This window comes from Micrasema longulum, unplaced genomic scaffold, assembly GCF_059751315.1.
Source record: "Micrasema longulum isolate JH-2025_06_02 unplaced genomic scaffold, ASM5975131v1 h1tg000019l, whole genome shotgun sequence".
In the NCBI taxonomy this organism is placed as follows: Eukaryota; Metazoa; Arthropoda; class Insecta; order Trichoptera; family Brachycentridae; genus Micrasema; species Micrasema longulum.
In genome coordinates this window covers 461,698-522,645 of record NW_028277227.1, presented here as the reverse complement: position 1 = coordinate 522,645, position 60,948 = coordinate 461,698, and the positions used below count along the sequence as shown (strand labels likewise).

The following is a 60,948-nucleotide window of genomic DNA, read 5'->3' as shown; positions in this document are numbered from 1 at the left end:
TTAAAATAATTCATTTTCAAATATAGAATTCTTTTTGCAAATGTAAAACTCTGCTCTTTTCACTGTAAGGGGTGCACATTATTGAGGAATGTGATTTTTAAAAATGTTTTGTATGTCAACTAATATTATTTTAGTTTAACCAAAATTCCAGGAAAAAGAAATAAATAAGTAGAAATTGTAAGGAATGTAAGGAAATAACCTGATAGGGATCCATAAAAAATTCATGTTGTTTTAAAAAAATATATATATATGTTATTGAACAATATAACATCTTTCCAATTTTTTTAAATATTCACTTTTGGCGAATGCAGCCCTGGTGTACGATGAAAAAACGTTTACGTTTCTAACTTTTTTCTACTCAATAAATTAAAGATTTGTCGAGCTATAAATATGCTCATTAAAAACATTTACGTTTCGCTGAAAACCGCACGTAAATCGGTCCAGTAGCACATACGAACATTGCCTTTTATCTATATAGGTAATAAACATAGTTGATTGATAACCTTGGCAAGTAATATAATATGAAAACTGCACTGGTTCGCTAAAATGAAATACGTTTTGTATGCTCTAAAATTATGTATGTTAAAATAATATAATAAAATAAATTTATGATGCATCCTTAAAAAAATATTGTTTAGTGTTTTATTTTTGTTAGTGATGCAGCTTGATTTAGCACCCAAAGGAACTTCTAGTAAAAAATCTAGAAATTACTAGTACATTCTTGATCATTTGGAAGACACCTACGTTCTCCTGCTGTCGCCATCAATAAACCTCTTGACACTTGTTGGTCTTGACTAAACGTACAGCTTCCTGTCTTTATACCAGGGTCGCATTAAAGAAATATTTTTGCCCCGGCAGTAACTCTTTTTACTCTTCATAAAAAAAACAATAATAACGTATCCCAAACTCTATAAGGTCAAGGGCCCTGTGTTGAGTTGGGATACAACATAATAGAAAGTGGAGGCATTTACATAATTAAATAATAGCAAAAAAATAATTAAATATTATGACATAAACATACATGTATTTCAAGGGGCATCTGGATAACACGCTTAATAGTATGTAAATCTATGCAATATCTCGCAGCAGTCTCCTGCAATTGCCTCTACCCTTAGACAAAATACAGACTTGTACACTCCTCCTAAAAATGGCTTTCGTTTTAGAGAATTAAATATGTTCATCTAGGACATTGAACACTCCTGGAGCCACAAAAGATAAATTCCTCTAAGCAAACGAAGTAAAAATCTTTTTTCATTTTTAAAAATCGGGTTGTTGTCTCTTGGCTCTAGTGTTGCGGACTCGCGGATCAGAGGCCAGTGGTTCGAACTACACTCAATCCCAAATTGATTCCAATTTTGCTATAGTGTGTTATTTACAACTCTTTGAAAATGGACCCAAATTAAAATATTTGGGGAAATAATAAAAACGCATTGATTTTTTTATAACCCAACAAAAAAAAACCTGAACACCTTCCAACGTTTAATATTTTTGAAAATAATATCGAGTCCAATCATTGTTTTATATAAAGTAAGCACTTTGCTTTCTGTTCTTTCGTTTCTTACCCGTTCCATAAACTAAGTAGGTACCTCAAAGTAGTCATTAGCCCTTTTGCTGTGCTACATTCCAATTTTTAGTTTGATTTTCGGTTCAACATCATCATAATCATCATTCCATGTCCGCTCCCTAGTTGGAACATATGGTGTCCAAGAAGTTCCTCCAGGCATCTCTGTCGGCTGCCAGTTCCTGCGCATCCTCCCAAGTCAGGTTTGCGCCCTGAAATTCTGACATGAGCTGCCGACGAAGTCAGCAGTGGACGTCTAGGACGTCGAGAACTTGATGCCTTGTAAAGTGGGCAAGCGTGGTTAAGGCTCTCAGGAGGCATCCGCAGTACATGGCAACCGTATCGCATCCGCTTGATGACAGTTGTGACCGGTATTTGCTGCGTCCGATATATTTTTACTTCATTCCTCGCAATGTCAGACCACCTGTTCTCAAAATTCAGTATTTTGCTGTTTTGGGCTCTAGTGAGATGCCGCGATTCGCATCCGTAGAGGAAAATAAGTGTTATGCCGGCATTATGTAGGCGGCATTTGCTTTTCACTGAGCAAATATCCGATCTCCAGAAAGCCTTCATACTATTGAATGTGGCGCCTGCTATTCCTAACCACACTCTCAGTTCTTTTAGTTTTTTTCCCATCCCATTTCCTGTAACATAGGTAAAACAACTTAAACAAATACACACTAATACCACTTTCGGACAAAGGGATTATTACCACTATTTATTAAAACAATTAGTAACGAGAAAATGTTCAAAAAGGCCATAAAAAAATGAATAATGGAGCTAGGTAGATGTAAAATGGATTGTCTCATTCGCCCAAACCAATATTGAATCAACTGCTACACAAGTGAATAGCTTATGTTATGTTTTTGTTCTTTCATTGTGCGTTTTGTAATATAAATAATATAGATGTACATGAATTAATTATAAACATAAATACGTACTGTTTAAAACTGTCTGAACATTGTGTTAATTATCTCTGTTTATTAAGTTAGTCTTCTATGTTTATTCTCAAATGTAAAAATATATTTTTTTTAAAGTATATTGTTAAGTGTCCTCGGCACAAGTCCCCAGTGAGGTAACATTATTTTAATTACTAATTATAGTTTATGAGTTTAATAAGTATAGAGTAACCATTACAATGAAACATCGTATAATGGGCTGTTTTGAAAGGTTGTTTGATTACTGTTTTTTTTTTTAGTTGCAAATTATTTGTACCTTGCTTTTGTAATATGCAAAGTTTCTCGAATATATTTATTTTTAGGTTATATATAGTTGACTTTATCATTTTTCACCGAAGATAAAAATAAAGCAGAATCAGAGTAAAGAAAATAACTCTAGAAATATTACATTAACAAATAATAAAAAATAAAAATCGTAAAAGTTGGACACAAAAAAACAAAAGGAGCTAGATACCACCATTGAATAACTAAGCCTGCTTGATCGTCCCTGTAATGAATCGAACAGTCTCTCTTCGTGTATCATTACAGTTCAGGAGCTCAGCTAGGTTATTTGTCGCAGCAATCCGAGTGTTTAGTTTGCATTCAAGCTCCCATCTCGGCCTGTCGAACATTGGACAGTATATTTATTAAAAGATGTTTTACAGTCTGCTCAGTGATGCCATCACATGGGCAGCAACTAGCGTCTCGCAGCCCAAAGCGATGCAGATATTCCCTCATCCATCCATGCCCCGAGAGAGCCTGAGTTAGTTCATATGTAGGCGTTTCATGCTTCCAAAATGTTTTGGCCTCATCTGTGCTTTTCAAAACTTGCTTGATCCACTTATTGACAGTTTCTTCTTCATATGTTTTCCTCCACTTATTGGATTAATCGTTTGGAAGGGACCACCTAACATGGCTTATTGGGATTTCATCAAAGTTCGGCCTCACTTTTTTGACTGTAGCAGCCTTGGCTAGCTCATCTGCTCTCATTTCCGATTTCCCCAACATGAGCTCTAACCCAGAAGAATCGAACATATGTATATGCCTCGTGTACTGAGATCAACATAAGTTTGTATAAAATTAGAAAGAGTACAACGTAAATTCCTTAGATTCATCAATAACAAACTTAATATATCCACTGAAAATATTGATTACGATTATTTAGTGTGTACACTAAATATGGCGGCTTCCGTGGTGTAGTGGTCAAGACGCTTGACTCACGCACGGAAGGTTCCGGGTTCGATTCCCGGTGAGAACACAAACATTAAAATGTAATTTTTTCTCAAGCCTGGTTGTTCTGTAATGTAATTCACCACTGTAATTGGGCCTCCTGGCCTGTTGTGGTGCAAAAAAAATGAAATTAAATGAAAAATGAAATGAAATATGTAAATTCTTTACAAAAGAAGAATTGTAAATGATTTATAACATTTATATAAACTAGCAAATAGCGTATTGGACGTCCCGGAATCAACTAATATTATCAGCATAAAGGTACCTGTTCGAAATACTCGGTAGCTAACGTTATTTTTTTAATCTCCTGGCAGTCATAATTATTATAACAAATCACAGACTACACTGGCTAGGATGAGTAAAGTGAAGTTAATATATTTCGTTTATATTTATATAATTATAGGCTAAGTATTCTGAAGGCCATAAATGAATCTGGATAAAATTTCTTAATATTGTTCTTTATTAATTAAATTTTACTAAATGTTTATTTTTTAATTTTATGTATCTCTACAATAATACATATATTTATGTATTTGTGTATGTATACATATATATTTATATATGTGTACTCACCCATATTCATATACGTGTGTGTGCGTGTAAATATATGATTTGTCTATTCCTCTATTCCTATGTGGGTACATTTCCGAATTTTGACTTATTATTGTTTCTTTTAGTTTGACTTATGTTATTTTTACTTTTAACCTAATGTATGTACTTTTGTTTCAATGCTGCACTTGAATGTATTACTAATAAATGCAAAAGCCCGTAAGGCGTAAAAATGAATAAAATTGTATTTCAGTTTAAGTTTATTTTCTAAATAAAAAACTATTCATAAAAAACATATAAAAATGCTGGTTCCCTGTTTTTTTCACTGCCAATATATTACTGCCGGTACTGCTCCTTACTCCTTTCTTTTAGTAAGCACGGACACATTCCTATCATCAGAAACTATTTGGATTAAATCATTCAAGCCGTGACGGAAACGAGTCTAATCTAGGATACGAATTGAGAGATAGCCGGAGGAAATGTCATTCATGCAGCTTTTCACGGTAAACATTCCATTTTTTTATAAAACATAAATATGACTGGCGATACGCCTGAAACTTTATTTGAATACGTTTCATTCCAGTTCTTCCGGTGAGCTCCACGGTAAAAGTGATTTCGACTGTCTAAGCTTCCAGATTCTTCAGTGGTTATAAATGTCACCATGAATCTTTGGACGTTTAATGAACCCGGGCGGATTTCAATAACTCATTTGAACTTTAATTTCGTCCACTCTTTCTCTTAAATTTTTTGAATAATTCATCTAGAACAAGGAAAGAATTACCTTTGCAAAAATGCAGTGAGATGAAAAGAAAACTATTGCAGGTCGATGATGCGTTTAAAGCGATGCAATGACTTTATTTGCGGTAAAAATATTTCAAATTGTTTCATGGACGACATTCCAGAAAACACTTTTTTTTTTCGGGTCAATATTTCACACTTTTAAGAATGCTAATGTTTGCGATCCTCACTATATCCTGAATTACCGTTTTTGTGTAACGTGTAGATACTTATATGACGAAGAGGTTATTAAAAAAAACTTTAGTATTAAAGTATAAAAAAATGATAAAAATAATACAACATATAAAAAAATTAATAAAGATATAGATGAAACTAAAACATACAAGTAAAGTTAAAAATTGTTGCAATTAACAGCAAAAAGTCTTAACCAAAAAAACATGTGTTTCACCGAAGCCTGCTTTACAAAAAACATCCTACCGAAAAGTTTGTAAACTAGGGTGATACATAAAGTTGAATAAGAAATGTTTAAAGTAAAATAAGAAAGAATTGTTTGGCAAAAGCATAAAATTTAATATTTGCAAGGCAATTTTATATAATTTTAAAAATTGTTTCGTTTTTGTTAAAATGGACCAAATTTGTTTGTAAGAAAAATGCAATATTGATAAAAATAATAATAATCATGGTTTATTTACAAAAATAACAATAACTTTTTCTACTTCATAATAATTAGGTAATAGATTTCTCCGGGTCATGTCTCGTCTGCCTAACTAGGTGCAACCTGTTTTAAGGCAGACATTTTTATGCCAAATAAACAATAACATTACTGCCTACTAGTCAATTTACTATACAGTTACACAATATTAATTTTTACCACAAATTATTTAAAAATGTATTATAACGATGGCAACCCCGTCAGGATGGCAACACTCGGACACTTCCGCCACCCCTAGGGTCAGCAGCCTGAAGCTCTGCCCTCTCTCTCTCCTCCTGCAGAACTCACCGCGTACGCATCGTTATTGTGTTGCTCCTTGCTTATTTTCTCTTTGTGTAATAAACTATGTTTTAAGAACTGCGAGTTTTATTAATTGGGATAGGTCCTCTTATTGTTTACAGTATTTTGAATTAATTTTCCCGATTTTTCTCGACCTAAACCCAGTAACCAATTTTTTACAAATTTATTAAAATGAATCCGGGTCATGGCTTTGCAATGTTTGGGTAACATATTAAATATTTTGGGGTCAAAAAACCTGAAATTTCTTTGCCCGAATTCAGAGTTTGTGGTAGACCCCATGACCCATCCTCTAGTTTGACTTCTGGTAGTGTTCCTTTTGGGATTTGGGAGAATAATTTGCTTTCACGAATATTATTGATCTAAAAATATATAATTGCCTTATATCTAAGATCTCAAATTCCTCAAATAACTTGACGCTGGGGCACCTGAAGGGCTTTTTAAAAATTATTTTAATTATTCATTTTTGAGCAGATTCGAGAGGTTTTAATATTGATTTATTAATGCCTTCCCATCCTATTACGTCATAAGTTATAATTTAGTTACATAAAATAAAATATAGTTGTGTGAGTTTATTTAGGGATAAAATGTTACGTACAAACCATTTCGTTAATTTCGACAAAAACGCAAAAATTAGTTATGTTTAGACTTTTTTAATTTTACTCTTTGTGGTCCAACTGGCTCTTACTGTGTAACTAAAATTACAACGTGTAACTTTAAATATATTCGATATAAATGCTGTTCTGCAGAACTATGGATGTAAAATTATTACCAAAATTCGCGGTAAAGTGTGGTATTTTACGGTAATTTTCGTTAAAAAACGAATATAACGTACTGGGTTTTATGTTTCAAAGAAATAACAATACTAGTAGCTTTGTTTTAAGACACATTACATGACAGTGAAAACCAGGTTCAGATCCATCGGGTGGTTGTCGAGATTTATTGTAAGTATGGATCGTTCAAGGTCATTCGTACTTTTTCCACATTTTTTGATAAAAAAGGTTATTATATTTTGAATCTTGAACAGGATCGGAGGACATAAGTAAAACCTGAACGACCACCGCTCATGCCGCGATTTTGAAAAATTTTGCTTCAAATCAGTTTTTTGTGTATAATTACATCCCTGTAGATTTCATAGAAAAATATACGAAAGTCTGTGAAAATAAAATTAATTTAAAAATCGTCGTAACTTTTTTTTCTTTGGACTAATATTTTTAAGTAAAAATTAGTACGTTATGTTCGTTTTTTACCGAAAATTCCGAAAAATACTGTATTTTACCATAATCTAAAAAAAGTCCCGTAAAATACCGCGGTAATTTTACCGCCTTGCATATCTATGCAGAACTGAAAGCAAAAAACCGTTTCTTTGTATGTAGTCCAAATTATTATAGAGTGCGTAGTTAGCATTTTCAAAATTGAGAGCAAATAATTTACCGTTTCTTGTACTGCAATTTGGTATGCAATTGTTATTAATTTCTACTTCATAACAACTGACAGTCAAGCAGAAATGTAATTAAATCATTGAAAAATAATAATACTAAGACTTCCACTGCACGGTTGAAATATTATACATGACTATTCTTGAGTAGATATCTATCTTCGATTTGGCCAAAACCGCTAATTAATAAAGATTTACAGGCTTTCTTACTTCCAGCATCCTCAGAACGAAAATGCAGATAGTAGATATATAATCTAACTGCAGGGATGGTATTCTGAATCTTCTCTACTCCTTAAAGAGTGGTTAATTTAAGGATTTTCATTTTTTTAATGTGATGACACTTTGCTTCATATTATATAGCCACACTGATGATTAAACATCAAATGATGTGTAAAACTATTTAAAAAACAGAAATAAACGTTTAAGGTTTGGTCAATTCAACCTAATTAAGTGTTTTTGGGTAATGCCGCAATAATATTATAAATGAAAATTATCATGTGTGATTTCACGTGCTCATATTTATTTGACGTTTAATTGTCAGTGTGGCCAGAAATGAAGGAAAGTGTAAACGCGTACAAAAAATTACATTTTCAAAATTAATAACTTTTTAGGGGCCCTGGGTAAAGATGAAGATTTAAAATAATATCCCAGGCAATGCATTGACAGATCTTGAATGGCGAGTTCTTTCAGAATTAAACATTCATATTATGTCCAGTCCAGAAAATTATCAATTTGCTTCTCAAAAGCGATCGTTAGTAAATTACGTAAAAAATACATTTTGTTCAAATGTCATGCGTCCAGGTAACGTAATGAGAGATATTTAAAAATATAATTACGATATAATTATTTGTCATTCATTTTAACCAACTTGACCATCATGTTCGTTTTCATTTTAATATACACCTAACACAGCCTAAATCTAAGACATCTACCTCAGAAAATGTAACAAGCCATGGATATTACGATAAAATGCAAAACTCTTGCGAATAATTACGAATTGCTACCTGTGAATGCAAATTACACATTGAATACAAACCTGTAATTATTGGGGATAGTTCGTTTCTTTAGATCTAAGTGCAAGCAGCATTATAGTATGCTTGACATTATCCCAGAATTCCTGGGAAATTACATAATGATATTATTATATGGTACCTTTCGTATTATTAACAATCGACATCCGTGATTAACGACAAGTGGTGTCTTATATTAAGTAGTAGCTGATGGCCAATGGCGCTAGGCGTAGACAGGTAGGACGGTTGATAGAAGTATGTAAATTATACTAATATAAATGTAGTTCATTGAAGAAAAAAAAATGTATATCTATGTTTAACTACTGGGTACTTTCACAAATATTATACTGCTCTACAGAAAATGGGATTTAGTTTCTAATTCTCCAAATGAAATAAATAGCCATTATTTTCATTTATTGAGGTCTTTTACCAAAATATGATAAAATCGAAAAAAAAACAAGTGAAAAACATATTTATTTACAAATTTTAATGAAATAACATAACGCGTGTATCCAAAAACAACGAACCACAAAATATAAACAATGAATAACCATATACAAATAACAAATTAAAGCATTCAGATAAGAATTACATAAAAGAATAACCAAGCTGGTATAGAATACTTACAAAACTACAAGTACTACCGTAAAAAACCCACCAAAAACCTGGTGGAAACTATTTTATTTAATTTGTTTTTACATATTCATTTTGTTTGTAAAGCCAACAGTTCTGCATATTATATTTGTTTTTTTCGGTAAGTACGAGGGGACCTTTAAAAGTAATCTACCTAGCTATGAAAGATACGTAATGCGGGGTGAGCAGGTTGTCGCCAACTGAGACATGTCTTGTCGTATCAGGTCACTTCAGTTTAGTTTAGTCGCGCGTAAGCTCTTGGAATAATTGGTCGCTGAGTGCATCAAGGTGCGGTAAAAATGGATAAAATGAGTTTAGAGCACCGTGCCGTCATCGAATGTTTAGTAAAGGAAGGGAATGGACGCAGCGTATGACCGCAGCATACGGTGACTCTTCATTTTCCCCACAAGAAGACGATCATAGGGGCTTAAAACGCTGGTGTTTTGAAAAAGCTGAAGGCGGCAATACTGGAGAAGCGACGGTGGAAGTCAAGTCACGGAGTGCTCCTTCTTCATGACAATGCCCCCGTACACAAGTCCCGCATTGCTCGGGCTGCTGTGACTGAATTGGTGTTTATAGAATTAAATAGGTTTATGGCCCCCTGTGATTTTTATATCTTTTGACACTTAAAAGACCTAAGAAAATGGGGATTTTCAGGGGATGATGAAGTCAAGTGCGCAGCTTCGACGTTTTTTCAAGACCAGGAGTTGATTTTTTTCCCGATGGTATTAAAGCGCTTCCTTCGAAGTGGAGTAAATGTATTGCTCTAGAAGGAGATTACATCGAAAAACAATAAAAAAAGCTCTCTAAGTATGTTGTTTCACACCTAGGTAGATTACTTTTAAATCTCCCCTCGCACATAGTAAATTTTACGCCATACATGAACATGATCGTATGTCTGTAGTACTTAGGTGTAGGTATCAAATTCAAGCCAATTAAAAAAAATATGTGCACCAACAATACTAAGTGAAAAAATTTTCAGTACCTAATACAATAATAATATCTAGTACCTAGTTGATTTATTTATACCGAAACAGTACCCTATACAGCATTAGGTGTAAATACGATAATGTTTTTGAAAGGAATAACCCGTTAAGCTTTTTTAGAGGCTTATTAGCGCTTGGGCAAGAGAAAATATGGAAGGAAGTTATGATAAATATCCCACAACACTCAAATCATTTGAAAAAAAAACTTTTTTGGATTTTTTCCTCCAACGCCAGTTAGCCGTATAACCAATTGAGCCACGTCGGCGTCGTGGCGGCTTTCAATTATCACGATGATGAATTTTTGTTTTTTTTAATGCTATGTATGTAAATATAAATATACAGATTTATATAAAATGTGAATATTTTTTTTTTCTTTTTTTTTCTTGTTTAACACAAGACCTTTGATTTTAAAAATGAATATCTCACTGGGCACAACCCATGTCGAGGCATTAATTTACATGATTTAATATATTTATACTTATGGTGTCTAAAAAATATACATCAAACAATACATATCCACACAGATAATATAGATATATACGCGATTGATATAAATATATATAATTATGAATTTTAAAAGTCAGTGTATCAATTTATTATCTTCAAATCTATTGTTTTAAACTATTTACCCTTTATTTACTTATATCTGTATTCTTAATTATTATTTTTCTAACTCCTTATAGCTTTAAGGGTTTTTTAGTATAGCCGATAGGAAAAAATGAACTTCTGTTCTCTCAACTGGAATAAATTATGTTTGTATGTACTATATGTAAAATTAGTTTTTACATTTTCTTATTCTTATTACTTAATTTTAATTTTTTGTAAAATACATGTTTATTTTATCTATACACACTGTTTTTTAAACCCTGTCACATCCAAAACCACGATGATCGGTATGGGCAAAAAGACATATTAGCATATTTAAAAAATATTTAGAACAAAGAATTTTTTTTAAATAAAATATTAAAAAAAACAAATGGTGGCTTACTTCTGCAAAGAAGAAGTGAGGGGAGCGCGGCGCAGTATAAGACTCTCCCCTCACTCCTCGTCGTTTCTCCCCTGCGGAAGTAAGCAACCATTTGTTTTTTTTAAATATTTTATTTTTCAAAATTTTATTCGTTCTAAAAAAATATTTTAATGTGCCAATTTATCTTCTTGCTCATACTGATCATGTGACAGGGTTTAGTAAACACCCTGTATATATGTAAAAACATGTAAAAACCTACAAGGCGTTTAAATAAATAAATAAAATAAATATATACATAAATGAAAGTAAGAAAAAAAATATAAATATATGGGTGAACATATTTATGTTCAACGCTATCTACAGCTCTTTCGACAAGGCAAAAATAATTGTCTACAACTATAAATCAAATATTGATAAAACAAGTAGATTAGTAATAAGTGATTGTTTACAAAGATACTGGTTGTTAAAATAGTAATACAACAGCCTCGACGAGGCGTGTCAACATTCTCCCACCATAGATAAACTCGGTCACTTCTTCATGTCGCTAATTTCCTTATTTGACGCAGTACATCTGTCAAAACTTTGCTTTGGTCGGTTTCCATTGCTTGTGTTTAAATAGTGAAACGTTTTCAATATTTCAATACAAATAAATACAACAAAACTGACCAAGGTAAATAATGTAGAAAAGTAAAGCAGTTTTCTTTTCCAACAGTTTTATTTTAACCAAAAAGTGTTCTGAGAAATTGGTTGTGATAAGAATCGCCGACGAGCCCTAATTCTGTGACTCATTTCGTGTGTTGTTTAAATCGTATGATTATTACAAATTAAAAATAGAGAAGCTTTGGAATTGTAACAAATGTGCTAGTTTTCTATTAAATATAATGGTTTTACCATATGTTTTGGTTTACGCTGATTTTAGATGTGGAAAGCAAGTGCCGGTCATACAGTTGCTCCAGTCATTCAACCCAGTGACGACGATTGGGAAACTGATCCAGATTTCATCAACGATGTCTCTGAACAAGAACAACGATGGGGATCTAAGACAGTGGATGGCTCTGGAAGATCGGTCGCGGCAGTTGAGTGAGTTAACCTCGAATGTACAAATTACCTTTGCATAATTTCATTTCGACTTTAATGTTTTCTTGTTTAATAAATCTGTGTTGTTTTTTTTTTGTTGCTGAATATGTCTATAAACAAAAGAGCTACAGTAGCGTGTATTTTATTTTCAGCATGAAACAACTTCGAGAAGATGCAATAGATCTCAATGACAAAACCAAGAAAAAAGAACTAGAAGATGGTCCACAAGCATCCTATGGGTATACTTTTGATTATTATGCATCTAAATACTAATGGTACATTAAAAAATATATAACTAATACTTAGGTAAAACATAATAATATATAGAAAGGTTTTATTCCAGCTCAGCCTGATAAAACAGTTTTTTTCTTCGTAGGCTAAGATTTTTTATATTGATTCCACAGATAAAACAGATTCCCACTTTTCCACATTAAAACAAAATATTTTCAATGCTATTCCATGATATTCTTTTGTTTTAATATTAGTTATGGAGGGAAGTTTGGTGTCCAACAAGATCGCATGGATAAATCTGCGCTTGGACATGACTACATCGGAAAAGTTGAAAAACATGGTTCACAAAAGGATTATAGCGCCGGCTTTGGCGGAAAATATGGTATTCAAACAGATAGAGTTGACAAGGTATTTAAACTTTTTACTATTTTCACTGAAGTGTTTATTATCTTCTGCGACATGTTAAGTGATCATACATAAGAAATACAATTTATTTATAGAGCGCAGTTAGTTGGGATCACAAAGAGAAGATAGAGAAACACACATCCCAAAAGGATTATAGTTCTGGATTTGGAGGCAAATTTGGTGTAGAATCAGACAGAGTTGACAAGTCTGCTGTTGGATGGGACCATATTGAACAAGTGGAAAAACATGAATCGCAAAAAGGTAAGCCTTTAATCTAATTGGTATAACTAGGTACTTAAAAATATATTATTTCCCAAAACTTCCGAAAAATCGTGTAAAATTTAAGTAATATTATTTGGTAACTTGAAGCCATCAATGATTTCAATTGTATATATTTTTTTAGATTATGTTGTTGGTTTTGGAGGCAAATTCGGAGTGCAGTCCGACAGGCAGGACAAGTCTGCCCTGGGGTGGGACCACCATGAAGCGGCACAAAAACATGAAAGCCAACTTGACCACAAAAAGGTAATCACATTTTTCTTAAGATATCTGTCTATACAAAATCCTAGTGTTTTTATTTTTACCTGAATAATAATCTACATTTTGTAATACAGCAGACTCCCATTTAACATGTTTTTAGGCAGTTTTCAAATAACGCGGTGCAAAAAAAGTTTTAAAAAAAAACCTTAATTCTCCCTTCCCGGTGATGTGTAGCTAGTGCACATTGCATCTAATAACTTATATATCTCTATAAATATAATAAATACTGGTTCAAGATTTTCAGTATTCCTCTGTTATACATTTACGTATCGATTTAATAATTTATTATAAAATAAGCATTTTTAACAAATTGGAGATGAATCACTAATACATTAAAAAGTTTATCAATGTGACGTATGTGGTATATTATAGGAGTGTCGAATATACGGTTGTCTCAAACACTATTTATGTCTCACTCTCGATGCTATATAGGTATATTCGCGAGCGAGAAAGAAAAATATGTGTGTCACGCAGGCCAGTAGCAAAGTCATCTGTACCACTGGTACAGTACGCCAGTCGTCAGTTTTGCACTGTTGCTTTCAAGCATTTGTTAGGGGCGGTCTCTCTTCTCGCTGCGAACGGCAGTTAATGTTTTTAGCAATTAGATTTAAAATATTACCACTTTTAACATCAACTATAAGTGATTGAAGCAATTGCCCATGAATATTAAATTGTTCCAATTTATAATCTCTCCTTTTATGCATCTGTATTAAATACACAGTACCATAACACGTGGATGTTTTTGGCACAGTAAGAAAAGGGTTAACACATTTGCGGACACTATTTTCTCATAGGATCCACTCACATGGACACATCATAACTTTTCTATTTTGGAAACATTTCATTTCTGATTGGACCATAGTTGATGGTTTGAGGTAAATCTTATTTAAATAACACACTGGGACACTTTTGTTGTTGACTGTTTTTTATAGGGACACAATATCATGCTTACTTCAGTTTTACGTGGACTATAGCCGTCTTTTCATTACTAATGTCTCTTGGACCATTTCCTAAATGAGAAAAATGCGATTTTGACGGCAATAGCCGGCATAGCCGCGAACGTGTTATTTGAGCAATGTGTTACAGTAATGCTTGTACTAATTACTCAGTTGGTGTAGTGAGGTATGCCGAAGACTCTGGATATCTCGTGTGATGAAAATCATGTTGTACCAAATATATGAAAACCAGCTGCATGCACAGAGTTTTAATGTAGGGTATGCAATAGGAAAAATAAAATTCTTTTTTTTTTTAAGCAATAATCTGTTTTATTTACTTTTTTAAATCTTAATATCCTTCACGCAAGTGTTATGAATCGCTATGTCCTTGGCTGTAGTTTATGTTGAAATTACCAACCCAACTTTAATCAAAGTATCTGCTGTTATCCCAAAATATTTCAATGTTAAAAATACAAAACAAGAGAAATTATATAAAAACAATTCCAGTTAGCCAGTCAAATTCTTCGAGCCTTACTTATAAACCTGGAATAAAATTATGCTTTGGCATAGTGGTAGAATTAGGATCCTGGAATAAAATTATGCTTTGGCATAGTGGTAGAATTAGGATGGTATAGTTTTTTTTTTTAAACTTTTAAACCTCGCACAAAGTTATACTCTGCACCATATAATATCCCACAATCTGTCATCTGTCCCAGTTTTTAGTAGTAAAATGTACTGTTTTTATCTCAAATTTAATAAATTTAGAAAACATGCTATATTTCCAGAGATTTTAAAGTAAAATATTGTTTTTGAGTGTAAAACTGATCATCAAATAAAATTTCACCAACATAAATTTTATTTCATGGATGTATCGACAATTATCCTCGTTATATTTTGCACGGTTTATACATAAAAGATTTATTATTGTACAAATTTAGTTACTTTATGAAAATATGTACATTCAATCGTCTAAACAATCATCAATGGTATATTTTGGTATGCAATCAATCATTTTTATGACCAATATCAATTTTCGCATGGGGTGATATCGAAGAATTGTCTTTTTGAATTTATTTACATTGAATATTCTCTTTCAAAAATTACGCCTTATGGCTGGACACCGCAAAACTGCAAGTTTGAGAAAACCGTAATACAATTTTTTTGAGAAACATCAACTGCCGAGCAGATGCGCCGTGAGCTGGCGCGGTGCATCATACACGGCACCGTACCGCCTTTGTGATATGTCCAGAACCTTACGCTCATTATTCAAGGTCGCATATATTTGTATTTGTAAGCTTTTTTTATACCAGGGGTGCTATTCTGAACTACTCGCATGGCACGAGAAAACAGTTTTTCTCGTGTATTTACATACAAAATATATGGGATAATACGGCCGCGAAAGCGTTTGGAATACCAGCCCAGGTATAGTTATTCCAAAGTATAAGCTAGGTATAAAGAAATCTAATAAGTAAGGCCCTATGATAATCTTGTCGGCTAGGCACTGATTATTTGCCATAATATGATTCTGAATTTTCGGTAACTATTTAAATATTGGTTTTCTTTTTATCCCTGAGCTTGACATTTGGAGATGTCTAACTAATGAACTGGACGATATTACATCTACCTTTCAGTGGGACTTTCTTAGTAAAGTTTAATTATTTTTTAAGGGTTTCGGTGGTAAATTTGGCATCCAGTCCGACCGATTGGACAAGTGTGCCGTGGGTTTCAACGAGCCGATGGAGAAGGTCGGCACCAATTACATCAAGTCCAAACCTGATGTCAGCGGAGCCAAACCTTCGGCCCTCAAGGCGAGGTTCGAGAACATGGCCAAGCAGAATGAGGAGGATGCTCTTAAGAAGGTCAAGGAGGAGAGGGAAAGGAGATTGAAAGTGGAAAGAAGAGAACGAGAAGCGGACACCAATAGGAATGATGTGAGTGTATTTTTATTTTATTTTTAAAATTATTATTATTATTATTTTTTTTAAATTTTTATTTAAATTACCTTGTTAACTTTATTGTACTATTCTAAATCTTTTCACGGGGGCAAAGACTGGTTAATTTGTGAATTTTTATTTTTTTACATGCTTTATATATGGCCACACTGATGATTAAACGTCGAATTATGTAAATAAACAGTTTGTAATTGACATTTTGTAGTTCGATATTATAAAACTGTTTAAAAATGGAAAAAAAAGAACTAATGCGCTTTAGTCAATTCAACTTAATTATGTGTTCAGGGTAATGCTTAAGGTTTCGGTAATGTTATAAATGAAAATCATTTGATGTTTAATTATCGGTGTGGCCATATATGAAGAAAAGTGTAGTTGCGTGCAAAAAATAAAAATCTCATAATTTCCTTCTTCTCTACCCCCAGACGATTCAGAGTAGCACCCCAGATAGGCTGCAATTGGAGTAGGTACTAATGCAGTGCCCTATGCTGCACTAGGCCCGGACAGGGAAATTAAGATTATTATATGTCCATACTAATAATATGTAAATAAAATAGTTTAATATTATTGACTTATGTAGGTATTCAAAACTTTTTTGAAATATTATTCAAAAGAAAGACAGGAATCAATTCTAAAACAAACAAACCAGCCTGAAGCCAAATATCAAACTAAAAAACAAACCTTTCTGTGGAATGCTGATTACTATTATAAGCAGAAAAAAAATAGAGCGTACTTAGTGATATCAGTAATGAAAAAAATTACTCGCCGCTTTTTAATTTTGGCAGGTACTAGAGTAAATATATCTTAAATTTCGGTTTTAATTATTTATTTATTTCTATTTTTACAATGTTCGTATTCTTTTTTTTATACTGAATAATGTTCCCTCAGTTAAATCAACACATTTCTTAAATTCAGTTTTCTTTTAATATTTTTGTTCTGTCCATGTTCATCCTCATTTTACAAATCAGCATTCCATTAAAATGGCAACTTGAGTGTTATAAATCCAGCTCAGCACCATATTATTGACAGTGATTGTGATAAAATTTCTCTCAAATTTCTAAATTTTTTGTAAAACGTATTTACTGTCTATTTGAATATGTGAAACAATTTTCAACACTAAAAACAAGTAGATAAATCTCCTCGAATTAATTAGCATGAATAAACCTTATTTATATACGGGTATATTTCAGAATACATTTGCTGCGAGTAGTTTCTTTTTACAAATGGAATGGCTGTGTAATATTTCTAAGTAGGCCACTTTTTTATTTGTCCTCTTACTTTCATTGTTTTATTGTTATTTGTGAGAACATCTCTTTCAAAGACGATTCCATTCCATTAAAAAAAATATTTACATGTAAGTACATTTTCATTATTGTTTATTTACATTTTAAGGTGATTATTCAATTAAAATAAATGAACATTTCATAGTTCTGCCAGTAATTGAACATGAATGATCAAAAAAGTATATGTAAAATGTAGATAGTAAGTCATTCTTATTTTTCTACGGTGTAATAATTATATGACTTCTATTAAAGAATATTGATTTCTTGCGGTTTCGTTAATTTAATTTAATTATTATTATGATAATTATCTTCAGTATTGTAGCATATCATTACTTCGCTAACAATATTGCGTAAGTCATTTTTGCTTTTTTTACAGGACGATGAAAAAACTGCTTATTTTATTGAAAGTTCAACTAAATTACGCCTTTAAATGTATTCAAATGAAAATTTTATCCATATACAGTCGCATTTTATAAACTCTTAAGTCTATACCTCTTAAATTTTGTTATTTAAAGGAAAAAATATAAACAAAATTTTTCAAATAATTCCCTAACATCAAGTATTTTTTAGAATTGCCAGATTTAATTCAGGTTTCAGGGGGTTAAGGGCATCTAACAAGCAATTAAAAATTAGTTTTTAAATCCCGGGGAGAACCTAACATTTGCACGTAAAAAGATATCTTTTGATTAGGTAGGCATAGTAACCGACGGCAATATGCATTGGGATTTTTGAGATTGTCGGTCATAATTAGCTAATTTTAAGTTAGTTTTTTACATCCCAATGTGTTACTTACCGCCGTACTCGTATATTATACATAAAGGTTCAACACAATTTTCTGTTTGTGTTCAGAACACCGAAAAAGTGGAGCAGAAACCTCTGACTCGACCAGCACAGAGACAGCCCATTAAGACCGGCAGTGAAGCGTCGGTGCAAAGTGCTGTAAAGCAGTTCAGTTCCCCAGTTGCTCAAGAAACCAAAGTTAATACAGCGCCACCTGCCAAAATTAAGGTAAAAATATATTCTCATTTAAATTGTAGGCTCCGATTTTGAGCTTCTTCATTTGATAATTTTATAACTAACCGACAAATTAGCAGTATTCATATTACATTTTACTTTTATTTAATTCTACTGTAATCAATTTTATTTTTTTATTGATAATTTATTGTATTTATTTATTTATTGTGGATAACTTATATAGCGCCATTTTCGTAATAAAATACCTCAAGGGCGCTTTACATGGTGATTCTACTGTTAAGTTAATTTAATTGAAGCTTTAAATTTGTAATTTGATTAAAATAATTTATTTTGTTGTCACGTGCTACGGATTTATTCAAATGATTTAGAGAACAAGTGGGTTTTAAGTTTTTTCCGAAACATCACTTCACTTTCACAGCCTCGCACCTCTGCTGGGAGAGCATTCCATGCCATAGGGCCTGCGACCGCAAATGCGCGCTCACCAAATTTAGTGCGCTGTTTGCGTAGAGGTATAATAACTTTTCCTCTCGCCGTAGACGTAGCTGATCTAAGCGTGAGACGCCTGTCAGCTAGTTCATCTGGAATGCATAGTTCCCTTAGATATTCCGGAGCCGAGTTGTGCAGTGACTTATACATAAGCCAACAGAGTTTGTATTCGACCCTCTGTGGAAAACGTAGCCAGTGTAGTTCCCGAAGTAGTGGAGTGATATGACTGAACTTAGAGATTCCGAAAATAAGTCTCGCTGCGGCATTCAATACAGATTGTAGGCGAGTCATTTTGTTCATTGGTAGACCTGCATAGATACCATTACAATAATCGACTCTAGACACTACAAACGCATTTATTAATTGACGGGCGGCATCAACCGGCAAATTTTTGCGTATGCATTTAATTTGTCTCAGCTGGTAGAAGCATGAACTTATCGTTCTACTAATTTGAGCGTCAAGAGATAGGTCAGAATTGAGTAAAACTCCCAGTAGTTTAACGGTGGGTAAAACGGCACTCCCTACATTGGGTAGAGCCGTATCCTGGATCAAATTCTGTCGTCTGGCTGAAGCCACCCACAGTTGTTCAGTTTTTGATGGGTTTAATGTTAGTCTGTTTTCAGCCATCCAGTTTCCTATTTTCTTGATGCATCCATCAATTAAATTGACAAGCACACTTCTCTCGCCTGGTTTGCAATAAAAATAAATCTGCGTATCATCTGCATAGCAGTGCGACCACAATCCACATTCTTTGATAATGTTCTCTATATCTTTAGTGTAAAGGAGATAGAGAAGTGGTCCGAGTACTGACCCTTGAGGCACTCCTGTAGACACCCGAAAGTTGGTTGAGCTTTTACCCTGGAACACGACTGCATATTCTCTTTTATTAAGATATGAACTGAACCACATATGTGCCTGATCACGGATACCATAAGTTTTCTCCAGACGTTCAAGCAAAATATTATGGTCTACAGTATCAAATGCAGCACTCATGTCCAGAAGAGCCATCAACACCAGATTACCAGAGTCCACCGACGTTATAATGTCAGACAGTACTCTTATCACTCCCGTCTCCGTGGAATGAAAACGTCGGTATGCCGATTGCCTTACCGAAAATAAAGAATTCCGCTCGATATAGTTAACGAGCCTGTGAGAAACTATTTTTTCTAGTATTTTTGATACGATGGGAAGATTTGAAATAGGGCGAAAACTGGAAAGATCTTCCACATCTAGTTGGGAATTTTTTAAAAGTGGAGTTACATTTGCTTTTTTTATGGCTCTCGGAACAATGCTGCGCTCCATGGATGTATTAAATAAATCTGTTAAAAATGGAGCTAATACGTTAATGCATTTTTTCAAAAGCCATGTTGGCATCGGATCTAATATACATTGTTTGTTGGGTAATGCCGCAACAATTTTTTTAACCTCATTTATAGACGTTGGTTCAAATTTACTGAATTTTTGAAGGGCATTATCTAAAATTACAGGTTTTTTCGCTGAACTACACGCCAGTCTGATTTTTTCGACTTTATTTGTAAAAAAGTCGGCAAAATCAGTGGCAGTAGCGCTTGTGTTAGATGTCTCTGCTATACAGTCACCACAAACAGATTGAAGGCTTCGCCAGAGTTGTTTTGGAGACTTTTTCTGTTCAGTGATTTTTGTACACCAGAAACTAGATTTTATTTCTTTTATAAATGTCCTATAAGAGGCTTGCATATCTAACCATATTGATCGGTCCAAAGTATTGATAAAACTTATCACTACGAGAGAGGAAAAAAACTTGAATCAAATAATTTATCAAACTCTTTAGTTTATTTGCATCTTTCTGCTAGTTCTACATATGACAGGGAAAAGTACTAATAATAAATAAAGATTACGTCAACTTGCAATCATGTAAATGGTAAAAATCAAACCCAAAATCAAAACCTAATCAATTTCGATTAACTTTCGATAGTTACAAGGTTTCATACAGGGTAGCGGATGCAATTGCAGCTACAACCTGTAAACTCTGTTTTCACAAATAATATTTCTTGTAGACCACGACAAGCTGAGAAGAGAAAGAATATTAGCCAAAAACATTTGAATAAAAACACCTAATTATCCAAACATTGATGGATTGATTTTCAATGGACGCAAAGATATCTTTGCTTTGTAAAAAAAATGTTAAAATATTTTTGACGAATAAAGGTTGAAGAGCACATAACTCTCGTGCGAGAACCTGGATCAGTTTATTTTGGACATGTTTCTCCTTCAGAAGGCACTACTAGAATATTCAAGAAAGCTATATTTTCATTTTTAAATGATAAAAATCATAAACTTAATGAATTAGTTGCTGTTAAAATTTTGCCTATCCTGAGAATCTTTTACTATCAATTATAACCGATAACGACTGTAAAATAAAAGAACTTTGTTTCTTTTAATTTCTTCAGGATTAATAAGAGCATTTTGCACTCCTAAATTAAACTTTAAAAGGGATAATTATCATGGTTTGAATGACCGGCATGATACAGACCTTGTTTTGACTGAACTACCGTTTATGCGATCCATAGCGTCAGAAGTGTTAGTGCAACAAGTAAACCAAGGCAATGTAAAGGTGGTGGACTTTTTGATGATTCCCTGTCGCACACAATCAATGGAAATATGCAATGTCTCGGAGGAAAAAATGCGAGAAGTTTTTAAATGCGCGACACAAAATAAAACTAAAAAAAACCACTGAACGTCCTCATTGAGGCTGTAGTCTGGTAAAACGAACGCAAAATTCGGAAATCATACAATTTTGCCATTTTAAAACAAATGTTTTTTTAATAGCACAACTAAAATATAATTACTTTTAGACCGGCAGATTACGCCATTTCAAATTTAGACTAAACTTAGGTATCTGGGATCTCAATAAAGACTAAGTATTGAACTAAAATTTGTCGTAATAATTTAAAGATAATAAATTGAACATGAAAGTGGCCGAAGCCAAATTTTAATTTTGAAAAGAAATACAAGCATTTTAAATCACATACATTTTTGTGACATTTTCCTTTATTTCTACTTATGCCTTCGGTAATACTTTAAAAAAAAAGTTATTGAAGTACTTGAGTTGAAACTTTTTTTTATAGAATTGTATTCATTTTTTTGAAAAAAGAAGATAATTCTGGTTGTAATATTCAATTTAAAACAATATCTTATTGACTTTTTTATGACCTTCAGACCAGCCTTTACCGAAAACTATTAGGGTTACATTTTTCTATAAGAAAAAGACTCCCGTGGATTTAGCATTTTAAATGATCTAATTCACCCAACGACCCTTTTGGTATTCTGTGTTTCGGTGTCTAACTTCAGAGCTTTATGGGTAATAGCACAAAACTCCAAAATTAGATAGATACAGCTTTAAAAACGCATTTAATGACTCCATCTAAAAACATAAAACTAAAAGGTAAGATTATAAAATAAATACGAAAATTCATGTCAAAAAATTTGATTGGCTCTACTGAAAAAAGACGATTTGTGGCCCTTTTGAATTTGAGCAGCGATATATCTTTATTTAATAGTTTTTTTTTTAAAATCCATAAGGATTTTTTCTCTCTTTTTATACGTACATAGTACAAAATCGTTATATTTTTTCATTACAGCTTCCCGAAGAGAAAGTAGAGGTCGCTCCATCTTCTCCCATATCAGTACCGGCTCCTGTTCCATTCGATATTCCCGCTCCTATTGTACCTCACGCCCTAGACGCCCCCGACATTATACAGAACACTCCCAAGGCTGTGGATAGAGACATAGAGGAGATAGACAGGATTGTGGATGCTGAACCTGTCAAGGTAAATAAAAACATTACTGTCATAAAGTGTAAATAAATATATAAATAGTATTTCCATTTTAAAGTAATAAGGTCCATGAAATACTGTTAAGTAAGAAAATAAAATTTTTACTTATTCTAATAAGATAAATATAATACGAATTATGAAAAATATTTTGTAATTTATAATTTTGAATTTCCGCAAAAACGGTCATTGCATTGGCCACAATCATTGGCTATCCATGTTTATTTTAAACTTTGTTTGTGACTGTTTAAAAAATTTTAGAACATCGTCATGCGTCTTGACGTCACAATTATCAATGCCAAACATGTCGCATTTTTACAGAGATGTTTATTTATAATTTCATTCTTGAAGTTATGTATGAAAACATTTCTCCACAATATTCATATTGATTTTGAAAACACAATCAATTTTTCTAAATCCATTTCATATATTTTTATCGGTATCCGTACTATGTGATATTTCCCAATTAGCTGTATCGCATTCTGACTAAATAACCTCACTCCACACTGAATATGATATTTTTTGTTCATTACAGCTGACCGCAATCTGTTAGGTTAGGTTGGGATAAAAATCAGACAATAAATCAAGAAATACCTCCCATTTTGACACTTACTAGCGCCGCAGTCAAACTTCTTCCAAAACGTGTTCTCCACCAAGTCATCTGTACATAATTTATCTATTTATTTAAATACATTAATGTATCTTTATTTCTCCGTGACTGCAATGACATTTTACCAATAGTTTTTACTAATTAGAACCGTGAAATATAAATTTCTTTTAATTTTTATTCCAGACTCCCATTCAACCGACCGTAGTCGCATCTCCGGTCGGGTGGACGGATGGAGAGGACGGTCAGGATGGAGATGATGATGGGTTTACAGCCATCGCTCTGTATGACTACCAGGCTACAGCTGATGATGAGATATCTTTCGACCCTGATGACATCATCACCAATATTGAGATGGTAAAAATTATATAAAAAATTTTACATTATGATGTGTTTGTACATATTTAATTTCTTTTCACTTAGGCCAATTTTTTTTGTGATGTTATTTGTTTATTATTTTGTAAAAATAATTATATTATAATATTCTGTACAGTCCTTCTTAGAACAAATTTCCCTAGTGAGGACTCTTAAATTAATTTTGTACAAAAAATATTTCACAATAACAATAAATAATATGTTTTTTAAATGTCAAATTTGCAATAAAAATAAAAGTTAATAATTATTAAATGTTAGTAAATATTGTAATATAACCACTGATCGACGTATCCGTCTCGTCATTAGGACATTAATCACTAACATGCAAATCTCGCTTTACAACTTCATCATAGTCATCATTCCTTTTCCGCACCCAATGCTGCATAGGGCACTAAATTGTTACACCAACCGTAGCATATCTTGATAATTTCTGTTGCATGAAGGTAAAATGATCAGTCTTAGGCTTCAGGTGCCAGTCCTGCAAAACACCTTTTTCAAATAAATATTTCATGTCTACCATGTTGGGAATTGATCCCGAGACCTCTTGCATGGTAGGCAAACACGCTGACCACTCCTCCACGAGATGCTTTATATCATAAATGAATTCAGATCCTCAGGGGAGCACTGGTTAAACCTGAGGGTGTTGAAAGAGCTTGCCCCCTACCTAATACCCCGATACTTTATAGATCTGGGCTCGGAGGGGGAGATTTAGCAAAATGAGAACTGTCGCCCTCCACACATTAGACAGGCTCTTTAAAGACCCTGGCTCGGAGGGCGAGAATTAATTTACGGGGATCCATCGCAATAGATCTTCACAGGTCGCAGTGATGTCAGGAGTTTGTATATCATTGAACCCCATTTCAAAGAATAATAAAAAGATTACTTAAACTAGCCAATGACAGGTCATAAACCCTGTAAACACATAGATTTCCACATTCTCTATGGTGATTTGTGTAACTCGGTTGAGATCAATGATTATTTTTTAGTCTCTGTTGAGATATCCATCTGTTTCAATTAAATTTTAAGCTGGTTAAATTATAGTATTAGTATACAAAGATTTGGATATGCTCAAATTATTATTATTATTGTTAATAATACACTAGCAGCTATTAATCTGATGCGTGTATATCAAGTGTACTTGGTTATTAAACATTATATATTGATGTGTGCATCTAGATGGTTTTTTAATACATTAACTGAACTAGCACCAATTACTTTCTCAGGAAGGCTGTTCCATTTCTCCACAATTTGGTTTGTAGGGAAGTTCTTCCTGGGGTTGGATGAAAAAGAGGTAACGTTTAGTTTCAATGAATGACCTCTGAGATGGCGGTTTTCATTCATAGTGAACATTGATTTCAATTTGGGTACATTATATTGCTCAGTTAAGATTTTGATTGTTACAATCAAGTCACCATGCTGCCTCCGCTCTTCCGGTGAACTATCAATATTTTATATCCAACTGTTTTTTTCTAGATCGATGAAGGCTGGTGGAGAGGATTCTGCAAAGATCAATACGGCTTATTCCCGGCTAATTATGTTCAGTTACAACACTAATGAGATTAGTCAAGTGCTCAAATACTATAATTATTCTTCCAACTGGTTGGTCACAAATACAGAACAATGGAATTATATTATTATGTAATAAGAATATATCTGTGCACACTGTTGGTACATGTTTAAATATTAAATTATTTTCTCTAAATCTATATGTATTGAAATTATGTTTGAAAATAGTCATATTCATTGTAATTATAGTGATGCAGAGAAATACACAATGAAACTTAAGGGTTTTTTTATTAAAAAATGTTAAATAAATGTTTTTTTTATTTAAAGTTAAGCTTTGCTAGTTATTTTTTTCAATTTGATAAACAGCTCTTAAAAATTTTGATCAAGTGTTGCTCTGCCATAGAAATAGTTTTCTAACCCGTGATCCACTGTTACCCATGCTCCCGTACAGACTTCAAATTGAATGAATAATTTTGTCATCGGTATAATATCCATTCAATAGTTTTTATTTGTATTTATCTATCTAAAAATTGCCTACTTAAAAGCAACGAATAAATATATGGATTAATTATAAGCATTTTTATAATTTGACTATATGTTATAAATGGGTTTCTTTTAAACTCTGAATAAAATACTGACTATTTTTTATAACTTTCTCTCATACCCTCTCTTTTTTACATTGTTACAAGTCTCTAAAATACAGGCTTAGCTGATTATTATTTTTTTTTAAATTGGATTGAATGAATTAAACCATATGATGTATGAGAATATTAAAAAAAATATTATCATATATTTAAGAGTAGGTGGGAAGTAATAAATATGAAAAACTATGCATTTAAAGACATGTAAGTAAGTATGTAATGAATAATTTTTTTTTTAGTTTAGTTTTTAATTATGAATAATGATCGGAAAGTTGGTTTAAATGAATAACGCTGTTTTAATTTTTCTGCATTGTTTGCTGTTGAATTGGCATTCAATTGTATGCAAATAAAAAAATATCAGTATTTAAAAAAGTATCAAATTGTTTAGCATTATGAAATTTTTTGTTTTGTTTTAAGGCTTGCATACTGAGTAGAGTTCCAAGGCCTGTCTACTGAAATATCATTTTAGTTTTATCTATGCAACATAAAATTTTGAATTGATCAATTATTAGTCATTAAAGGTGTTCCAAATGAATATGTATTAATATATACTTTGTAACATAAAAGGGCCCCAATATATTCAAATATTGCCAGTTAATGCCAAAATTTATAGTAAAATTAGCATTATAAATCTATTTTAATTACAGCAATGTTTGGCTATGTCCAAATGCTTGCAGACAGGCTGGATTTCCTCCCTAGGGAGTTATTCATATTTAAATTTATTTCAACAGAGAGTATATATTTTCCCTCTCTATTTTAATTATACTAAATCAATTTTATAATGTATTACCTACTTAAATATCCCATATCGATCTCGCTAATGGGACTGAATTTGTAAACCTTATACAGTGTATCATGATCATTTAAAATAAGGTGATCAGTCTTACACTTCAGGCATCAGTACAGAGAAAATGAATATTATCATGTTAAACTACATTTCAAACAAATTTTTCTTGTTGACATTGCCAGGAACTGAACGATCGTTCTTTACCTAACATTTGATTTAATAAGTCCGAAAGGATAATAATCAAGGAACACCTAGAAAGTCTTAAGAAAACTTAACTTATTTACGTAACTACAAAATGTATAACGGATATAAATAAGTTTAAATACATAAATATTTTGTCTAAATTTCAATCCACATTATTTTTATTTTTTTTATATTTCACCATTTTGGAATATACAGTCAAACTTAGTTATTATAAAAAGCACACATCGGTCAAATCAATCCAACAATTCACAAAAAATTCTTAAATCATATCTCGTGGGTATTTTTGCAAATAATTTTATAAACCACCAAGTTTACTAAATACTATTGTGTCTTTCTATTTTCCTTTATAATATTTTTCTATGTATAAACATGTCCTTAAAAATGCCCATTGGGCGTATATATAAAATAAAATTATGTAATAAATACATTTAGTATTTTTGATATTTACATAATTTAAAAACAAAAATCTACAATGAAAAATTATTAGACTATATATATATATTTGTGTTTTTAAAAATTAACCAGCGTTTTTACTTATGAATTTCAAACTGTCCATATATTCATTTTAACAAAGTTTGACTGTATTATACATCCAACTAGTCAAAAAATTCACTCAAAAAAAAAGAAAAAAGAAATATTCCCCTTTTTATTGTTTTAAATGTCACAAATATACATTTTTATTTGCATTATTTATTTGAAATATTTTTTATACATTTAATTAGTCTTCCTAATTATTATTATAAGTATTAAATAAAAAATACAGTAAGAATTATAATATGTTTTGTTCAAAGTATTTTTTAATAAAATCAAATTATAACTCCTGATCTTGCCAGAATTATATTTTGTATGTATAATTTCACAATAATGTTGTATGTATACTTTTTTTTAATGCCCACATTTCTGTTAAAAATTATGTCAATTTATACAAATTAATACGTTTACGTTTGTTAAGTATATCACTAAATCGTTTATATATTTTTTTTCTTATTTCTTTTACGAGTTTATCGACTGAATATTTTTTATGTTTATACTAGTTAATAAAATCATCTTTTTAGACAATATTGTATAAGTTTTTTATGAACCGAACAACGTTTTTTTTCTAAATAATATTGTAAACGGAATGATAACATTCCATCATTAATTGCATTGGGAGTACTTATCCAATTTATCCAAATATTTATGTACATTTATAACATGTTAATAAAGATGTAATTTTTAAATGTTTTTTGATTATATTTTAGCAAAATTACAAATTAATATCCAATAATAGGTACAAGTAATTAACCCCGAATTCATCAAAAGGATTATTTTGTTTCCAACAAACCTACTGTAAACTCACATTTGAAAAATGTGTTTTTAAAACGTAAAGAGGAAGTTCGGTGGTTTAAAAAAAGAAATTATTTGTTAATAGACTATTAATTTAAGCCAATTATTTTATTATTTATCTTAATTCAGCGTTATGATTTTTTAAAGTTGTGTATTTCTAAATTTACTCCGCGTGTGGCATTTCAAGTTCTCTTTCGCTTCTTCTCCGTCAGTTCTGCCAATTTGTCCGTAGAGGGTAAGTAAACCGGAAATCTTTCACAACTCTCCTTATCATTGGTTGATTTATATGAACTAGTGGGGTCGTTCAAAGTAGTTAATTTGTATTTTAAAAAAAAAATTGTACATATTCAAGAAACTTTGCCCTATAATTTAATGCTCTAATCTTTACTGCGCATAAGAACACATTTTTTAAATCCAATTTCCCGTAGGGTTGAAGTTCCTCATTATAGTAGCTGGCAATAAAAATTATCAGGTGTTGTGGTCCCGTGGCTCGCGGACTTGCGGATCAGAGGTCTGAGGTTCTAACCCCGCTCTACCACAACCTGATTCCCATTTTTTAATAGTCAATTATTTACAACTCGTTGGAAATGGACCTAAAAATTGAAATATTTGGATAAGAACCATAAGAACGCAAATATCAATAAAATTAAAAATAAATTTAAGCATAAAGAAAACTACTGAAAAGAAATAGTATTATTATATCTTTCTTTATTCTGTACATTTTTTGTGTCGAATAATTTTTTAATACATGCAAACATTGATACATAATTCTGAAAAAAAAAGTTGTGAAGAATTGATTAATTTTATTGACTTCTAATTTAAAAAAAAACTATTTAGGTAATCATCATGATCGTTTTTCTACCCGTACCCAGTGGTGCATAGGGCACTGCATTGGCGCTCCAATTGGAACGTATTTTGATAATTTTTTTTACATGGAAGGTAAGGTCATCCTCTTATGCTTCAGGTGGCCGTCCAGAAATAGTGCAGTTTTTCTTATAAATATATTTGGACTCCTGTATTTTTAGTAGCCTTACGTGTCACGTACAAGGCTAAGGTACTCAGAAAAAAATCGTTTTTGTTTGTCTTGGAAATAGGATGTTCGATCACTGATTTTGGTTTATTACCTTCCAATCACCATTGTTGCAAAGTCCAAGAACAATGGCGCGTTATAACTACTTTTAACGACAGTGTGGATATCTGTTAAGGATATTCCATCTTTCCTGCATTCTGCTTCAAGATTATGGCGTTGTAAACTGAAAAATGGGCACTGAAATCTTAAAAATCATTATTTTTCATTGTTCTCTGCCAGGAATCGAACATAGGACCTCAAGTATAATAGGTGAATGCGCCTATTACACTACAGGCTGACTAATTTTCACCTACATATTTATTTATAAGTTCGTATAAACCATTTTAAGTTTTGAGTTGTACGTCGACTTGTTTCAAATTTACTTTCTCACTAACTAACTTAGAATTACTCGCGTTGCTATTTATATTATAAAATATTGTAAGAAGGAAACAAAGGAACGAAAGAAGGAGAAAGAGGATATGAATTGAACTTAGTCATACAGAAAGCAGCCAGCCATAGGAAACTGAAACTGAGATAACAGAACTTTTGTGAAAAGAGTTAGTAATCAAATCCATACAACAGTTGGAGTGTTGTTTACTTGGGCAAATGATAAAAAATGCCTACATTAGTTTTTTTAAATACAAAAAAAATATTTTACTTTTTATTTGACCAGTTAACGATTTTTGAAGCCTGGCTGACCACACAATCTAAAATGTGCATTTTGCAGAAAACAGCCAGCCCTAGCCAAATTGATGTAGGATGTTGTGTCATTTTTTGTTTTTGTTCCCACATAATATAAACAAAGATGAATAATTAAAATAATGTGACTTTACTGGGGTCACCCGTGCAGAGGACACTTAACAATATACTTAAAAAAAAAAAAAAATTACATGTGAGAATAAACAAAGAAGACTTAATATACAGAGATAATCAAAAAAATGTTCAGACAGTGTTATACACTACGTATTTATATTTATATTTCATTTATGTTTACCTATATTATTTATCTTAAAAAATGCACAATAAAAGAACGAAAACATAACATAAACTATACATTTGTGGAGCAGTTGATTCAATATTGGTTTGGGCGAATGAGACAATCCATTTTACTTCTACCCAGCTCCATTATCCATTTTTAAAGCCTCTTTGAACATTTTCTCGTTACTAATTGCTTTATTGGACAGTGGAAGTGGGTTATAGATTTTAATTGCATAATACTTAAAATTCCTTTGTCTGAAAGTGGTATTAGTTTGTATTTGTTTAAGTCGTCTTTGTGTTGAGGATCTAGTGATTATATTATTTGTATGTGTTGTATTGTTGGGGTTATGTCTTTCGTTTGAGTGAGAAAAGTTTTCGAATCTGTACGCAAGTATTGTTATAGCGTATAATTGCTTTGGTGTCATAAGTTGTGATTTGTGGAATATTTCTTTAGTAGATGTTTTTTATGTAGATTTCAGTTAATGATTTTTGTGCAACAAATACATTCGATTACCAATATCGTACTCCAAAATTGATTGGCACAATGCAAAATAAATCTTTAAAAGTTCTTTTACATTAATTATATTACGAATGGTTTTGAATATATGTATTTTTATGTATTGAACATGTTATTTATATTTATATTAGGGTACTTAATTGTTAGGAATCAATTAATTCAATTGTAATAATAACTAACGAATAATTAAGCTCCGTGTTAAGGAATTACGGCGAATTTTTTGAATCTGACTGACCACACAACCTAAAATATGCATTTTGTAGAAAACAGCCAGATCTAATATTGAATGATACCTCATTCAAACTTTTAATGTATGAGGTGACATTCTGTATTAAATCGTTTTTTTTTTACTGCAGGTGTTTTTAAGGTAATGAATTTATGAAATTAAAATACGTTTGTGTTTATCCACTTTAATTTGTCTAAGAGAGCTAGATTTCTGGAGGCATTGGTCTTCCCATCAGCATCTATTTTTCTAGTGCTGTGGATGTTTTCAGCAAAAGGGGAAATGCTGTTTTTGTGATCAACACTATTTTCTCGAGGAGATTATTACAGTATTTTGTATGAAAGCATTATGGCTGTTTTTAGCGGAACATACAATTGACCTTACTGCACCCGATAACACCAATATATATTTTTGACGACTCGAAGTTAAATTGAACTTATTATTTATTATTGGGATGACTTTACTAATTTCTAGATTGTCTTAACGAAGACCATTATTATTAACTCTTAAAAAACTGTGGTAAACAATCCCTTTGCGCACGGTGATGTAACATCGTGTTACCACTAGTAAAATATAGAATATTCTAAAATTCAGACATTTGAAAAAAAAAAGTGGAGACATACTGTTTAATAATTCCTTTTCCATAGTTTATGGAAATAAACATATAATTTAGCCCTGCAAATTAAATAAAAATCACGAATACGCCGCTCATATTACACGCGCGCGTCCCCCATCACAGTCATCAACCGACTGAATACTGAAACTGTTTTACACAACACCCGCCAGAGAACAGCGTCTCTGTCTTCTTTGTCATCAATTTTATCTTCGTGCTCTCTCTTATACAGATTTATTTCAAAAATCCAGCATAGTTATACAAATTTTACTTTCCAAATCAGGTGTGAAAATGTCAATTTGAAGATTACAAAAAATACGAGTTCATAATTAAAAAAAAAAAATAGAGATATATCAAGCCTTGTGTCCTATGTTGACTAGTGTGACATCACAGCCACCCAAGAGTCAAAATGTAAGTAAACTATCTACACCTTTTTCTTGATTAAAATTGTGGTTTTCGGATATAAGTTTTTAAAATTTATTTTCATGTATTTATTCATACCAATATATAAATATTACAAAAAAATAATAACGTTTTGCTAACTCTATAAGGCCAAGAGCTACAATTAGCCTGCATATTATTAAAGAATACTATTAAATGATTTGCGAATTTTGAGTAGTTATCGTCGAGACATTTTATACGTTCTTTGATTCTAATTGTAAATGTTTTTTTTCCACAAAAAATTACGTGAATAAATAAATAAGCGTAAAATTGCCATTCTACTAAGTATTTTTTTTATATAAATTAAAAAAAATAAAATGCTTTCTTTGATTTCATTTTTCAGGATTTTATACTGAGAGTGTTCGTACTATATCTTAGAGTAATAATACGACCCTAACTAAGAGTCGCTCATAAGCTCAAAAACCATTATATGATTATCAACCACAAAGTTAGCTACATTTTACAGCAACACAACGGCCGTAGGTGCTCAGGTCGAGAATTCCAAGCGCAAACTGAGACCGTCCATTAAACGTTCGTTAAACTAAAAACCAAACCAAAATTTGAAAGCTTTTTGTTATAAGCAATATTAATTAATTATTTATCTTGGTATTAGATACTTTTATTTACGGAAACCTTTTGGTATGATTCGTTTATGCTTCAACTAGGAAAAGGCCCACATACCAAATACAATGTAGCATAAATAATTCATTCAGATAAATTACAAGTGATCCAGTGTAAATTCGAGTAATTACAGATCCTAGTTTCGTCTGACCTTTTTTTGTAACACAAGAAGCCGAGAGACCCAATTACGGCGGTGAACTTCACCATAGACCGTCACAAACAAACCGTCACGTCGTTACTACGTAGGGGTAGGCAGAGAGGATAGAACATCATATCACTCTGTCTCTACATTCATACATCTTCTCATACACGCGCGCCGATTATTCCGATCTTTGAAATGTTCATCAAGCGATCGGGTTATGGTCCCCGTAGTTAGTGTCGCGAACTCATGGATTAGAGGTCCTCGGTTCGAACCCCACCGTACCGAAACATGATTTCCATTTTCTAATACTGAAAATTAAAAAAATAAAATATTTACAAATCTTTAAAAATAGCCCCAAAAATCGAAATCCTCTTCGAAATCTTTTTAGCTGTTCTTTTGCTGTCAATTTCAACACATGTCCAAACCAACGCGGATCTCCTTTCTTGAATTTTTGATAATGCTTATCTCAACCTTACATTATGTACGGGCCTCGACATTTGTGCACCTATCGTGCATTCTTTTACCACATATCCACCCGAGAAATCGCATTTTGACAGCATTCAGCCTGCTTTCATCCTTGATTTTCAAATTTCATGCTTCGCTCCCTGGCGGGGATCGACACCAGAACTCCATTGTAAACTGCTAAATTTTAAAATTCTCTTTTGATATTATTTTTAGTCTCGCCGAGAATCAAACACGCAGAGCTCTCTTATTATGAACGTCTACAATCCGATCCTCTAAAATCAACTTAAAATGTAATAATAATATATTATATTGTATACCCACTTTTTCCATAATAGAAAAGGCAAATCATATCTAGGTACTATGTATAATCACATTATATTTCAACAGCAGGAGCTTTTGACGAGTATAAAAGCTAGCACTCCCGCCCTTTTCACACATTTTCTGAAAAGCTCACTAAGATACTTCCGTCAGAATAAAAAGCTTGTACGGTTAATTGCCAATTAGAGTTAATATTTCATTGAACAAAGGAAGTTCTCATTTTTACGATTGAACGGCGTTTATTCTACCTGTCCTCTGTTTCCGCTTAAATTAATAAAAGGGCTCACGATGTTACAGAAAAAATAAAATTTATGACAAAAATTTCCGACAATTGGTCGGGATATTTTTCATTGTGAATACAGGAGTCGTTTTGAGTCCTGTTATTTTTGCACGCATTTTCTCTTAAAACATTAATTAAGTTTTTCTTACAGCGGAAATCAACTCTGTTTGACGGATAAACGGGAAAAGCTTTTTGTTCTTTGAACGTTATTTCACTTTTCTTTGTATTGTACTGCAAACATTTTAGGGAAATTTTGTGTTCATATTGCTTTATATTTCCTTTCGTTGTGTTGTGGCGCACTTGTATTTTTCAAGAAAAACACGCACTTTACTATTGTTATTATAATGAACGGCAAAGTTTGTAATTGTTCACGGTAGCGAAATAATTATTGTTAGAAAATATTACAATCTTAAGGTACATCTTTTATAAAAAAAATATACAAAGCATAATTTCTAAGTAATACTTGCTTGCGCATTTATTTATTAACCTATTAATACACAATTAATTATATTTACTTAAAACAGTACATTGTTATAATCACAAAGAAGATCGCCGTCTACTGTTGGACATGGGGGTGCTTCATGACATACTCAGTGGACGCCTTGATAGTCCGGATCTTTTGTCAGAGTTATCATTAAATGTCCCCGGCTACCGCACCCGTCACACGTCGAGCTCTCTATTTCATGTGCCAGCAGTTCGTACGAACTATGCCCAGAACTCTCCACTTATACGTTTTGCTAGTGAATATAATTTGAACTTTCCCCTTATTGATCCATTTGATTGTAAAAAAATAACATTTAAAATGCGCGTCTTAAAACATTCTTTTTTGTCTTATACTTAGTTTCAATAATAAAGTTTTATTTTATTTTATTAAATTTTATCTCTATTTCTTAATATTTTATATATATTTATATTTTCGATACCTGACACCCTCTTTCCAATATAACACCCACACACCCACCCTCTCACTCACTTACACTCACACAAACACACTAGTATGTATTGTACGTGTATTTAATGTATTTCTGTGGATATCTGTCATTGGTTTTATTCTCTGTATATGTTATTTGTTATATTTGTATTACATGTATTACTGTTGATATCCCCAATAAATAAAATAAAAAAAATAAAAAAATAACACTATATTATTATTAACGTGGATTGAATTGGTGCAACGTAAATTTTTGAAATCGTTAATATTTAGAATCGGATCAAATACTTTCGTAATAAACTATTATGATCGTCTAGAGTACTTTCATATCTTTAGTTTAGAATTCAGAAGGATTTTGGCTGGTTTGACATTCTTGCACTGATTAATATCCAACTATATAGATGCCCATGATATCATTGCTCAGATAAACCTTAATGTACCTCGCCGTAACTTGCGCACCAATCCTGTCTTTGCTGTGGAAATTATAAAACTAACATCGGATTCTTTTCCCCTCTGCCAAGGATTCTCAGAACAGTGAACGAAATCTCACTAAACGGTACTAGCAAGGGCAGGCATTTAAAAAGCAAGCGGTGTTGTCTCTCCTGACTCGCGATGTCACACTTGCCATTTCCGCCTAGATTATGCTATATACATACCTTTTGAATTATACACTTTGTTAATTTAAGTAGATTTTAAGAATGTTTAGATTAAGTATAACTCATTAATGCCAATCTATTAGGGCTTACTTAAGCCTGTTGATTGGTTAAAAAAAATATATATATGGTTTTGTTTTTGTTTTATCAATAAGATATTTTATATATTTTTTTAATAACCAGAAACACTATTTATAATACTAATCGCAAGAGGAAAATAACTGGAATATTTTTACGCTGGAAAGGAAAAAGACTAAGCGACATGACAAACTCTCGCCTTCCAGACAGTAGCCAGGCTCTTTATAGACCTGGGCTTGGAGGGGGAGACCTATTTCCGGGGACCCGTCACAATAGATCTTCACAGGTCACAGTGATGCCAGGAGCTTGAATAGCACTGACCCCCACCTCCAAGAATAAAGATAAGAATAAGCGACATGTAACAACTTGACAGAAGAGCCAATTGAAGTTTTTTTTTTTAATTTCTAAAGAATCTCGTATTTTAAATTTTTATTAAAACTGTATGGGAATCACGCAAAAATAATATGTTTTCATGAGATTTTTTTATTATTTAAAAAAAAAACTTTTATTGACTCTTTTGTAAAGTTTCGTCAAGTCAATATGTATCATTTTTAAGTGATCCCATGTAAGTGAGATTCGTTCCGACGTTTCGGCCACCATTGCAGGAACCATCTTCCGTGTTTTGTACTACCAGTAACTAGTAATTTGTACCGTGTCAGCAGTTGGTACATTCTGTGTCATTTTTGTAGGCACATTCCGAGTCCGTACATTATAGGTATTAAAATAAAATAAATTTAGAAAATTGAGAAACGTTAGGGATTTAGAAATTTCAAATAAAAATTTAAAAGAAAATACGAATGTGTAAATATATAATAATAAAGTAAATAAAAACAAAAAACATAATAAAATACTTAAATTATTCATAAGAAAAAAAAACTTCAAGATGAAATCTACGAATAGATAAAGGGTGAGGTCGTGGGGTTTCCACTTTCCTCAGTGATAGCAAATTTCTTCATGGAAAAATTTGAAGATTCAGCTCTGGACACGGCAACTTTGATACCAAACGTGTGGTTGAGGTATGTATACGATGTTTTTGCGGTCTGGCTACGCAGGATGAATTAACTGAATATTTTTCTATATCACATAAATTCATTACATCCCCTGATAAAGTTCACAATGGAACTACAAAACAATGACCGTTCTTGGATGCCGAAGTAAAGAGAAAATCAAACGGCAGTCTTGGGCATGCGGTATACAGAAAACCGACCCATAAGAACCGATATCCAATATCGGAACATTTTATAGACTCAGGACAACCAAATAATTTGCAGAAATTATTGTGCACATAAACAAATACGATGGGCTGAAATTAAACTCAACATGGTTCTCGGCACTACACACTACAAAAATGTCACGGAATGTGCCTACTGGCGACTGCAACACGGTGCAAATTACGAGTGCATAAACACATGTTTCTGTAAAACACACAGTTTACTATGGCCCCTGCAATGGTACCCGAATGAATCTGACTTACACAGAATCACCCAAGAAGATGCGTATTGATAACAATGACCGTGCAAACCTTCGCATCTACTGCTACGAGTACATGTCGCTTTGTAATCTTTTCTTTCCATCGTCGATTTGTAATTAAAACTTAATTAAATTATTTTTTTTCAAACATTAACTCTTGTGTGGCTGTGACGTCACACTAGTCGACATAAAACACAAGACTTGATATATCTCTCTTATTTTTTAAAATGATGAGCTCGTATTTTTTGTAATCTTCAAATGGACATTTTCACACCGGATTTGGAAAGTAAAATTTGTATAACTAAGCTGGATGTTGATACAAAAATATTTACCCTTGCTACGCGAATAATGAATTTCCGCTAATTCAGCAACACATGTGTATAAGAGAGAGCGCGAAAATAGAACTCATAACAAGGAAGACAGAGACGCTGTTCTGTGGCGGGTGTTGTGTAAAACAGATTCAGTCGGTTGATGACAGTGATGGGGGATGCACGCGTGTAATATGAGTGGCGTATTTTTGATTTTTAATTTATTTTGCTTTAACAGGGCTAATTTATATGTTAATTTGCGTAAATTTTGGAAAAGGAATTAGTAAAGAGTATGTCTCAATGTTTTCTTTTCAAATGTCTGAACTTTAGAATATTCCGTCTTTTACTAGTGGTAACACGATGTTACATCACCGCGCGCACAGGGATTATTTACGAAAGTCTTTTAAGAGTAAAATAAAATAAGGAAAATATTGACAGACATTTCTCTGAAATCTTTCCATAAAAAGACTTAATTTTTTTTTTGCAGTTGATAAACGGTAACTAAACAGAAAAAGTTTATTTACAGAATTTAATGTTTCATTAAATAATTATACTTATTAAATTTTCTCTTTATTTGAATTTCAAATGATCCTTTTGACAATAAATTTCGTAATAATGAATAAATTTCATAATAATGAATAAATTTCGTAGTAATGAATAAATTCTAAATATTACTAAAGTTATGGTAAAAAGCACGGAATTTGTTTACGTTTAAATAATTTCACCCCTTACAAAAGAACTGCAAATTCATTTTGCATAATAATTTGACATTTCCCTCTTGTGAAATATCAATGTAATTTCACTTTGTCCCTTTTTAAAGTCCCCTATGGGTTGTTTGAGTACAAAATCTTGGACTTTGGTATTTCGCACAAATCCTCGACATCGCCAGTATGTACTATCACTGTTTTGTAAATGTAAATTTGGGAAATTTATTAATGAAATTCTTGGTAAGAAGACCGCCGTCATAACCCAGAATTTCACTTATAAAATAGCTTCTGGCTTTGCTTGATAACATTTAGGCTTATGACCCTCGTTATATTTGATATTTCGCTACTTCTCAGCTAGGATACAACCAAAACAGAATAAATACTTAGGAAATTTCGAAGTTCTAATATTCGGAATATTTTCGAAAATTAGTTTTACTCTTCTAAATAAGTGGTTTCTGATTATTTATAAGACTATCCGTCAAATTAAACATTTTCAAGCTATATTTTCATAGCTACATGTTTTCTTTTCTCTTTTTTATATACACAAAAATATTATACCTGTTTGTTTTTTAAAGGAGCCATAAATTCATAAACATTTCTTGTATACCCACAAACAGGCCATGCCTTTGTGGGATTTGTTTGTTTACTATTTTTACTGTTAATCTATATTTCATTGCGATGTAATTATCCTTTATTTTTTTAATAATCTGTTTTACCTCTTATGTATATTGTAAAAAAAACAAAAAAAAAATATAGATAAAAATAATAAATCAAACTAAACTCAAAATACCAGTAGAAACGTTGAAAACAACGTAATAAAAAATATTTCATTGTAATTACCGATGCATGATAATATTTTTATTATATGCATCTAGGAGGGGTGGGATTTATATTCGTGGAATGAGTCAGAAAGAGACTGACGATATTATTTCTTTTTCTATCTGTCATCCCTTTTTTTATTTTTGGGCATAGGTCGAAAATTTTACTCAGTGAGGAAGTTCAGCCCCATGGGAAATTTGACATAAAAATGTATTCTTACGCGCGGTAGAAATTAGAGCAATAATTTGTATGGTGAAGTTTCTTGAAAACAATAATAAAAAGGAAATACTTTGCATGACGTCACAAGTTCTTGAAAATCCACTAATGATAAGAGAGTTGTGATGGATTACCGGTTTACAGTAAGTCAACTGACAAATCAGCAGAACTCGTCCGTCGAGAAGAAGAGGAAGATAACTTATGACGTTACATGGAAAGTAAATTCAAAAATAGAAAACTTTTAAAAATCATAGTGCTGATAATACTCGTACTTTACATGTATTTTTTTATTTTATTTAAAAAATGGTTTAGTTTAATAGTCAATTAAGTATTGAAGTGAGATGTACGAGGTTTAAAGTGACACTTGTCCTGGTGAAACAATGGCGCAAAAGTGGAATCGGTTATTTGAGCAAGGTAGATTCACTCGAAGACGATGCCAGATGGAAATTAACAGAGTTATCTTCGACTGTCTATAAAGAAAAATCCATATTTGTGTACAAAAATTAGCATGAACATTTAAAATATCTTTATCGGTGACCCATTGAACATGTTTAAAATAAAAAAAATGTATGCATTTCTGCTTTTCATACAGAAAACTTTATTTTGCTTTGTAGAAAAAATTGAAGATAAATCTTAACTTCCCATTGTGATCGGGGCCCTCGTAGGCCAAACGACGTCACAACACATGAATAAGAATATTTATTATTTGCTGACAAAGTTTTAAAGACTATCTACAGACGCTAATAAATTTAATTGTTTTCTACTTTGCAAAAATAATTAAACTGCTTTTTTTTTTTTTTGCTTTTTAGAAAAAAAAAATGGATAACTAATACAGCGCCATTTTAAATAATATAACTCCTATAAAAGTTGATTTGTGTTATGGATAACTTATATAGCGCATCTCGCCCAATTAACCGATGCCTGAAAAGTCGATCAACTAAGGCCCTTCGAGCCGATTTAATAAAACCGAGAACACAGATTTATTAAGGCCCGTAGGGCCGATTAGATGACACCCAAAAAATTTCACCGAAAAGTTTTTAAACTTAGTGGGTAACTAATTATACAAAAAACCACCGTTCTGGACCACTGAAACTAAAAAGTACTTCAACAATGTTTGAGTATGTCCAAATGCTTGCAGACTGGCTAGATTTCCTCGCTAGGGAGTTGTTCATTTTTAAATTTATTTCAATAGAGAGGGAAAATATTCTCGAGTAGGGAATATGGAAGTCTAGGCATTTGTGTAAATCCCAGGGAAAACATTCTCGAGAAGAGAATATGGAAGTCTAGGCATTTGTGTAAATCCCTAGACTTCCATATTCCCTTCTCGAGAGTGTTTTCCCTCTCTGTTGAAATAAATTGAAATAAAAAGTACTTAATTACTGCAATATTTCACTGTCTCTGGACTGAGCCTTAAACTCAAAACTGATCACCTTGCCTATGTGCAACATATGATCGAGATTTGCCGCATTTGGTGTCCAATGCTCCATATATTTATTTGATAAGAATATTTTTAATGTACAAGTGGATTATACATACAAGGAGATTTTCATTTATTCCCAATTCTAATCTCTCCGCAGAAATCGAATATTTTGAAGTGATAATCCGATCGATTTTGATAAGGGTCGTTTCGGGTAAGCCTGGGCTGAAAACGAAGAATCCTTCATATGGAGGCTGTAGAGGCTTACCGAGGCTTTTGAAATGTCATAAGGAACCTCAAATAGTACTTATGCTGCTGTGGAGAGTTTATATACATTAATTAATTGTAGCAGTATCAAAATTATTACTGAGGTTGTTACTCCTACCGCTTTTCGTAGAAGAACAATATTTGATATATTTCTTATGCTCGTTACAAAAATTAGTTTGACTTTTTAAATATTTAATTCGTATTAAAAGTTTTACTTTGTTTATTTAGAATATAAACAATAATGCAGCAAATATTATGAATACAATTAAACTCAATTTTTCGGATTAATAAGTGCCACAGTTTACTGCTTTTGAAATAATAAAGCGAATTGAAATCACATTTATAACTTACTTAAACATGTCCATCAAAGTTGATAGCGCAATAGGGAAATATCACATATTATGAATATCGATAAAAACATGCAAAATCAATTTAGAAAAAATCACTGTATTTTCAAAATCAATAAGGATATTGCGGAGAAATGTGTTCATACATATTTTTAAAAACAAAATTGTTAAAAAATGTCTCCATAAAAACGTGACATGTTTGGCTTTGTAATTGTGACGTCAAGATTCGTGACGGTATTTTATTTAAATTTAAACGGTCACAAAACAAGGTTCAAAATTTAACTGAATTGTGACGTATTAGGGGCGTGGCCAATGCAATGAACCGTTTTACCGGGAATTTAAAATTATGAATTTTAAAATATTTTTTATGCTACTAACAAGTACAAAAATAATGATTTTAATAAACGGTTTTCTATAGACTCTCATTTTTAAATTTTTAAAATTAATTTATTTTACACATAACTTTTTCATTTTTTCTTTTCTATTTGAACACCTCATTGGGCATAACCGGTGTCCTATTCGTTGCATTCATTTAATTATATAATAAATAATTACAATATATTAGATTACTTACCCTCCAACCCATATACAATCACACACATATTCACATACCTACCAAAACACACGCATTCTCAAACAAAAAAAAAAAAACTCGCACACTTGCACTTCTATGAATTATATCTAACTGAACTGGATTTTTATAATTATATTTATGTGGAAAACTGATTTGGCTTTATTTTATGTTTTTTTTATAATGTTGTATATATTTTTTTGTATTGCTGTTGTTTTTCTGAATAAACAAAAATTTAAAAATTAAATTAAAATTACACTGTATGGATATAAACATAAATTATATATTTAAAAAAAGTGCCATTTCTCTAATAAATTAAAATTAAAAACTTCTCTAATTTTTATTTCCTGATAGCAATCTGGATATTCGTCAATCCAGATAACTGGAGTTCGGATAAACAGAGTTCTATTGTAATACAAAGGAAAAAACATAAAATAAAACCAAAAACATTTATCCACAAATATACTGTAAACATACACAAGTATTTTTTTAATTTTTTTATTTATTTAACTTTTTGTACATAATGTTATTTGTACATTGGCGGGCTTATTGCCAAATGGCAATTTCTTCCAACCAACCAATAAAATAAAAGTTTAATTTTTATAATTCAAGTTACAGAACATATTCAATAGAAAAAAAAGATTAAAAATTTAAAGATATATAAAAATAGAAATAAACGTATTTGTTTATAAATTACCTTAAATCGAAACTATTACTCAATGGGAAAAAGGAAAAAAGAGGAAAGAGGAAAGAGGAAAAAGGAAAGGAGGAGAGATTAAGGAAGAGAAAGGAGATGTTTCTTCAGACGTGATTTAAACAGAGATAATGTAGTAACATCTTTGATGGTGGATGGGAGATGATTCCACAGTCGAGCCGCATGGACACTATATGAGTTAGAGAAGAAAGAGGAATTGTGTATGGGTATTAAGAGAGTGCCTTGAGAATGAGAACGAAGAGGTAAACCATGAACTGATAAGCGTTGAAATTTTTCACACAGGTATATAGGAGCGTTAGGACTATGAAGTACATTGAACAGAAGTGAGAGGGAGTGATAGTCTCTCCGCTGTCTAATTTTGAGCCATTTCAGTTGCCTACGATAATCAAAAATGTGGTCATATTTCCTAAGACCAAAAATGTACCTTATGCATGTATTCTGAAGTCGTTCAAGTTTATCGAGTTGCTCACAGCTTAAATCAGTCATGGAAACATCAGCGTAATCTAGAATGGGTAATAGTAATGCTTGTACAAGAGTGCATTTAGTACTAATGGGTAAGAATTTTTGCAACCTTCTAAGTGAGTGTAGACTGAAAAATATTTTGCGGCTTAATTCATTAGTATGAGCTCGCCAGCAGAGATGTTCATCCATTAGTACTCCTAGATTTTTTAGGTATAGGGTGAGGGCGAGGGCGTGTGTGTATGTGTGAATTAGTATTAAATATCAAATTAGTATTGTAAAAGTGAGAGTACACAAACATTTGTATAAGTGGATTACAGCCTTAAGACTTTGTAAAAATTATTAAATAGAGTAGAGTATCCAAACGGACATAAACAATGTGAAATATTTTAATTTATTGCAACAGAAAGGAGAAACATTTTTGAGAAGGCAATCTGGGAGTCTAGGCATTTACAGGGCTTATGACCTGTCATTGGCTGGTGTAAGTGGCCACTGTGCAAAATTCTTAATATTTCCCTAGGGAGAAAATCCAGCCTGTATACAAACATTTGGACATACTCAAAACACTACCTGTAGTTTGAGATTTGTAAAAATATATTTTAATGTAAAATCAGTAGTTTATTATTCATTAAAAATATTCATTATCAGCAGTAATCTTATAAAATAAAATATTAACTTTATGTAAATGTAGCTACATTTTTTACCTACATTCACAAAAGAGAATAAGAATCATTTATATTTTGTATTTATTTATTTTATTTATAAATCATATAACACAAAATATTTTACAAGTATAATACGTTGAATTACATTCCCAGGAGTTACAACAACTCAATTTAACATTTAGAAAATAACACATATTGAGAACAACAAAGAAACAAAGCAAATTTAGCACCTTTATAACTAAATATATATTTATACGTCTAAAACCTTTTCTTACACAAGCAGAATAAATATTATTAATATTATTTTGTTTAAAAAAACGCTTTTAAGAATAAAAAAAAGTTGTGAATCTACTAAGGGAGATAAGGTCATTAACATCACATCCCATGCAAATGATGCTGCCATAGTGATGATGAGAACATATCCATCTCAGTTAGTAAAACATACTGATGTCGTAGAGCACAATGAACACATGATTATTGGAAACATAATTCGGATATACAAAACGTGTGTCAGACCAAATCATGGTGTATACAACAAAGGCGAAAATGAAAAAAAAATCGTTTATTATATTTGAATAAAAATCTTATTTAAAGTAATCCAAACATTTGGAACTTTTAAGCTGATACCGTGACTTTTCTGCCATTTCTACCACAGAATTAAACACATATAAGAACTATATTTTACAGTTGTTTAGCTGTTATTTTATTGTCCTATAATATAAATAGATGATTTCACTGTTCTTTGAATTAAAGCAATAATCATTCACAAACCCATTGGGAAGGTCTGATAGAGTGGCGGTTTGATTTTGGTTGAGTCGAGGGGTGTTTTGGGGTAGATTTGGTCATTACGGGGACAAATATGGGGTTAAGCACCTTCACGCTTCGGTTCCAGAACGAATCATTAATTTGGCCAAATAGGTATGTGTGTACACGAGGAATACTCACTTCGAATATTCAAATCGGAAATAAGGAAATTTAATATTATTTGGAAACTGATTTCCGATGAGATTTTAATGCTCTGAATAATTAGCAAAAAATATTCACAAGTCATTCGTGAATGGAATTTACAATCTCCAGAAAAGACGTCTCAAAATATATACTGAATCAAATTAATCTTTAGAGTAGGTTAATTAATACCTGCAAAATTACAAAATCCTAAGAGGTATCGCCCGATTCAACAAAGTAGTATTACGCTTGAAATGAGAAAGATAAGTAGTACATTTTAAGAAAAGAAAGCAAGAGTACTTTGAACCCTTAATCCGAATCATATTGATAGTAAAAGTAAAAGGAAAACGCTTAAAATATTATGTATCTCTTAGCTTAAAAACGGCTTGTGTGCTTGAGTGCTTCCACTGTAGCTTTTAAGCCTTTTTTAGAGTGACTACGGGAAAAATGAAAATTGCCACGGCTAGCCTTTACCTTTAGAGTTGCGTCTTAAGAGAAAGAAAAAAGTGTGCTTCCGGTAGTGTAAGGTAACTGATCACTATATGTCGGTAATGTTGAATAAAACCTGCTTATCTACAGGCTTAGTTCCATAATATCATGAAACTGGTGGAGCCTAATGAACAATATTTGCATAAAAGCAGAACAGTGGAATTTTTTGTACCAAAGCTGTTTAAAAAACTTCTCTCCAAAGCTAAGAACTTTACCACTCCGGAGCAAAGAAGCAGACGATTAAACAAGTTTCTCATAAAAATCGGGATCTCAGAATAAAAACATGTATTAAATGTCTTATAGAATTATTTTTGTTTCTAAAATAATATTTTATGTTTGTTTGTAAGACTGGTACTTCATGTACTTGGCTTTACCTGACAATTAGGCAATATTATTTTAAATCATGTCTGATCTACTTTTGGGCCAGTAGTAAAAAAAGAACTCCCCAAAAAAGAATATCCAGATATTCCTCTAGCGCAAATTACTGGCTCAAAAACTAAAACAACTAAGTCTAAAAGGCATTTCGCTGTGGTAGGTCCAGAGATCTTCAATTTACTGGATCAGGTGACATAAGAGTCTGAATCCTTTTCGTTTAAGTAATTGGTTAGTTTGAATGGGAATGGATCCCTGTGATAAAATGTGGAATAACTGGTGAATGACAATGACGTATGACAATATATAAAAATACTTAGTAATGTAATAAATGACAATATATGAGGTATGCTACATATTAACTCTAGAAATTCGTGTCAATTATTGAAACCAGTTGATAATTTAAAATATCTAGGTATTGTAATTGACAGAAATTTGCGATGGAAGACACAGGTTCAGTCGCTGGTATCTAGATTAAGAAAACTGTGTCATGTGTTTAGCTCGCTCAAAAACATCCTGGACGTTGGCACTCTCAAAAATGTCTACTTGGCGCTTTTCCAAACGGTGGCTGCCTATGGCATAATTCTTAGAGTTATGCTTCAGTGTCCTCTGACTTACCCATCTGAACCATTATTTCAATTATTAAAGGTACTTGATATCCGATAAATTTATATCAAGAAAGTATTGACAAATGACTGGTCAGGCGACTACGGAAGGAGGTCCCAACAGAATGCCCGTACGAGGTTTTCGCGTAACCTGAACTACTTAATACCGAGAACACGTACGATGTTTGCTCGGAGACACTTTTCATATATAGCTTCAAGAGTGTTCAACGTCTTGGATGAACATATTAAGTTCTCCAAAACAATGTTTTTATTTAAGATAAAGATCCATAATTGGATTTTTTCGAGGGGTAGAGACCACTGTATAAGATTGTTTCGGGAATAAATAATTAATATCGATGCTGTTTTCATTATTATTCATATACGTTTATAATCTTTGAATAAAACTTAATAGTGGTGCTTAATTATTTGTAAATATATATTTTAACTATTGCTAATCGAAGTATAAAATTATTTATCATTGTGTTTATTAAATTACATATTCTACCATATAGATGTGTTACTATTATTATTTTATTGTATTATTTTGTTTTTTATTTTTTATTATTTTGTACATTGTTTAATATGTTTATTTTTTAATTTTGATTTATATATTGAAGAGTCCCGACTTAACACGGAATTTTCTAACAAGTCGGGACAGTAAAAAAATATAAGTGTGCTAAAATTGTGTATTTTGTGCATTAAATAAAAAAAAAGTATAAATTATAATACATGTATGTATGTATGTGTGTGAGTATGTACAATGTGCATACAAGTTCATAAATGCATTGCAAGTGCCCTGACTCAATACGGAGTTTCTAGTGAGTTGGGCCAGGTTCGCAGGTATGGGTCTTTCCTAGTCGTGTCACAAAAACTGTGTCTCTGTAATCAACTAATGTACGAGTATGTATAATGTTTTTGATAAATAACAAAAAATAATAAATGTAACAGATGATCAATAAACGCTGTATAATGTACCAATGCAGTGTCATATGCACCATCGGGTGCGGACATGGATATTAAAAAAATTGATGAATGAAGTTTAGGCCAATTTTCGTATATTGCACAATAAATAAAAATGACGAAAAAATGGGTAATATTTTCTTTCGAAAATGAAGATATCCCTTTGAAGAAATGCGTTGAAATATTTAATTATTTTTTATTGGAATTTGTTTGTTGAGATAAAAGGAAATTTATCGGATTTTCAGTATTTTTCATGGTTAATTTAGCTTCCGTGTTATGATTTTTTTAAGAGCCTACTAATTTTTCTCCCCCAAATTGATTTTCATTCATTTTCTGAAGATTTAAGAAATTAGATTAATCTTAAATTCTTAAGAATAATACCCTTCTTAAGGAGGGTATAATTTTTTATATCTCCTTTTCGATTCTAAAAATAATTCGTTTACATATTTTATCTGCGCCTGAGGGAAAGTAAAACATTTTCCTTTCCTGTTATTTTTGTTTTGTCCGTATTATAATATTTGATATAAAAATTGTTTTTTTTACACAACATTTTATACAACAAACAAGGAGAAATATTTGAATTTGTTGCAACAAAGAGGGAAAACGTTTTTGAGAAGGGAGTACGGAAATTTAGACATTTACAGGGCTTATTTATTTATTTATTTATACTTTTACAGTTTTGTATTTTTTTATAGAGAATAATGTTTCCTCACTGAGTTGTCTCGTGCCGAAGGAAACATTTTACAATAAGTAAAATGAAACATGCCTTAAATTAGTTATTTAACATAGATAACAAAATAAAAACGTTATCAATCTAATTAACTTGATTATTATCGTAAAAATAATAAGCACAATAAATTAAAATAATCATGAGAAACATAATAAATTCATATAAATTTACCGACAAAATTTCATAATCAGAAAGCCATTTTTTACCTTTTTGGCTAGATTCACTCATCAATCCAAGCGCAACCCACCTCCAATTTTATATTGAGAGTACTTACTAATTGTCCTTATGGACAATGGAAGTAGATTGTACACTTAGGCCGAGTAGTAGTAAGTTGTTTTTGCAGCATCAGGGTGGAGTTGTGTAATGAGTTATGAAAGGCAGAAAAAAATGTTTGTGTGCGTACAGTAACAGAGCTTTTACATAAAGTTGTTTTAAATATGTAACATTAAAATTTACGAATATACCGAGGAAGATAGTTCTGATTGGGATTCTTAAGATAATTTTTAATGAAGCTTTTTGTGCAATAATTATTTGTTTGATCAATGGGTCTTTTGCACATCCCCATCCAATTATTACATATTTCAAAACTGATTGATTTATTGCGTAATATGTTTTTCAAGTTCTTTTAGGTTGATTTATATTTGACTCATATTTAAAAAGAAGTAAATTTGTTTTTCAATTTATTTTTAACATGTTAGATTTGATTATTCTATCTTAAATTTCCATCTTTATAAATATTTAATTGAATTTACTCTGCAATGTTTGAGTGTGTTTGGACATACTCAAACATTGTTAAATTTATTACCTGGTAAAAGAAGAACTATAAAAATTGGAGAATTGTTTTCAGGTGTTGCCTAATAGGTGATTTGGTTTAGCCGCATGAATCTCACCCACATAATAAAGGTTTCAGCTCCTTTACTTCACAAAAGTTAATAGATGGAAGAGTTGAGGAAATGTGGATGCTAAAACATGGGCAAAATGGTGAATGTTACACAGTGTGTAAAGTGGCCACTTAAACCAGCCAATGACAAGTCAAAAGCCCTGTAAATGCCTAGAATTGGATATTACCTGCTCAATAATGTTTTCCCTCTCTGTTGCAATAAATTTGAATTTACTTTAATCTAATCTATTATCACCTGTCACTGGCTGGTTTAATTAATCACTTTACAATGGTGTAACATATGGATTTAGTCGGCCTCGTGGTGTAATGGTCAGCGCGTTTACCTACCATGCAAGAGGTCTCGGGTTCGATTCCCGACATGTTTGATATGAAATATTTATTTAAAACGGTGTTTTCACACCTGAATATTTCATAGTCCCTGGACTGGTGCTTGAAGCGTAAGACTGATCACCTTACCTTCATGTACCAAACATGATCAAGATGCGCTGCGATTGGTGTACCAATGCAGTACCCTATGCACCATTGGGTGCGGAAAGGGAATGATGATGATGAACATATGGATATAACTCCCTCGAGGATGGAATTCTACCTTGTCTACAAACATATGGAGATACTTTAAAAGTTGTTAATCAGATATCGCTTGTTTTTTTTATAAATGTGGTATAAAGAATACATCATGAAATAGAATCAGAATTTCGAAAGAGTGTTTTTTACTCGATGGCTAGTGTTTGGTCAGCTCAATGCCTTTCAGGCATTGTACACTGATAACAGCGGGAATTAGAATTTAGTGGACTGTATAGAAATTGCTACTCACTTTTAAAGTTCTTCAGATTGTTTCTCATATGGAGCACTTCACTATTGCTGCAGTACGGATACCACCGGTATCGTGTAGATGATGATGAGCTGTATAATTTAGCCTGTTTATACAACACTCACTTCACTTTGTGCGAAATATGTTGACGCAGGATATGATAAAAATTTATCAGAAATACATTTTTTTAACATGTGACTTGCTCACAGAACGGTAAAAGAACAAGAAAAATTTCAAATAGGAAGAACTTGGGTAGGAACGGAATATTTACAGTCTTATATGCGTTGCCAATATAGAAAATGTAAATTCAGTACTAAACAGCTAGTGTAAATTATATTGTAAACATTCTAAAAAGTAAAATTGAGAAATCAAAAAAATACAGTTTAAAAACAGACCAGCAAAGTTTCTAAATAAGAATCATACATATTATTAAATTGTATTACAACAAAAGGGTGTGTTTATGTGTATTTGTATGAGAGTAAGTGTAGATGTGTGTTTATGTGTATTAGTGTAGGAGTAAGTGCTTAGGTGTGTGTAAGTGTGAGCATCATTTAATAGTAAGTGGGATCATATCGCAGCCAGAAATAATTAGTCTTAATTTATTTTTAATTTATTTTCAAATAAATTAAGGGGCATGTAAAATATATCAATAGATAAAAAAAAACATTATCGTTAGAGCAAAAACGATAGAGGAAAGAGTGTTGTGCATAGTTAGTGCTACAGACTGGCACAAATACTTATTTCCTGTCACGCAAAAGGAGACATTAAGATTAATCTTATGATAATTGTTACAACCAATACAGTGTAATGTTTCTGCTAACCGAGTTTTGTACTATTGCCTGCGAAAATAAAGCCAATAATTCCAATTATTCATCAAATTGATAAAAGCACCATCTATGAGTATTAAGTTACAATAAATAAATGATAATAATAATAAACCACGTGGAATCCACGCTTCCTCAAATATTCCTGTCTTATTTAGTTTGTACAAAGAACATTCCTCCAATTACTATAATATGAATTTTATTTAGCCTCTTTACACAAAACTCAAGGGAGTTTCTAATATTTCTATACGAAAACATCATCAAGTTAAGAGAAATTTTATTACATCATTTTGAAACGAAAATCTAATTGTGGAAAGTCTCGTGTAAAATGATATTTAGGTAAATATTCTCGAGGATTGATATTTATGGTACAATGAATTGTTTTACTTTATGTTATTTCTTTTGGTTTTATTTAGCTTTTCATTGAATTGTAATGTTTTGCCAACTATTCTTCGTCCAGACAGATAAATAATACAGTTCTGACTTTAAAAATGAACCAGAAACAAACCAACGTATAAATTTAAACCAGCCAATGACAGGTCATAAGCCCTGTAAATGCCTAGAATTCCATATTCCCTTATTTATTTCACTCCTGAGGAAGATTCTTGAGGAAGAGACGGGTACGTCTCGAAAGCGGTTGATACAAAAAAGTCCGTAAGTGGTTATAAACAAATATTTAATGAAATTTAGAAACATAATTTTACGCTTTAAAAATTTTAAAATCAACAAATGGAAGAATTGAAGAAATATGGATGTTCAAACATAGGCAAAATGATGAATGTTGCACAGTGTAAAAAGTGGCCACTTAAACCAGCCAATGACAGGTCATAAGCCCTGTAAATGCCTAGACTTCCGTATTTCCTTATTTTAGGTATTATATATCCCTGTTGTAATTTTATAATTAAATATTAAATTTAAAAAAAATAAAAATAATGAGATATCATTAAAATTATAATAGACAAAAGTTAACAGTAAAAATCCTGAATAAATAAATTAAATGGAGATGAGTCCGCCTCGTTGTGTAGTGGTTAACGCGTTTGCCTAGATTGAGATCCTGGGATCGATTCCTGGCAGGGTGACGTGAAATATTGATTACAAAGGTTTTTTCACAGCTTTGTGTAACATATGATCGAAACACGTTGCATTTGGTTTGAAAATTAAGTACCCTATGCACCACTGGGTGTGTAAAGAGAAATGATGTCAGTACTTGTTTGCGATTATTTACTATTCTGAATATGAAGATATATAAGATATCACACGGAGATGTTTTTGTTGTAATTAATCATCCCTTATCATTTATACATCTTGCCGTGATTGTACCTAAAGGTACAATATAAACATGGAGGGTATGAAATAGATGAACGCGGGGCGTAAACTACCCAAAAGTTTAATGGCCCGAAATAATTCAAGATATTTCGCCAGAAATGCAATTCGATTAGGTACCTATATTCTCTAAAGAATGGACATAATTTAATTGCATTTAAGTGTGCATCAGCACCTTAGTATAAACGGTAAGAGGATTCTTTGGCTTTTCAAGAACGTTAACTATGCCGAAAGATTTAAAATTTGTCAGCCTAATTAAGTATAGACGTTCAAGATTTATACACCAGTGGGTTGTATATAGATGGAGGTTTAAGTTGGTTGCTCTAGATCAGTGGTCAGATCAGTGGATCTAGATCAACCTGAAAGCTGGAATGTTTTCAGTTTCATGACCTGAAAATGAAATATCGCCTTACTAAAAGACAGAAAACATCATGAAAAATAATATCTTAAAATAATTGTATTTTTTTTCATTTTCAAAATTCATATATTTTTTATGTAAATGCGAATGAAAATCTTTCAAAACTTGCCCACGGACCCTAAGTGAAAAACTACATAAATGCAAAATGGAAAAATCACAAATTTAACTTTGATGTCTTGAATGGTAAATGGTGACGTAAGAATAAAATATAAATAAAACGTTTTGTTGAAGAAATATTTATTGAAATTATAACTTTTTTTTTAAATACAAAAAAAACGACTTGAATGAACCTGATGGGACATTATGAGTGTACGGCTTTATGTTTGTGAGTAGCAACCGCAAATCCCCACGAGCACTAATTTCTAGTCGTTTTTTTTTTTTTGTGAAAAGGTTCATCAAAAAATATTTTTAATTCAGTAAATAACGTTTCACCTTTAGTATCGGTTTCCAAAAATTTTGAAAAAAACATATTTTGGGATTTTTTTTCTTCTTTTATAAATCTCACACAAGCTAAAAGTAAAGCTTCGTTTCCTGATAATGTTGACTCGTCAAGCTGTATTGAGAATTTAAATGTTTTTAAGTAGTCACATAAAGAGTTTCTACACACTGAGCGTATTATTTTTATTTTATATTAAACCTTGCGTGGACCCCCTGAATTGTTCAAGGTCCACCAAATCAATTTTAATTTTTTTTAATGATCCCGGGGACCCCTAGAGGTCCGTAAGGACAATTTTAGAAAGAACTGCTCCAGATGCTGAAAATAAAGCTTTTATGAGGAAGACGTTATATTATTTTTAGATATTTTTTTTTGTAATTATCATATAAGGTACAAAACTTTTTATATAATGGAAAATGACAAAGGCACCGTTGTGCAGTTGGTTAGACAGCCAACAGCGAGATTGGCGTCGCGGGTTCAATACCCGCCAGTTGCAAGCGAAGTATCATAGATTGTTTTTTCTCCGTAGGTCTGGGTGTTTTGGCATATTTTTTGTAACTTCCTTCTATATACTTCAGAAAAATTAATGAAAAATTTAAAAAGATCAATTTACGATACTTTAAATTTCCATTTTACATTAAACATCAACGAAATATTAAAATCTCACAATTATCGTTTCTTCGACGTAACAATAAAATCTCACAATTCTTTTGTGTTTACGATTAGACGCTAATTAAAATAATGCAAACAAAATTAACAATTTTGCAGAAAAATTCAAAGAAACCTTTCGGAAAATTTTCTTTATTTCATCAAAAAATTACCAAAATTTACGGTAATTTAATCTATTACTTAAGAATTTGAGAGAAATTTTATTTTATAATTAAATATGCTAATTTGGAGAGAGCATTGCTCGATGGGGAAAAATGCGCCCCTGAAAGGTTATTCACGTTTTGATGATTAAGTTTGTACAATTTGCGCAAAGATAGAGGTGGAAAATAAAACGGAATGAATTTAACTTGATAAGTGTTGTAAAAATATCGTTAAACTTCTAACGAACTCCAAGTGGAATAGAGAAGATCGTAGACTTGAAAATTACATTTAATGCATGCATAAAGATACCACGATTATGTGTGCTTTTGGTATCATTTTATAGGTGAACATTGTCATTATGAAGCCATTTACTCGTAAAATAAAACAATAACCATTTTGTAGCATTATAGTACATAGTACGTGGGTCTAAGTAAGTAAAAATATTAATGTTTTCTTTGTTAAACAATGTGTAAATTCATATTAATTATTTTCATTTATTTTTATTAAATTTTATTTTATTGTGATAAACGGCATTTAGTGCCTTTTATGTATAAGTTACAAATACATTGAAATATAATTACATATGAGTAAAATTAAAAGTAATACAGAGCATTTTAAACAATATTATTAATTTAGAATTTGAGAAAGTCTGAAGAGGATAAACGATATATAAAATTAATACCAGTCATGAAATTATTAATGCAAAATGATAATTTGGTATTAGAAATACTTTGAAACAGTTAAAAAAACTAAAAAAACAATTTCGAATAACACTAAATAATAATATATATATATATATGTCTTATTATTTAAAACTAATACTTAAGTAAATAGTATATATTCATGTATGAAAATATATAATGATGTAAAAAAAAATATGAAGAGTAATATTTTGTACTTAAATAAATATTCTTAAAAAAAATAAATCATGAAAAGAAACGAAAGAATAAAAAAAAGAGCATTTATAAAGAAGTTTAAATAATTTTGAATAAATATTAATCTTAGTAAATGCTATAAAAAAAATATAAAAAAATTGTCTAGAACTACTAGGTTCTCCTACCCCTGAAATGCAGGAGAAGAGCGGTTCTATGTGTACTAAATTTCATTGTTTATTTTGAATGCAGTTCCTCGCCACCATCCGTGGCCCTGTTATAGGTCCCATCGGATATACAGATCTGGTGGCTTTCAAAAAAAATTTCAAGGCTTTTAAAAAGTTTTTGTAATAATTTAGAATTTATTACATTTTTCATTTTATTTTTTGATTCACAATAAAATGGCAACTTATCCCTAACTCTATAAGGCCAAGAGCCCTGTGTTAAGTTGAGATACAACATTATTTAAAATGAAAGCATGCATATAATTAAACAATACTGAAAATAAAATGTATTGCATTAGCATAAATCATAATATACATCAGGACAACACGGTGATCATGTCACACAAATTGATCATGTCATCCCAGTCAGTGAAAAATTCACTTCCCTTTTTTCGACAATCTGATAAAATGTATATTATATACTTCTGGATTACCTTCTTTCAGCACAAAGACGCTAAAACTACCAGATCATAGATTATAGTTCCTTCGTGCAGCTTTTCTCGTTCAGCAACGAATATTTTTTTCCGTGTATGTGTAATAAAGAAAACATTAATGTAAAAGAAACATAAAACACCATCTTATATAAACTACATTAATAATTATCACTATCAAAAACATTTAAGAAATATTTTTTAATTGCGACACTTCTGGATTTTTTATTCAGTTTTTCGTGTCTTAGCTCATCAGGCAGTTTATTTTATTCGAAATGGCCAATATTTTCCAAGAACCTACGGCCAAATTTTGTTGAGCGAAACTTAGACACATGAAGATTCTCTGAATAACGCGTATTGTAATTATGAATATTATAACCAAATATGTATTTTAAATTTGAGTGAGCAGAAAAGTTGATGATATTAAAAATAGTATTGGTTGTGTCGTGCAGTGGCATTACCTTGAAAGGAAGTATTTTTGTTTGTCGGTAGATATCCTTGACATGGGAATCCCGTTTACGTCCAAGAATGTTTCTTAGAGCTCTGTTCTAAAGAACTTGTATTTCTGAGATCTGATTTTTGGTGGCAAAACCCCATATGCATGATAAATAAGATAGGTGGGAATGAATTAATGTTGAAAAAAAACATTAAAATTAGACAATTGATTTATTTATTATTTATTTATTTATTGACGGACTTATGCAGTCCATTCTAACAATGGTAAATACAATTTCTCTTAATAAATACAGGTACTAATCAAATAAAATACAACTAAATAAAAAAAAGCTAGGCCAAAAAAAAATAAATTACTACCTCGTGACAAGATTCGGTTTATATTAGTGATTTTTTAAATCTCACACCAAAAAAGTCCAGATCTTGTATCGAGTTTACAATACGACACAATTGGGACAATAATCAATACTAAAATAAACCATATTGTAATTAAATAGTCTAATTTTAGGACTACTGTAAATGTTCGAATTTTAATCCCCTTTACCGTCCACCACATACTACATACCTCTACAAACACATAATACTGAAAACATCACATAAATTAAAAATTACAATAAAAAACATATCATATAATATGTCTTCACAATAATAACTTCTAACAATTCGCAAATCGTCTTACATCCGAAAACCATAATTTTAATCAAGATACGAGCGTAGAAATTTCACATTTTCATAAAAATTGTCATCGTTCAGATAATCTAGTAAGATTAAATATGAGTAAAACCATTAACCAAACATTCCCCATAATACATATTCAATCAAATTTAACTTCTATAATGATTTAAGTATATAAGAATGTTTGTAGACGGGGTGGATTTTCCCCCTCGGGAGTTTTGTAGATCCAAATTGGTTGCAACAGAGAGGGAAAACATTTTCGAGAAGAAGAAGAGACAAATGGAAGATGTGAGGAAATGCGGATGTTTAATGGTCTAATTTTTACAGCGCGCAAGAAAACAATTTATGTATCCAATTTCCCGTAGGGCTGAAGTTTCTCATTAATACTTCCTTATTTGAAGAATCGATAAACAATTAATAACGTTTATTTTAACCAGTAAAAAGGCCAAAGTTACAAGTTTGGTCGTAAACAAAAAGTAAATGTAGGGCAAACAATTTTTGCCTTGAAGAGTGAACACCTTATCGACAATTATTTCTTTTGCGCTTTTCTGGAACTGTAAATCTCTGGAAAGTTTCTCGAGTGCTCCTTATATATTCAGTAAAGTCTTTGTTAATGGTTCTTGAGCCTGGCGATAGGATCGGTCATTAACCCTCAAGAAGTTCAATTTTTACTCTAGACCCTACCAAAAATCTGTGACGACTTTGTTGATCTTACAATTTACTATTTATCAATTTCTAAGCTTCTAATATTTTTTATATCATCATCATCATCATTCCCTTTCCGCACCTAATGGTGCATAGGGCATTTGTACACCAATCGCAGCGTATCTTGATCATTTATGTCACATGGAGGTAAAAGATCAGTCTTACGCTTCAGGTACCAGTCCAGGGACTATAAAATAGTTTTAGTGTCAAAAAACCCTTTAAAATAAATATTTCATATCAACTACGTCGGGAATTCGACCCAAGACCTCTTGCATGGTAGGCAAACGCGCTGACCATTACATTACGAGGCCGACAAAAAAAAACATTTCTACACTCTTGACTAATTTATTTTTAAAATTCTAAATGAATTTTAACCGTCGCAAGTGTAACACTTTTTGAAAAATAAACAAAAATACGCCCATTTTCATTCTTAGTAGCTACTGACGTCACTGCGACCTGTGAAGATCTATTGTGAATGGTCTCCGTGAATAGTTTTCGCTCTCCAAGCCCAGGTCTATGAAGAACCTGGATACTGTGTGGAAGGCGAGAGTTCACATTTTACTAAATCTGCCCCTCCAAGCCCAAATCCGTAAATTATCGGGCTATTAGGTAGGAGGCGAGCTCTTCAACATCCTCAAGTTTATCTAGTGATCCCTCGAGGATGAGTCTCTGTTTGTGATATAAAGCATCCCATTCACATTTAATGTGTATAGGTGTTTCCTCATCCGCACTGCAGAATATATGGTGTGAATTAACGATAACGTAAGATGAGGACGTGGTTGTTGATCAAGGAAAAAGTGCAATGATCAGATAAACTGAAATTTCAACTCTAGTCAAGACAAAAACAGTCCAATTAGATTAAGAATGAGGAAGAAGCAAGGAATGTATGCCAGGAGAGAAAGGTGAGGCGTTCCATTCTCTTTGCCTACCCTTACGAGAAAATGGCGGGATGGTAGTAATAGTAATTTAAAGAATTAAAAAATCATCAAAGAATTTCTAAAACAATCCTAGTTTCGCCAAGAAAAATCTGGTCCTAAAAAAAATAATTTATCACTAAAAGAGGGTGTTAAATATATTTTCCGACTCGATGTCAACAGAATGCAATAAAATATATTTAAAAAAATTCATCTCCGCATATTGCTCGACCTTACAATAAAACATGTTTGGACGGCAGTAAAAATGTGTATTTACTAGTGTGTATTTTTATTTTATGGGCATCTCAGGGTTAAGTTAAAATGGAGTATCGTGAAGGGTGATAGGAAGGGGGGGGAGGGTAGGTTGGATAAGGGAAATGTTCAGAAGTCTCGAGTAGTAAGCTTTATTATGAATCCGTCCGCTTTCAGTGCACAGGCAAAATGATTAGAGAAAATCGCACTTATTGAAAATTTGTCAATAATAATTTAACGTGGTTATGCAAAAGCAGCCAGCTCACAATTTCGAAAAAAATAGACAATAATTTGTGTAATCGGGTGCAGTAAGGCCAATTTTATATTCCTTTAAAAACAGCTACGTCGCTTTAATACAAAAGACTGGAATAATCACTTTCTAAAAGTGGTGTTGATCACAAAAATCGCATTTCTCCGATAGAAGCAACAAAAGCTCCTGTGATTGCTTATTTCGTTTTGCGTCTAGATTACCGTAATGGAAAATACGCAAATCTCCCGAAATACCAAATTGATAAACTTTGAACTGTTTTCAATGCAGTAGCGAGGTCTATTACAGGAGTAAAAAAAAATTCTCACATCTCAAAACATATTCTAGATTTTCACTAGTTAAAAAGCCCACAGAGAATAAAATGCAAGCTTTGCTGGACAGTATTCAAATCCAATTATAAAATGGCCCCAAGATCGGATAAGATCGGACTTTTGAATTTGAGAAAATACATGTCAGAAAAAAATAAACGTTTAGGTCAGCATTTGATTCAGGCTATAGGAAAACTTGTCAAAATCCGGCGCTCACCACTGCACTAACACTAGATTCGGAGATTGTGCTTTTGCCGTTGCCGGCCCCTCTGCCTGGAACCGATTGCCTTCAAACTTACGAATCATCGACAGTCTCAGTCAGTTCAGATCCCAACTAAAATCTCATTTTTTTAGTTAATCATACCCTCAATTTAAACCAGAAAATATAATATGTCACTTTCGCTTAGTTAGAATGTAAGTTTAAATATACAATTGTAAAGCGCCCTTGAGGTGATTTTTCATAAAAATTACGCCATCATCGCCATATCGTAATCAGAAATATATTTTTATTTATTATTAATATTATCGATTTGCAGAAAACACCCACAACACAAAAAAAATCTTCTGGTTTAGATGCTGAGGGAATGCCTCCAGAAATCTAGTTCTATTGAAAAAATTTAAGTAGATTACTACAAATGTATTAAAAATAAAAAGTGAATTTAAAAATACTTGTTTTAAAAAAACATGTTTTAATACAAAATGTTAGCTCAGATATTCAAAGCCTTAATGAGGTATCATTCGATATTAGATCTGGCTGTTTTCTGCAAAATGCATATTTTAGGTCGTGTTGTCAGCCAGACTTTAAAAATCATAAAAACTGGTTAAGTACATAGTTAAATTATTTTTTGTATTATAAAAATTAATGTATGCATTACTTATCATTTGTCAAAGTAAATAACATTCCAATTGTAGATTTGATAACTGAAGGTATTAAGCAATCTAAGAATCAAACCAAAAAGGTAAAATTAGTTATTGATGAAAAAATAAACCATACATAAAAACCTACCTACATAAAACCTACCTGCTACAATGGCGTAATTCAAAATTCACTCTCAATCTTGCAAAAACAGATTTTAATTATGCTACTTGACACCGCAAACTAAGCATTCTCCGTTGAGTTGGTGAAGCATAATTAGAAATCTCGCAATTATTTTTTCAAAGTTTTTTGCGATTTTGGAGATTTCTAAGTATGCTTTTAATACCCTCAATTCACTCTTTTCACTAAAGGCTATTGTCTCAGTCTCACTTTAATATGGTTGGCTGCGTTTTGCACAACTATGTTCAATTATAAACCTGCTTCTAAAACGATTATTTATTTATTTTAAAATAAAAAATATTTACGTTCAATTGATTTCATCACCCCCCTTTCCGCGCCCGGTGGTGCAAAGAGAACTACCTTTGTAAAGGTGATCAGTCTTACGCTTGAGATGCCAGTCTAAGAATTATAACATATTGCAGTTCTCACAATCTTTAAAATCAATATTTCACGCCCATCATGACCTCAGTAATAGTAGATGAACTCGCCAACCGCTCTAAAACTAGGCGAACTTATCTCTATTCGATTTCCTTATTTAGGACTTTTATCTGAGAGCAGCCATTTTACCTGAGAGCAACCGTTGAGTCGCAAGTCTCCAGGGTTCTTGTTCTTTTTCTCAAACAAAACTGTATTATTCCTCCGCTTGGACACAGAGAAAAGACGTTATATCAACACAAATATTTCAGTTTTGGGGGCATTTTTAACGACTAGTAAATAACTAGTTTTGGAACATGGGAAACAAGTTGTAGTAAACCTAGCTTTGAACCTTGGACCACTGATCCACGAGTCATTGACTCTAGCTAAGGGACTACAACCCGGATAAGAAAGTAAATAAGGTGATTAGTTTTACGGTTAAGATTACAGGACTCCATTGTTCCAGAGATAAAATAATACTGAATGAAATACTGCAATGAAAGAACTCCATTCGCATACCCAAAACCGTTTTATTGACCATAGATCTTCGTATCAATTTCATTTATACTTATACTAATTCTGCTCCAGAATATCTAAGGGAACTTTGCATTCCAGATGAACAAGCTGACAGACGTCTTACACTTAGATCAGCTACATCTACTTCAAGAGGAAAAGTTATTATACCTCTACGCACACAGCGCACTAAATTCGTGAACCCGCATTTGCGGTCGCAGGCCCTACGGCATGGAATGCTCTCCCAGCAGAGGTGCAACACTGTGAGGGTAAAATGATGTTGTGAAAAAAAAATAAAAACTACTTTTTCTCAAAATCATTTAAATAAATCCGTAGCATATTATAAAAAAGTAAATTGTTAAGCTTAAATTACAATTTAAAAAAGTAAAATAAAATTTATTTCTTCATATAATCACTTTGTAAAGCGCCCTTGAGATATTATATTACGAAAATGGCGCTTTATAAGTTATCCATAAAAATAAGAAAAATAATGTCTGTGTCTTGGGTCTAAAAGGGCCAATGTCTGATTTAATGTTTTCCTTGCCAACATTTTGCTGAGGTTAATGTCAATAAAAAATTTCATTTCATTTCGTTATTCCCTTTCCGCACCCAATGGTGCATAGGGTACTGCATTGGTACACCAATTGCAGCGTATCTTGATCATTTTTTGTTAAAGAAAGGTAAGATAGTCAGTCTTACGCTTTAGGTACCAGTCAAGGTACTATGAAATATTCTAGCGTTAAAACACTCTTTTAAATAAATATTTCATAA

The 60,948-nt window shown here is 31.9% G+C and overlaps 1 protein-coding gene across 2 annotated transcripts; it reads left to right on the top strand.

Annotated features, from left to right (window-relative positions):
• Window positions 1-11,589: 11,589 nt before the first annotated feature.
• On the top strand, window positions 11,590-25,519 carry Cortactin (cortactin). 2 transcript variants are annotated; one of them, XM_088242686.1, is made up of 11 exons: window positions 11,590-11,729; window positions 11,979-12,139; window positions 12,289-12,375; window positions 12,622-12,775; window positions 12,868-13,033; window positions 13,176-13,297; window positions 15,915-16,178; window positions 18,329-18,487; window positions 22,561-22,749; window positions 23,546-23,716; window positions 25,208-25,519. In XM_088242686.1, the coding sequence occupies exons 2-11, from the start codon at window positions 11,979-11,981 to the stop codon at window positions 25,286-25,288; spliced, it is 1,554 nt and encodes a 517-aa protein (XP_088098812.1). In that variant the 5' UTR covers window positions 11,590-11,729; the 3' UTR covers window positions 25,289-25,519. The 2 variants fall into 2 exon arrangements, 1 of the variants encoding a protein (XP_088098812.1); XR_015825407.1 differs by lacking the exons at window positions 22,561-22,749; window positions 23,546-23,716; window positions 25,208-25,519 and adding an exon at window positions 20,683-22,363 and having other exon boundaries at window positions 18,329-18,643.
• Window positions 25,520-60,948: the final 35,429 nt, after the last annotated feature.

Excerpts from the sequence above, each read along its gene's own strand:
- Cortactin (XM_088242686.1), top strand. The coding sequence starts at position 11,979 with ATGTGGAAAGCAAGTGCCGGTCATACAGTTGCTCCAGTCATTCAACCC. Across the intron at positions 18,488-22,560 it reads CGCCACCTGCCAAAATTAAG|CTTCCCGAAGAGAAAGTAGA; the intron begins GTAAAAATATAT and ends TTTTCATTACAG. Across the intron at positions 23,717-25,207 it reads TCATCACCAATATTGAGATG|ATCGATGAAGGCTGGTGGAG; the intron begins GTAAAAATTATA and ends GTTTTTTTCTAG.